Raw genomic sequence first — 70,999 nt, forward strand, 5'->3', positions numbered from 1 at the left:
TTCTTTCTTGAATCAAACTTGATGCCTTATCGATTGAGTTTCTTCAACATCTTTATTGTCTTTCTCACCATCAAGGCAATATTTGTACCAAGATCATCATCACTTGAGGATTCTTCCTCAACTTGCATTTTGGCCTTGCCTTTCTTTTCTTGACTAGTTTTGAGAGCCAAATCTTTTCTCTTGGAGGAAGACCCATCCTTGTCATTGATGTGCATATACATTTCATGAGCATTGATCTTTCCCAATATTTGTTGGTGTAGTGATGGAAAGATCCATTTGATGTAGCACGATGACAATGTGTCCATACTTCTCAATTGGCAAGACACTGAGAATTTTTCTCACAACATTCGGTTGTGAAATTTGAGTGAGACCCAAACCATTGACTTCCTCTACAAGAATATTAAGTCGTGAGTGTCGGTGTTTGGGGCCCGACCGCGCACCCGGGGTTACCCCTCGAGGTGCTTTTGGGTAGGACGGCGCTGCCGACTGTAGCTCGATGGTTCGTGCTAGGCGCACGAGAGACGATAGACAATTTTCTACAGGTTCGGGCCGCTTGGAAAGGCGTAACACCCTACTTCCTGGTGTGGATCTTTATGTGGTGGGTTACAAGGGGATTCTCTAGTATGGAGGATGCTAGAGAATGGAGTAGATGGCTAATGAATGACCTATCTTTTGATGGGGTGCCCCCTAGGCCTTATATACTCGACCGTGGGGCATTACATGCGGGTATGATAACAATGTACACCTAAGTAATAGTGAACCAACTGAACTCATCTTCCTATAATCCTGCCGACTTATCCTCATTTAGTTCCGACGTCTGAGGGCGCTGCGCGGGAGAATTGGGTCAATGCTACGGATAATGCTTAAATCCAATGAGTTGTCTAGCCCCGAGTCTATCCGATCTTGCGTCGATCCATTCCGTCAGCAGTTCCTCCCCTGGCCCACGAAGGGATGGCCTTGCGAAATAAGGGGCCCAAAGCCTTTCTCGAGGCCTTCTAGCCTTCTAGTGGACCCGGGGGATATCTGGCCCCCACAAGCCCCCAATCTTTGAGTTGATTTTGAAAATAATCGGCCCAAAGATTCTAGGTCCAGCTTGCGGTTTGTGATTTTGGTAATGAATGCTTTGAAAAATACACCTGTCGAATCGTTGTTTCTGAACTCTGAGCAATTCAGTAAGAAACAATCTTCTGTTATCCTCCTTTGGCACATTCAACGGTCTTCGCCTTATACTTCAGAAATCAGTGCTTTATTACTGGCTTATGCTTTGGACATCAGCATTCTGTCCTTTGGGGTTGAAGATTAATTGGGTGCACCATAGGTGCACCCAATGGATGTAGCCCCCGAGCTTTGAGTGGATTACTGAAAATAATCCACTCAAAGGTCTTCATCTCATGCTTTTTAGAGATCATTGTTTTATCTTCATCTCATGCCTCAGAAATCAGCATTTTATCGTCGGTTCATGCTTTAGAAATTAGCATTTTATCGTCGGTTCATGCTTTAGAGATCATCATTCTGTCTTTTGGGGTTAACAATTCATTGGGTGCACCGAAGGTGCACCTAATGGGTGTAGCCCTCAAGCTTTGAGTGGATTACTGAAAATAATCCACTCAAAGGTCTTCATCTCATGCTTTTAGAAGTCATCATTTTATCTTCGTCTCATGCCTTAGAACTTAGCATTATATTATCAGCTTATGCTTTAGAGATCAGCATGTTGTCTTCATTTCATGCTTTAGAAACCAGCAGTGTGATCTACCGATGTCATGTTAGGTTTGAAATTTATTTGATCGGCGACAGATTGGACGTCTGGTAGATGGCTCTTGGCTAGTCTTCATTTCGCTTTGTGCTTCAATGCTTCTGTTGATTAGACTTGTACTTCAGCAGCTATATTTGGCTTTCCTCTGATCTCCATTGATATCTTTCTTCTGTCTTGATACATTCATTGTGTATACTGTATGGATGTGACTGCTTGGGAAAATCTACTGAAAATTCCTGGACGTCCCCCCCAATGGGTGTGACCGAGGGACGGCTTGGTATGCCGAGCGTTTAGCAAACTGTCCTTGAGTAGTAACTTGACGTGACCGCGGGGTGTAATCATATCGTCCAAGCAGTTGACCTTAGTCCAAATGGTGTCGTGTTACATGAAACGACGTCTGCTGCCTGACTTGCTTCCAGATGATTTGAATTGCTTATTGAATACTTGCGACTGTTCGGTGACCGTGGTAGGAGATGAGCGGTTGCTTCCGGTCTCTATAAATAGACTGTCTGCCTCGCTGGTGTCTTCACACATCTTCTGATCGTCTGTTGCTTATTTTCCCACTTTTCTCTTCTCTTCCAACCGACCATGGGCAAGAACAAGAAGGGTGGAGGTTCGTCGCACCACTCCGGCAATAAGCGGAAACGCGAGCCAAGTCCCCCCTCGGAGGACTTTGGTGACTCCGAGTACTCGGAGGAGGAGTTTTCTTCCGAGACCGAGGGGGCGCCGGTCTACGCTTCTCCCCCAGTGTCGTCCGATGACTCAGACGATTCCCAGGGGATCGCCGCCGAGGTGTGGACGTACATCCGGGTTGTCGAGCACTCTAGGCTCGAGGGCTCGGATGAGTCAGAGGTCTCCTCGGACGAGGAGAACTCCTCCGACTCGTCCGAGGAGGAGAGCGGTGGTGACGGTGATGACGAGGGCGACGACAGCGATGGCGGTGACGGTGGCGATGACAGCGACGGCGACGGCAAGGGCGACGGAGGCAGCAGCGGCAAGGGCGACGGCAACGGCAACGGCAACGGCAAGGGCAGCGGCGGTAGCAGCAAGGCCAGTGGCAAAGCGCCACTGGTTTAAATATTAGTATAGATAATTAGTAGTAGCAATAGTAGTAGCAGCAGAATAATGTAGTAGTAGTTAGTAGTATAGTGTAGTGTGAGTAATGTAGTAATGTAGTAATGTAATGTAGTGAAAAAAGGGAGAAAGGCTGACTCATAATGAGTTGGTCTTTAGGTTTGTGAAAAACTTCCCTCTTCTACGTATCGAAGAAAACTTCAACTTATTCCGGGCAACCTCTCGCTTTTCCGCTGTTCTTTCTTTATAGTCGATTGATAGTTTGTCTTCACGCCTGACACTGCTGACGTTATTAGAAATAATTACCAAGTGATAACTGGTAACTGCTGAGTCGTGTTTGGTTCTGCCGACATTTTAGAGATAACGGCTGAGTTATGACAGACATTGTCGGCATTTTTAGAGGTAACGGCCGAGTGGTGCTTGATGTTGTCGGCGTTTTAGAGGTAACAGCCGAGTTATGCTTGACCCCGTCGGCGTTTTAGAGATAACAGCCGAGTTATGGCTGACACTGTCGACGTTTTAGAGGTAACGATCGAATGGTGCTTGATGTTGTCAGCGTTTTAGAGGTAATAGCCGAGTTATGCTTGACCCCGTCGGTGTTTTAGAGATAACAGCCGAGTTATGGCTGACACTGTCAGCGTTTTAGAGGTAACGGCCGAATGGTGCTTGATGTTGTCGGCGTTTTAGAGGTAACAGCCGAGTTGTGCCGGGAGTCTCGTTTTCCCGAGTGATGACTTGGCACTTTTAGAAATGGTGCCCAACCCGGGAAAACCCCATTTATACTCATGTCACCGTGCGCTTTTGAGTTCTGAGCCCTAACTTCACATTTCCACCTCGAACCACTCCTCTGTTTTCCTAAAATTTCGCCTTTGTTCGATCCGCCGGCGAGATTGCGATGGCACCCAAGCGGAAGAATCAGAGTTCCGTTGCGGCAGTCATTCCTCCCATCGATCCCAATAGCCAGTTGTCGTTCACAGGTAACCACATGTCTGTTGTCTCGGAATCAGATCTCCTCCACCTTGTTGATGTTGGAGTTCTTCCTCCAAAAGAGCTCTGCTCTTGGCGGATTTGCCGTGGGGTCACTGTTCCGATAGAAGATACCCACGAGTCCGTCGTCTACGTTCCTTTTCTCATCCGCGGTCTTGCTCTTCCCCTTTCTCCCTTCTTCCGCGGTCTCCTTGATTTTTACAATCTAAACCTGACCCATCTGAATCCCAATTCCATCTTGCAAATTTCTATCTTTGTGCATCTGTGTGAGGCTTATCTCGGAATTCTTCCTCATTTTGGACTATGGAAGTATTTGTATCACTGTCGACCTGGGATGGCTGGGGGGCAGCACCAGCTCGTTGGTGGTGTAAGTTTGGAGATGCGCCGTGGGAGGAAGACAGAATACCTCGACATTCCTCTCAAGGATAACATTAAAGGGTGGTGCCTTGAGTGGTTTATTGTGGAAAACCACTGCAAGTCCCTCCCCCTCGGTCGGGGAGACAGCCAGATGTACGCACTCCGAGCTGGGTTGAGTCTCCAACTTCCTTGGAGGTAACGGAGGCTAGAGTTTTGCTTGCTGAGATCTGTCTACTGAAGGAGAGAGGTCTAACTGTCGAGGCTGTGGTTACTGACTTCGTTTTCAAGAATATTCAGCCTTTGAAAGATAGGGCATATCTAGCTTACTTGTACAGTGGTATTACTGACTCTACCCGAGTCACCAACAAGAAAATTCCTACTGAGGATCTGGTGAGCTGACTAGACATGATCCTGAGCGGCAAGATATCAAATGTTGGTGCTCTTGTTGCCTATTCTGCTTGGAATCTACCACCTCATAGGTCATTTTTCAATTTCGTGTCCAATCCTCCTACTAGTGATGGTGGTCTTGGTCTTAGAGTGCGACCCTCTCCTGAGGACATTGAAGCTCTGGTTGCTCCCCTTTGTGATCTTCCCAATGATGAGAAACAGATTCACTTTGAGATGCCAGCAAGTCCAGATGATGCAGAAATAGATGTTGTACTCAATATGTTGGCTGGAGAATCTTCTGACTCGATCCATGCTGAATCGATGGCTATCATGGTTGGACAAGAGCTTAACAAAGCAGTGGATACCTAAAAGCCTAAGGGTACCCGCCTAAAGCGTCCTCGCCAAGTTAGTCGTCTGACTACGCCTGTTGAGGAAAAGAAGAAGAAGAGGTGGCTTCGGCGACTGTCATGCTTGGACCAGGATGCCGGTCCTTCTGCTCCTGTTTGCGATGAAGTGCCAGCGGAGGTCCCTTCTGAAGTTGATCCCAATGGTGGCGTCCTTGTTGAAGTTGATCCCAATGGGTGTAACCATGTTGAAGCTAATCCCAATGGGTATGACCGTGTTGAAGCTGATCCCAATGGGTGTGACCGTGCAGAAGCTGACCCCAAAGGGTGTGACCATGCAGAAGCTGATTCCAATGGGTGTGACCGTGTTGAAGCTGATCCCAATGGGTGTGACTGTGCGCCGGCTGTTGTCCGTATTTTTTATGAGGACAAAGAAGAGGAAGAAGAAGTCCCACTGATTCGTAAGAATAGCCGGCATTACAGAGGTAGTAGGGGGGATAGTGATATTCCTTCTCCAGCTCTGTCTGCTCTTGTCAGCCTTCAAGAATTGTCCATAACAGATTTTGATCAGGCCCTTGAGGATGTCGTCCCTGAGGATATGCTATCGGAGCCGACTGCTGATGACATGATGGCTGTTTGTTCTGAAATTCTGGACATGGGATTAGAGGTACCCCGAGTAGTGTCTCGTGCATCATCGACTTTGGAAAGCAGTCTTCGATGGCAAGACATCGGACAAGATTGCCCGACTCACATGGAGGTGGTTGAAGATCCTTCAGCCTTAGGGTATGTTTGGTTGGGCTGTGGCTGTGAAAAAAGTTGTTGTGGGCTGTGAGCTGTGAAAAAAGCTGCTGTAGGCTATAAGCTGTTAAAAGCTAAAAACCGTTTGGTGGAAACCACTAAAAATCGTTAAAAATTCTTCGATATATGTTTTCATAGTTCCATCCGAAAAGCCACCAAAAGCAGGTCCAGGGGTGCTTTCAGATTTGCACTACGAGAAAGTCGGCTTTTAGAAAAAGTTGCTTCCTAGATCCAGCCCTTTGGTTGGCTTTTGGCTTTTAGGGGGGAAAAGCCAAAGCCAAAAGTCAAACCAAACACACCCTTAGAGGTGGTTGTTGCAGAAAAACCAGCCCCTGAGGGTGGTGCCGGCATTTACCTAGCCCCCGAGGGTGTCGCCGGTAGTGATCCGGCTCTGGTGGGTAGCGCGAGCTGCAACCCAGCCCCCGAGGGTGTTGCTGGTAGTCATCCGGCTTTGGTGGGTGGCACGAGCTGCAACCCAGCCCCTGAGGGTGTTCAAGTGAGCTCTCCTTCTTACACCTCCATGGATGTCCATGTTGGGTCGTCTCCACCACGATCTGATGGGGTGATGGCGATACATGCTTCTTTGGCCTCGAGCAAACAAGTCGCCTTGGAGGTCGGCGGGCCAGATACAAGAAGTCTAACATCCACTGGCGGGGCTAAGCCAACCCCTGACAACGTTCTTCAAATTGTTCTAGTTGATCTTCCTTCGTCGAGCTATGACGTAGCTTCTCCTGACTTGGGGTTACCATCGTTCCTCTCCAATCTTCAGGTAACTCAGCTCTTGCGTTTTGTCGTTCCTCCTAGTAAATTATCTTCCCTATATTCATTTGTCTTCGATCGCAGGCTTTGGTTGATGGGGTGTCTGCTCAGTTGAGGTCACATGGTGCCACTATCCCAGAAGGGGCTCTATCTCTGATGCAGTGGAACCCATTGCTGCTTCAGAAACAGATAGTTGACTTGAAGGCATCAAACGCTGGTTAGTAACTTCGTTTCTTCCTTGGCTGGTTGATCAACTTGTTTTTAACCGTGTATCCTTCTTCGACTGCCTTGTTAGATATGGCTCGGCGGTGTTCTGAGCTTGAGGAAAAACATCTTCAACATCAAGCTGACTCAACCCGCGGTACTCTGATCTTGAGGAGAAGTATTCTCAAGGTCAGGCCAACCTGGCTCGGGTTTCTGCTTCTCTGGGCGATGTGCATTCTTTGAATTTTTCTCTGGGCGTAGTTGTTCCTGATGACATTGTTGCCGACGTTAAGGCTGCGCCTGATGCCTCGAGCCGACCTTCTTCCTCGATTGCACCTGTGAAAGATATTACCAAATAGAGACGTTCTGATGTGGTGACGTTCTAAGAGACACTGAATGTACTTGTAAATTCTATGTGCATGTGATCATTGTGTTCGAATATTCGGTGGACAGGGCACTAGAATGTGTCTCTGGTGTTGACAACTATAATATTTTGTTTCTGTTGTCAGGATATAACAGTCATCCTGAACAATTCCAGAAGTAAGTGTGGAGTGCTGGTTTGGAGTTTTTTCTTGACTTATGCCCATCGCTTGGCTGGTAGGGCATAGTGGTCGCCCTAAGATGAGAAGGCGTGAGCATGTCGCACCGTCTTAAGTCGTCGTCGACTTAAGTCGATTGCTCTGTTAGTAGGGTATAGTGGTCACCCTAAGTCGAGTAAGCACGAGCATGTTGCACCGTCTTAAGTCATCGCCGACTTAAGTCGATTGCTCTGTTAGTAGGGTATAGTGGTCACCCTAAGTTGAGTAAGCGTGAGCATGTTGCACCGTCTTAAGTCATCGCCGACTTAAGTCGATTGCTCTGTTAGTAGGGTATAGTGGTCACCCTAAGTTGAGTAAGCACGAGCATATTACACCATCTTAAGTCATCGCCGACTTAAGCCGATTGCTCCGTTAGTAGGGTATAGTGGTCATCCTAAGTCGAGTAGGTGCGATCATGTTGCACCGTCTTAAGTCATCACCGACTTAAGCCGATTGCTCCGCTAGCAGGGTATAGTGGTCACCCTAAGTTGAGTAAGCACGAGCATGTTGCACCGTCTTAAGTCGTCGCCGACTTAAGCCGATTGCTCCGTTAGCAGGGTATAGTGGTCACCCTAAGTTGAGTAAGCGTGTTGATTCCAAATCTAATTGAATCGAAGTCAATTGATAACTGATAGTTTGAATGCCTTTGAGAATGAAATCTTTTATTGATGACGTACTTTCCAATTACAGAGTACAACATTGATCCGATAGCTTTTGAGGTCTTGCTAAGGGTAAAACTTTCTAAGATGCTTTATGTTCCATGAGTTCCCTACTTCCGTACCATCCCTTTGAGTAAGGCGATATGATCCTGACCGAGTGACCTCCGACACAACGAATGTCCCTTCCCATAGTGGTGACAACTTGTGTCGTCCTTCCCCCGTTAGAATTCAGCGAAGGACCAAGTCTCCCACTACAAAGGATCAATGTCGTATAGCCTTATCATGATAGCGCCTCAAGGTCTGCTGGTATCTGGCTGACTGAATTACTGTGTTCAATCGCTCTTCCTCCAGCACATTAATATCCTCTAGCCTGGTAGCTTCTGCTTCAGCTATGCTTTCGAATACTAGCTTGGGTGCCCCAAACCTGAGGTCGACAGGTAGTACTGCCTTAGAACCATAGACCATGAAGAAGGGGGTGTTTCCATGCAGAGCTCGACTGGGTTGAGTTCTTAAGCTCCAAACCACATAAGGTAACTCTCTAATCCACTTTCCTGTGAACTTTTCATTCTTGTCGAAAACTTTCTTCCTGAGTGCTTCCAGTATCATACCATTAGCCCTTTCCACTTGGCCATTAGCTCTTGGGTGTGCTACTGATGCATACTTGATCTGGATGCTCCGTTGTTCGCAGAAATCAAAGAATTCAGAGCCAGTGAAGTTGGATCCTAGGTCAGTTATGATGCTATTTGGTATCCCAAACCTGAATATTATGTCTTGTATGAATTCCACTACCTTGGCTGAAGTTAGAGAAGCAATGGGTTTGTACTCTATCCATTTGGTGAATTTATCGATGGCGACCAACACGTGAGTATAGCCTCCTTGAGCTTTCTTGAAGGGTACAATCATGCCTAGTCCCCAACACGCAAATGGCCATGTTACGGGTATGGTCTGCAGTTGCTGTGCCGGTAAGTGTTGTTGCTTTGACAAGAATTGGCAAGCTTCACATCTCTGGACTAACTCGGCTGCATCACCCTTTGCTGTTGGCCAATAGAAACCAGACCTGTAGACTTTCCCAACCAGAGTTCTAGATGCTGCGTGTATTCCACACTGTCCGGCGTGAATCTCATCTAATAGCTGCTTCCCAGTAACCGAGGAAATGCACTTCATGAGGACTCATGTCGCACCCCTTCTGTACAGTGCGCCCCCTATGAGGGTGTAGTGGGCCGACTGTCTCACGATGCGTTCTGCTGTAGCCTTATCATCTGATTCTTCTTCATTCTTTATATATCTGATGATAGGCTCTCTCCAGTCGTTAGAGTCTGACTCTGGCTGGCTCAAAGTGTTGCACTCTTCCGCCTGATCTGAGGGAATACTTGGGTGTGACACTTCCTGGACAAAGACTCCGGGTGCGACCTGGGCTCGGCTGGATCCTAGCTTCGACAATGCATCTGCTGCTGCATTGTGATCTCTTTCCACGTGATGGAATTCCAACCCTTCAAATTTGTCTTCCAATTTTCAGATGGTTGTACAGTACTTTCCCATAGAATCAGTCGAGCAATCCCAGTCTTTATTTATCTGGCTTATGACCACCAGTGAATCTTCGTATACCATCAACCTCTTAATGCCTAGTGATATGGTGATGTTCAACCCATGGATCAGAGCCTCATATTCTGCTGCATTATTTGATGCTGGGAATAATAGCTGAAGAGCGTACTTGAGTTGTTCACCTCTAGGGGCAATGAAGAGGATTCCTGCGTTTGCTCCCTGCAGTTTCAGCGAGCCATCGAAATACATTCGCCAAACTTCAGTAGCCTCCGGGTTGTCAGGAACTTGTTGCTCGGTCCACTCCGATATGAAGTCAACCAGTGCTTGAGTCTTTATTGTTGTGCGAGGCTGAAACTCTATGTTGTGAGCTCCCAGCTTGCAGGCCCACTTGGCTATTCTTCCGATGGCTTCTTTGTTGTAAAGAATATCCCCTATTGGAAACCCGTGACTAATATGACTTTGTGGTCGTCAAAGTAGTGACGGAGTTTGCGAGCAGTTAGAAGAACTACGTACAATAGTTTTTGAACTTGGGGATACTTCTTTTTAGAGGGTCCCAAAACTTCACTGATGAAGTAGACCGGATGTTGTACTAGATATGTGTGTCCTTCTTCTGCCCGCTCGACTACTAACGCGGTGCTCACCACGTGAGTCGTGCAGGAGATGTATAACAACAGATCTTCTGTCAGCTGATCTGGCGTGGCTCGGTGTGGTGGCTTCAGTGCTGGTGGCGTGGTCAAGAACTTCTTCAATGCATCGAGAGCTTCCTATGCTTCTGCGGTCCACTAGAACTTGTCCACCTTCTTGAGCAATTTGTAGAATGGTAAACCTTTTTCGCCTATTCTTGATATGAACCTGCTCAAGGCTGTCATGCATCTAGTAAGCCTTTGCACTTTTTTCTGCGATCGTGGTGCTTCCATTCTCATGATAGCCTTGATTTTTTCCGGGTTAGCTTCAATTCCTTGGTGGTTGACAATGAATTCGAGCAATTTCCCTGTTGGTACTCCAAAGACACATTTTTTCTGGATTGAGCTTCCACCGGTATCGCCTCAGGCTGTTGAAGACCAGCTGCAAATCTTCAATGAAGTTTTCTGAGTTTTCTGTTTTGATCACCACATCATCAACATAAGCTTCTACCTGCTTGCCCCAGTGATCGGCTAAGCATGTTTGAATAGCTCTCTGGTAAGTCGCTCCAGCGTTCTTGAGGCCAAACGGCATGGAGGTGTAGCAGAAAGCTCCAAACGGGGTAATGAATGCAGTTTTTTTTCATCTTCTTTTGCCAGGCTGATCTGATGGTATCCAGAGTAGCAGTCCAGGAAGGACAACATAGAACATCCGGCGGTCGAATCTACCACCTGATCTATTCTAGGAAGTCCGAAGGGATCCTTCGGATAGTGTTTGTTGAGATCTGTATAGTCGACGCACGGTAACAGCCGAGTTGTGCCGGGAGTCTCGTTTTCCTGAGTGATGACTTGGCACTTTTTAGAAATGGTGCCCAACCCGGGAAAACCCCATTTATACTCATGTCACCGTGCGCTTTTGAGTTCTGAGCCCTAACTTCACATTTCCACCTCGAACCACTCCTCTGTTTTCCTAAAATTTCACCTTTGTTCGATCCGCCGGTGAGATTGCGATGGCACCCAAGCGGAAGAATCAGAGTTCCGTTGCGGCAGTCATTCCTCCCATCGATCCCAATAGCCAGTTGTCGTTCACAGGTAACCACATGTCTGTTGTCTTGGAATTAGATCTCCTCCACCTTGTTGATGTTGGAGTTCTTCCTCCAAAAGAGCTCTGCTCTTGGCGGATTTGCCGTGGGGTCACTATTCCGAAAGAAGATACCCACGAGTCCGTCGTCTACGTTCCTTTTCTCATCCGCGGTCTTGCTCTTCCCCTTTCTCCCTTCTTCCGCGGTCTCCTTGATTTTTACAATCTAAACCTGACCCATCTGAATCCCAATTCCATCTTGCAAATTTCTATCTTTGTGCATCTGTGTGAGGCTTATCTCGGAATTCTTCCTCATTTTGGACTATGGCAGTATTTGTATCACTGTCGACCTAGGATGGCTGGGGGGTAGCACCAGCTCGTTGGTGGTGTAAGTTTGGAGATGCGCCGTGGGAGGAAGACAGAATACCTCGACATTCCTCTCAAGGATAACATTAAAGGGTGGCGCCTTGAGTGGTTTATTGTGGAAAACCACTGCAAGTCCCTCCCCCTCGGTCGGGGAGACAGCCAGATGTACGCACTCCGAGCTGGGTTGAGTCTCCAACTTCCTTGGAGGTAACGGAGGCTAGAGTTTTGCTTGCTGAGATCTGTCTACTGAAGGAGAGAGGTCTAACTGTCGAGGCTATGGTTACTGACTTCATTTTCAAGAATATTCAGCCTTTGAAAGATAGGGCATATCTAGCTTACTTGTACAGTGGTATTACTGACTCTACCCGAGTCACCAACAAGAAAATTCCTACTGAGGATCTGGTGAGCTGACTAGACATGATCCTGAGCGGCAAGATATCAAATGTTGGTGCTCCTGTTGCCTATTCTGCTTGGAATCTACCACCTCATAGGTCATTTTTCAATTTCGTGTCCAATCCTCCTACTAGTGATGGTGGTCTTGGTCTTAGAGTGCGACCCTCTCCTGAGGACATTGAAGCTCTGGTTGCTCCCCTTTGTGATCTTCCCAATGATGAGAAACAGATTCACTTTGAGATGCTAGCAAGTCCAGATGATGCAGAAATAGATGTTGTACTCAATATGTTGGCTGGAGAATCTTCTGACTCGATCCATGCTGAATCGATGGCTATCATGGTTGGACAAGAGCTTAACAAAGCAGTGGATACCTAAAAGCCTAAGGGTACTGTCGGCGTTTCGAGACAGGGGGGTCCCAAAGCCGACGAGTGAGTGTGCTGCGTGCCCCAGCCCAAATGGGTCGAGCGCGTGGGCGAGCGCGAAGGGGGGAGAGGCAAGGTGGCCGGAGTCGAGCGTGAGAGAGGTGGAAGTCCCGCGGCCTTCGTGTTCGTCCCGCGCCCAGGTCGGGTGCGCTTGCAGTAGGGGGGTTACAAGCGTCCACGCGGGTGAGGGAAGCGAGCTGCCCCAAGAGAGCGCCTGTCCCGTCCTCGGTCCCGCGCGGCCTTCGTGTTCGTCCCGCGCCCAGGTCGGGTGCGCTTGCAGTAGGGGGGTTACAAGCGTCCACGCGGGTGAGGGAAGCGAGCTGCCCCAAGAGAGCGCCTGTCCCGTCCTCGGTCCCGCGCGGCCAACCTCCTCTAAGAAGGCCCTGGTCCTCCCTTTTATAGTCGTAAGGAGAGGATCCAGGTGTACAATGGGGGGTGTAGCAGAGTGCTACGTGTCTAGCGGAGAGAGAGCTAGCGCCCTAGGTACATGCCAATGTGGCAGCCGGAGAGGTCTTGGCACCTTGCTGGCGTGATGTCGTGGCTGTCGGAGGTGCGACGGAGCCTGGCGGAGGGACAGCTGTTGGAGCGGTCGAGTCCTTGCTGACGTCGCCCTGCTTCCGTAAGAGAGCTGGGGGCCGCCGTCGTCACAGAGCTTGTGGAGCGCCATCATTGCCCATCCGGCGGAGCTGGCCGGATGGGACGCCGGTCTTGTTCTCCGTGACCCGAGTCGATTCGGGGTAGGACGATGATGACGCTTCCTGTTGACGTGGCCGGTCTGTGCCCTAGGCGGGGTGACGTGGGGGCTCCTCCGAAGCCGAGGTTGAGTCTGTCTTCTGTTGCCGAGGCCGAGTCCGAGCCCTGGGGTCGGGCGAGGCGGAGGTCGTTTGGCCGAGGCCAGGGCGGAGTCCGAGCCCTGGGGTCGGGCGAGGCGGAGTTTCGTCGTCTTCCGGGTCTTAGCCCGAGTCCGAGCCCTGGGGTCGGGCGGAGCGGAGTTCGCCGTCTTCCGGGTCTTAGCCCGAGTCCGAGCCCTGGGGTCGGGCGGAGCGGAGTTCGCCGTGGCGCCTTTGGCAAGGCCTGACTGTCTGTCTGACTCACTCTTTGCGTTAAATGCTCCTGCAACTCGGTCAGTCGGTGTGGCGATTTAGTCAGGGTTGCTTCTGAGCGAAGCCAAGGCCTCGGGCGAGCCGGTGAAGTGTCCGCCGTAAAAAGGGGGGCCTCGGGCGAGACGGAAGTCTCTCGAGGTCGGCTGCCCTTGGCCGAGGCTAGGCTCGGGTGAAGCGTGATCGAGTCACTCGTGTGGACTGATCCCTGACTTAATCGTACCCATCAGGCCTTTGCAGCTTTATGCTGATGGGGGTTACCAGCTGAGAATTAGGCGTCTTGAGGGTACCCCTAATTATGGTCCCCGACAGTAGCCCCCGAGCCTCGAAGGGAGTGTTAGCACTCGCTGGGAGGCTTTCGTCGCACTTTTTTGCAAGGGGACCAGCCTTTCTCGGTTGCATTTTGTTCCGGTGGGTGCGCGCGAGCGCACCCGCCGGGTGTAGCCCCCGAGGCCTCGGAGGAGTGGTTACACTCCTTCGAGGTCTTAATACCTTGCGTAATGCTTCGGCTGGTCTGGTCGTTCCCTCATGCGAACTGGCCGTAGCCCGGGTGCACGGTCGGGGCCCAAGCTCTCGGGCTGGTATGTTGACGCTGTCAACGGTTTGGCCGGAGCCGGTTTTTGCGAGAGCAGCCCCCGAGCCTCTGCACAGGGCGAGAGGACGATCAGGGACAGACTCGACTTTTTACATACGCCCCTACGTCGCCTTTCCGCAAGGAGGAGGGGGGGAGTGCGCCATGTTACCCTCGATGGGCACCGAACATGGTGTCTCCGGTGAGCTGCAAGCGGGTAATCCGAGTGGGCGTCCGTGCCCCGTTCGTTGGGGGTCGGCTAGGGGCCCAGAGGCACGCCCAAAAGTACCTGCGGGTGATTTGCCGGACCCAGTCCCCTGGCGACGGGGTCCGAGGGCTCGATGCCTCCCTCCGATGGGATTCCGTTACAAGATCGTTCCCGCTGGTCTCGGAAATGTCCTAGGGTACCTCGGGAGCGCAGCCCGAGCCTCGGTTATGTATCGAACGTACCCCTGGTCATCCCTCGCTCGGTGTCTGAGGCGACTGTGAACCCTTCGGGGGCCAGCCTTCGAACCCCTGATCAGTAATGGGCGCGGAGCCCGAGTAGCCTGAGGCGGCCATGGAGCCCTTCGGGGGGCTGGCCTTCGAACCCCTGACCAGTAGTGGGTGTCGGGCCCACGCGATCTGAGGCGACTGTTGAACCCTTCGGAGGGCCAGTCTTCGAACCCCTGATCAGTAGGGGGGCTCGGAGCCCGGTTCCTTCGCGGAAAAGGATCCTTTTCGGGGTATCCCCCTTTCCCGGTCCCTGTTGCAAGAGATAGAGAAAGAGGAAAAAGGAAAAGGAAACGAAATCGAACGACGTGGCGTACCTCTTTTTGACGCGGTTATTACGGCGAAGGTGAAGCGTCGCGCGCTTCTCCCGCCAGAGGCGCCGCGTGTCCTGCCGCGGAGTTAATGCGGCGGGGCGAGTGGTTGGCGAGGCGGCCGTTGCGCGTGCGCGATTCGTTCGAGGAACGGGTCACGGGCGCACCGTCTTCACGCCGTGGGAGGAGGCTCTCTTGCTGCCCCAGGATGAGACGTGAGCCTGGCTGACGACGTGACTGCTGCGCCCGCCCGCCTGCCACCGCCATCACTGCTGGCCCACTTTCGGTCGCTTTGACCAACGCGCCAGGCTAGCGCTGCTGGGTCGCCTCGAGTCGCGGCATAGGCTCCGCAACCGAAGAGGCGCGACGGTGGCGTAAGTGGCGGTGCGGTTGCTTGCATGCAGCAACTGGCGCGCCGGTTGCTTGACTCGTGGGCCTAGGCTTCCAAGCTGGCGTGTCAGAAGTCGGAGAAGCGCGTCCACCTGGCGCGGTTGCATGCCGTCTACATGGCTGCCCGCCCCTTCCGCCCGTTGGTCTGGGCAAAAGTGGGGGGTCGCTTGTAACCGCTGGACAGTCGTGCGCACCACGCGCGGCGGTTTGGCTTCTTCTGCCCTGAGCTGGTTTGCATGACATGTGGGACCCAACCCCCGAGTCGCAGGGGAGGGCCTTGGAGCGTGTTGGAGAAGACTCAGCCCGCGGCGTCTGGGGGCGCACGTAGGGAGAGTTGCCTTTAAAAGGAGGGAGACTCCTTTCGGAAGGCAACCATGTCTTCTTCCTCCCTTATGTGTCGTGTCTTTCCATCTTCCAAGCCCCCGGATGGGGGGTATCCGCCGCCTTTCCGCCTCCTCGTTGGAGGAATGCAACCCCGTGGGAGTTGGTACCTCTCAGCCATCGTTCGGCTTCAAGGATTTTCATCATGCAGCCCGACTGCTCCCCTCCACCGGCGGTCGCCCGAGATGGTGACCTCCGGCTTGATGGTGGGGGAAAGCGAGCCGGGCTGCGGCCTCTACTCCTCCCTCGGCCTCAAGGATTTTCGTCATCCAGGCCAAGATGGAAGATGAGGCGAGTCGAGGGGCCGCCCCCGCGTGGGTCGGCTGCCTTTTTCTTCCCCCGCGCCTGGGGGGGAATGGCGTCCTCGAGTCCCACGGGGACTTCCTCCAGCCATGCCGGGATAGGTAGGGCGCCAGTGGACCTGGGTCTCCGTCTCCCTGCCTGAATGGCTGGTTCTCGTCCTCAGCGGGGGAGAGCCCTCCTGTCGTGACACCTGCCCCAAAGCTGCTGCCTAAGCAGCTTCGCTGCCCAGGGCGGGGGTGGTTGTCGTCGTGGTTAGAACGAGCGGCGGCGAGCCGCTCGTCAGTCTTCTGTTGCTCCGCAGGCCTTCCCCATGGAGTGGGGTCGTTCGTACCTGCGGAGGGGGAACCGGAGTTCCGTTCGTAATGGCACTTCGAATGCCAGTGTGTTTGTTCATTGTGGCTGTCGAGGCCTGAACATATATGTAATTTCGGCACGGAGCCGTGTTTTTTCCTCATTCTCGAGCACTAAGTCTCGCCTGTTGGTTATCTGAACCGCTTTACCAAGCATGAGTCGCCCTGTGTCAAGGTGACAAGTGAGGTATCCGTATCCCGGAGGCGTAGGAATCCCTCGGCCCGTTCGGCCTTGTTGTCTGGGGCTCCTCTAGCTTAGTCAAAGAGACCCCTCGGCTGCCCTTCGATGAGCCGAGGCCAGGGGTAGCGATATCAGTATGAACAGAGGCGGAGTTGGCTCGAGAATGGGAACCTGGTTGGCCGAAGCCTAGTCGTGTTGTCCGTTAGCAGAGCCGACGCCAAAGTCGATCCGCCGAGGCCTCGGGTCGGGCTGGCGCCCTTGGAAGCCGGTTGGCCGAGTCCCCAGGGGTAACCGGCCGAGCCGCCTGCTCGGGTCGGATTCCCGGAGGGGTCCCTGGACCGCGCCGCCGTCCGAGGCTAGGTCGGACATAGCAGAAGACGCCGTCGATGCCGAGGGTGCCGTCGCCTCCCTTCAGCGTGAAGACCCGAGCCTGCAGGATCAGATCGTCTTGTAGCGTGTGCCTTCTGCGGCCGCCGAGGCCAGAAAACACACCCTCGCCGTGCTTGCGAAGCTGCGTCTTTTTTCCTCTTGTTTCGAGCATCTGGACTCTGTCGGTAACAGGGATGTTTGTGTGAGCGAGAGTTGCTTCTCGCGGAAGGGACGAGTGAGGTATCCGTATCCCAGAGGCGTGGGGATCCCTCGGCTCGGTTGGCCTTGCCGCTTACGCGTACTTTCACCCGTTCATGAGGCCCTGTCCCCGACTTAGTCGAGAAAGCTTGAAGGACTGCTTCGGCAGGAGAGCTTCCGAACGTGAAGACTTGTTCGGTCCACGGAGTCGCTTTATCCGAGCGCGAGTTACTTATCGCAGAAGGTGATGAGTGAGGTATCCGTATCCCGGAGGCGTAGGAGTCCCTCGGCTCGGTCAGCCTTGGCTGCTTACGTGTACTCCGTCGTTTCCAGGATCCGCTTTCCGAAGTAGTCAAGAAGCACGAAAGTAATCCTGCTAGAAAGAGATCCTTTTTCGAGGAAAAATTCGACGCAGAGGGGGTCTCTCCCCTTTTAGCCCCCGAGGGAGGGTCGGTCTTTGCCGGGGCTAGGCCGACCCTTCCTTGACGACTAAACTTTGCGTAGGTGCGAGGTATATGAACAACTTGGAAACATCTTAAGGGTAGAAGCGACGTAGCTGTTTGATGTTCCAGGCGTTGCCGTAGATCTCGCCTTGATTGTTGGCCAGCTTGTATGTTCCGGGCTTCAGAACTTTGGCGATGATGAATGGCCCTTCCCAGGGGGGCGTGAGCTTGTGCCTCCCTCGGGCGTCTTGCCGCAGCCGAAGCACTAGATCGCCCACCTGGAGGTCTCGGGACCGGACCCCTCGGGCGTGGTAGCGTCGCAGGGACTGCTGGTACCGCGCCGAGTGTAGTAAGGCCCTGTCCCGAGCCTCCTCCAGCTGGTCCAGCGATTCTTCTCGGCTAGCTTGGTTGCTTTGATCGGTGTAGGCCCTCGTCCTCGGGGAGCCGTATTCCAGGTCAGTGGGCAAGATAGCTTCAGCCCCGTAGACCAGGAAAAACGGCGTGAAACCCGTGGCGCGACTCGGCGTCGTCCTTAGGCTCCAGACCACCGAGGGGAGTTCCTTCATCCACCACTTGCCGAACTTGTTGAGGTCGTTGTAGATCCGAGGCTTGAGCCCTTGTAGAATCATGCCGTTGGCACGCTCTACTTGCCCATTCGACATGGGATGAGCCACGGCGGCCCAGTCCACCCGTGATCCTCGCAAAAATCCAAGAATTTTTTGCCTGTGAACTGGGTGCCGTTGTCGGTGATGATGGAGTTCGGGACCCCGAAGCGATGGATGACGTTGGTGAAGAACGCCACCGCCTGCTCGGACCTGATGCTGTTCAGAGGTCGGACCTCGATCCACTTGGAGAATTTGTCGATGGCGACCAGCAGGTGCGTGTAGCCCCCGGGCGCCTTCTGCAAGGGACCGACGAGGTCCAGACCCCATACGGCGAAGGGCCAGGTGATGGGTATCGTCTGTAGAGCCTGAGCGGGCAGGTGGGTCTGCTTCGCATAGAATTGGCACCCTTCGCAGGTGCGGACAATTCTAGTGGCGTCAGCCACCGCCGTTGGCCAGTAGAAGCCTTGCCGGAAAGCATTCCCGACAAGGGCTCGGGGCGCCGCGTGGTGGCCGCAAGCCCCCGAGTGTATTTCTTGCAGCAGTTCCCGACCTTCGACGATGGAGATGCATCGCTGGAGGATGCCCGAGGGGCTGCGATGGTAGAGCTCCTCTTCATCGCCCAGCAAGACGAACGACTTGGCGCGTCGTGCTACCCGCCGAGCCTCGACTTGGTCGGGGGGTAGCTCTCCTCGACGGAGATATTGCAGGTACGGGGCCTGCCAATCTCGATCAGGCGTGGCCCCGCTCTGCTCTTCCTCGACGTCCAGTGCCTCGCCCTCGGGGGCCAAGGGTACCTCGGGCTAAGCCGAGGGTGCCTCGGGCCGAGCTGAGGGCGCCTCGGCTTGAGCCGAGGGTGCCTCGGGCTCGGGCACGTCGTCGATCTTGACAGAGGGTCGATGCAGATCCCGGGAGAAGACGTCCGGGGGGACCATCGTTCGCCCCGAGGCTATTTTAGCCAGCTCGTCTGCGGTTTCGTTGTAGCGCCGAGCGATGTGGTTGAGCTCGAGCCCGAAGAACTTGTCTTCCAGGCGCCGAACCTCGTCGCAGTAGGCCTCCATCTTCGGGTCGCGGCAGTGGGAGTTCTTCATGACTTGGTCAATGACGAGCTGCGAATCACCACGGGCGTCGAGGCGTCTGACCCCTAGCTCGATGGCGATCCGCAACCCGTTGACCAGAGCTTCGTACTCGGCCACATTGTTGGACGCCGGGAAATGGAGGCGCAGCACGTAGCGCAGGTGCTTTCCAAGGGGCGAGATGAAGAGCAGGCTCGCGCCGGCTCCTGTCTTCATCAGCGACCCGTCGAAAAACATGGTCCAGAGCTCTGGTTGGATCGGAGCCGTCGGCAACTGGGTGTCAACCCATTCGGCCACGAAGTCCGCCAACACCTGGGACTTGATGGCCTTCCGAGGGGCGAACAAGATCGTTTCGCCCATGATTTCCACCGCCCACTTTGCGATCCTGCCCGAGGCCTCTCAGCACTGGATGATCTCCCCCAGGGGGAAGGATGACACCACAGTTACCGGATGAGACTCGAAGTAGTGTCGCAGCTTCCGCCTTGTCAGGATCATAGCATATAGCAGCTTTTGAACTTGTGGGTAGCGGATCTTGGTCTCGGACAGCACTTCGCTGACGAAGTAGACCGGCCTCTGAACGGGCAATGCATGCCCTTCCTCTTGCCTCTCGACCACAATCGTGGCGCTAACCACCTGTGTGGTCACAGCGACGTAGACCAAGAGGGCTTCTCCATCCGCCGGGGGCACCAAGACAGGCGCCTTCGTAAGGAGCGCCTTCAGGTTGCCGAGGGCTTCCTCGGCCTCAGGGGTCCAAGCGAAACACTCGGCCTTCCTTAAGAGGCGGTACAGAGGCAGACCTCTTTCGCCGAGGCGTGAGATGAAGCGGCTCAGGGCCGCGAGGCATCCCATGACCCTCTGTACACCTTTTAAGTCCTTGATGGGCCCCATGCTGGTGATGGTCGCGATCTTCTCCGGGTTGGCTTCAATGCCTCGCTCGGAGACGATGAACCCTACGAGCATGCCTCGGGGCACCCCAAAGACACACTTCTCAGGATTGAGCTTGACTCCTTTCGCCTTGAGACATCGGAATGTCACTTCAAGGTCGGAGAGGAGGTCGGAAGCCTTCCTTGTCTTGACTACGATGTCATCGACGTAGGCCTCGACTGTGCGACCGATGTGTTCGCCGAACACATGGTTCATGCACCGCTGGTACGTCGCGCCCGCATTCCTCAAACCGAACGGCATGGTGACATAGCAGTACATGCCGAACGGCGTGATGAAAGAAGTCGCGAGCTGGTCGGACTCTTTCATCCGGATCTGGTGATACCCTGAGTAGGCATCGAGGAAGGACAGGGTTTTGCACCCAGCGGTGGAATCCACGATTTGATCGATGCGGGGCAGAGGGTAGGGAACCTTCGGACATGCTTTGTTGAGACCAGTGTAGTCTACACACATCCGCCATTTCCCCCCTTTCTTCCTCACAAGCACAGGGTTGGCGAGCCATTCGGGATGGAATACCTCTTTGATGAACCCTGCTGCCATTAGCTTGTGGATCTCTTCGCCAATCACTCTGCGCTTCTCCTCGTCGAATCGGCGCAGAGACTGCCTGACGAGTCGGGCTCCGGCCCGAATATCCAGCGAGTGCTCGGCGACATCCCTCGGTATGTCGGGCATGTCCGAGGGACTCCACGCAAAGACGTCGGCGTTTGCGCGGAGAAAGTCGACGAGCACTGCTTCCTATTTGGGGTCGAGCCCGGAACCGACCCGGACCTGCTTGGTGGTGTCGCCACTGGGGTCAAGAGGGACGGCCTTAACCGTCTCTGCTGGCTCGAAGTTGCTGGCATGGCGCTTCACGCCTGGCACCTCCTTGGAGAGGTTCTCCAGGTCGGCGATGAGGGCCTCAGACTCGGCGAGGGCCTCGGCGTACTCCATGCACTCCACGTCGCATTCGAACGCGTGTTTGTACGTGGGGCCGACGGTGATGACCCCGTTGGGGCCCGGCATCTTGAGCTTCAGGTAGGTGTAGTTGGGGACGGCCATGAACTTCGCGTAACATGGCCTCCCTAGTACGGCGTGGTAGGTTCCTCGGAACCCGACCACCTCGAACGTCAGGGTCTCCCTTCGGAAGTTGGAGGGCGTCCCGAAACAGACGGGGAGGTCGAGTCGCCCGAGGGGCTGGACGCGCTTCCCAGGGATGATCCCGTGGAAGGGCGCAGCGCCTGCTCGGACGGAGGACAGATCGATGCGCAGGAGCTTGAGGGTCTCGGCGTAGATGATGTTGAGGCAGCTGCCCCCATCCATCAGGACCTTGGTGAGCCTGACATTGCCGACAACGGGGTCGACGACGAGCGGGTATTTCCCCGGGCTCGGCACATGGTCGGGGTGGTCGGCCTGGTCGAAGGTGATGGGCTTGTCGGACCAGTCTAGGTAGACTGGCGCCGCCACCTTCACCGAGCAGACCTCCCGGCGCTCTTGCTTGCGATGCCGAGCCGAGGCATTCGCCGCATGCCCTCCATAGATCATGAAGCAGTCGCGGACCTCGGGGGACTCTCCTGCTTGGTGATCTTCGTTCTTGTCGTCGTCGCGGGCCCTGCCGCCCTCGGCGGGTGGCCCGGCCCTGTGGAAGTGACGCCGAAGCATAATGCACTCCTCGAGGGTGTGCTTGACGGGCCCCTGATGGTAGGGGCACGGCTCCTTGAGCATCTTGTCGAAGAGGTTCGCACCTCCAGGGGGCTTCCGAGGGTTCTTGTACTCGGCGGCGGCGACAAGGTCCGCGTCAGCGGCGTCGCGTTTCGATTGCGACTTCTTCTTGCCTTTCTTCTTGGCGCCGCGCGGAGTAGACGCCTCGGGAGCCTCTTCCGATGGGCGGCCCTGGGGCTGCTTGTCCTTTCGGAAGATAGCCTCGACCGCCTCCTGGCCAGAGGCGAACTTGGTGGCGATGTCCATCAGCTCGCTCGCCCTAGTCGGGGTCTTGCGACCCAGCTTGCTCACCAGGTCGCGGCAAGTGGTGCCGGCGAGGAACGCGCCGATGACATCCGAGTCGGTGATGTTGGGCAGCTCGGTGCGCTGCTTCGAGAATCGCCGGATGTAGTCCCGGAGCGACTCCCCCGGCTGTTGCCGGCAGCTTCGAAGGTCCCAGGAATTCCCGGGGCGCACGTATGTGCCCTGGAAATTCCCAGCGAAGGCTTGGACCAAGTCGTCCCAGTTGGAGATCTGCCCCGGAGGCAGGTGCTCCAACCAGGCGCGAGCAGTGTCGGAGAGGAACAGGGGGAGGTTACGGATGATGAGGTTGTCGTCGTCCGTCCCACCCAGTTGGCAGGCAAGGCGGTAGTCCGCGAGCCACAGTTCCGGTCTCGTTTCCCCCCGAGTACTTCGTGATAGTAGTCGGGGGTCGGAACTAGGTCGGGAATGGCGCCCGTCGGATGGCCCGACTGAAGGCCTGCGGACCGGGTGGTTCGGGCGAGGGACTCCGATCCTCCCCGCTGTCATAGCGCCCCCCACGCCTGGGGTGGTAGCCTCGGCGCACCCTTTCGTCGAGGTGGGCCCGACGGTCGCGTCGATGGTGCTTGTGGCGGAACCGCCCAAATTATTCCGGCTTAAGTGCCCAAGTCGCACCCTTAAGGGCAGCAACACACTTAAACAGGAATAACCCGTCAGTCCCTCGGATCTAGTCCGATAAAGCCACTTACCAGGATCGAATACCACTAGCTCACACGAAGGTGAGGCACAGAGAAATACAATAAAACATAATACCACAAATTTAATAAGTATCATTAGTGATTACATTATCGGAGTTTCAGAAATAATAACCATAAATTTTAATGCAGCGGAAATAACTAACGGAGAAGAACCGAGTAACATGGCGAAGCCTGGCCACGCTACTCCTCCTGGTCCTCTCCTGCAGAAGCAGTAACCCACTCGACCGTCTATCCCGGTGGCAGGGATGAAGGTCAAGTCACACCAACAACCAAAGCAAGGAGGTACCTGCAAAAATTGTGCCACAAGCAAGGCTGAGTATACTAATACTCAGCTAGACTTACCCGGTGTGAGGAGTCTACTCCTCTACCTCTAGACATGCAGTTGTTTGGCTGAGGGGTTTGGTTTGCCAAAAGCACTAGCTGAGTCTAAAATCAAGTTTTAGCTTTTCAAGTTTTAGTATGATCCTTTTTAAACTAGATGAGTACCTAGCTACTCATACATGATATCAAACATTTTTAAGCAATCAACATCTTTTTTGCCAGTCACCTCATTTCCACTTATTACTCAATGCAGTACAATGGATCAAGCAGTCTCATTAGCTGCGAGAAGCAGACGATTCGAATCGAGTTTTTATCCTTGCAAGGTAAACCTAAACACACGACATGCAGGGGCACTCCATCCCCACACACATCAACTGTCCCCATCGATTCCCCGTCAGCAGAGAGGGGCTCACCGCCTTGGCGTACAATGCCTCACTGACCCCGACTGGCCGTCGTGCAGTGACCGCACTTGTACCCACCATAACCGGAATGGGAGACCTCGTCTCAGGTCGCGTGAGGAGGGCAATCTGCTGCCAGGTTCAATCAGGTACTAGGCTTACCGATTTACCATATTTCTCGGCATGTGCTTAGTACGTTCAAACGCTTGACACATGTATCCGCACGTTAATCCTTATTCCATTTTCATCTCGTAGACCACGCATCCCCATGGATCCGTGTCCACAGACCATCATCATTCTGTTATCAAAGGGGATACAATCAATTCCTGACCTCGCGCGAGTGCTAGAAAAATCACTCGACTTCTACCGAGATCCCTAATTATTAAAGCAGCTACTCGACCTAGCATACTAGTATCCATCTCAAAGGAATCCTGAGTTCATGCAACTAGGGTTTCAGGCAACTCCTACACTTAAGTGCACAGTAGAAGCCTACAAACATTAAGTGTAGTAAAATAGCATATATAAACGGTTATGCATAAAACCGGGGCTTGCCTTTAATTTAACACTTAGATAGTGTTTGCCGGGGGAGGTACTCGCTTGGCGAGCATCCACTGGTTATGTCCATTCTTCAGGTCGTCCACCAACGGCATCTTGGGGTTGGCACCACACCACTTGCATGAGTGTCATCTCACGATCCTAAATGAGATGCAAGATGCATATGTATGAATATAATGACAGTAGCACAAGATATACAAGGACGCAGTGGCGAACTAAACAATAAAATGGAAGACACCGTAACAATCACAGGTTCGCTTTAGTTATCTACACACTATCGACGTTCAACATTAATACCATTTAAAAGACGACAAACATTTTGGACATTTACGCAACACAATACTACATCACAATTTACTAGAGAAAGAAACGTATAAAAACATGACACATATGTTATCTCAAGCTTAGCCATGGCAATTCTATGTGAATTTAGTGCCAACCAATTATTTTTAGCCAAAAGGGTGAACTAACAATTAAATGAGTGCTTGCAGATTTTTGGGACAGCAACACAGCAGCTACTTGTTTTAATCATAACTTTTCAAATATTAACCCAAAAATAGCAAACTAAGATTTTCTGAAAAGCTTAAAAAGTGAACTACAACTTTGGTATTTTTACCTCCACAGGATTCAGCTATTAGCAAGGTCAAAAAGTGCAATTACCGCAACACTGTCCAGATTTGGACAGATTCTAACTTGCAACTTCAAAAATTCACAACTGAAGATTCAAGCATCCAAACAAGGTGATCCTAGACTTTCTGGAAAGGTAATAAAATTGTATACATATCATTTATAACCATCTTAAGGTGATTCAATATTTAACTAAGGATAAAATACACTAGAAGGCTTTGCTGTCCAGAATTGGACAGATTCAGTCTTCAGAGTTTAAACATCCTTAACTTAATCTTCAGATCACCAAAAATAGTGATCCAAGACTTTTTGGAAAGCTTAGAAAAATCCCTACATAACTTTTATAATCACCAAGAAGTGATTCCAGTTTTAATCAAGTCAAATATTATAGTTTTCGAAATCTGTTCTGACAGAGGACAGAACACAGCAATCAGTTTGTAAATTTCATAACTCTTAAACCGTCAGGCCTTTAGTTATGAAATTTTAACACAAGCAAGATCAGAAAAGCATATACAACTTTCTTATAATCTACAAGGACTGATTCAAACATTAACTTAAGCAAACAGTACAGTCTCTGAAATCTGTACAGAAATTGGACAGATTCAGTTACTGAATTTGTAAAAAGCATAACTCATAAACTGTCAGTCCTATGGCTGTCAAATTTTAACACAAGTAAGATAATAAAGTTATCTACCACTTTTCTATAGCACATATCTACAGAAAATACAATTTAGTTCATCAAACATACAGCACAACTAAAACAGTGCGTGCAGCCCAAAACAGAAATTAATAAATTTCAGCTCCTATACAATTTAAGAATTACCATGTTCTAGAGACTTAAATCATTCTAACACTTTGACAATTGTTAGAGTTAAAATAACTAAGTGAGAACTAACATATAGACTTACTAATTTTTTATACAAGTTATTTGCGCACTAAAAGTACCATACTCAATTAACAATGCATTATCTATAACAATCAATATCGAAGCGCTTTTCACCAATAGTTTGCATTTTAATTTAGACACCACCTAAGCACTACTACTTTTTATTCGCAACCATAACCATACACATTTAAACCACAACAAGCAATTCATCGCGACTACAAACTTAACCAACGCCATCTAACAAGTCGGCTAGCCAGAGAAACAATATAGGCCGCTATATATCACACGCGCCGGCTAGTCTATTATTATCGAAATCTGAGACACAACATGTATATGACAATCACTTAACGAGATCGATTCCTACTTAACATGAGTTGGTTAATCGTAGTATTGGACTTAGCGAACCATTTTAGACATCACAACTCAAAACATGGGTGAGAGCAAGTTAATTAATGTTTCTTAACCTTTTCTCAACTTAAACTAGTTAACACACAAGTCACCCTAAATAGCACCTCGTTGGGGTCTAACATAGAGACATTAAAACATGGCATAAACTCCATAAGACTTACACTGGCTACTGAGGGACCTAAGGCACTTAGGTGTATATCTTAGCGGATTGTTCTTCAATTTTAACAAGGACTGACTTATGAACGCTACTCGCTTCCAATAATCATTGGGCTGCGATAACGCTCATATAAGACCTCTAACCGATCAACAAGACATTTATTTATCCAAAGGGAATGGAATGCAATAATTGATCAAGCAAGGCATCGATCCGTCATACAATAGAAAGCATGACGACACCGATGGACTTTTACTAGACTCATCATGCGCATAACCTTGTCTCGCATACAACCATATGGTGGCGTGCACTCGAGACATTTCAATCAATGTGGCGCGACCATTAATATATGAACTCTGACACTCATGTCTTAACGATACATCCTCTACGCAAACTAGCATTCTCTAAACTACTCGTCACATCAATAAATATATCCCCTACATATTCATCAATTCCATCACATTGCATAAAACAATCATACTTTTCGCATAACCACCTATCGATGCATTTCCCAAAACAAAATCCGCATTTTGTAACTTAGTTTTCGCATTAAACAACGCATCGCATATTTTCCGATCAAAATAAAAATACCCGAGTTCTTCTCTACTTCATTTTCTTTCGCCGCGAACTTCAATCCATACCAATACAATTTTTAAACATGCACCACATCAACCAAAACATAATTAGACAACTACAAATCGCATACCTCAAATAACCTCTTGTTCTCCAATCGCAAACGCGATTCTACCAAAAAAAAATATAAAAACATTCGAGTTCTCGTTCTACTTCATTTTCTTCTATATACGTGTTCATTCATACAATTTATTTTCACACGCATATAAACACGCAGGCACATCATCGACCGAATACGTAAGTAAAATAAATCGCAATCATACAAGGCGAACAACCTGGCCGACTCGTGCCGCGCATGCATGCCATTAGTTTTGGGCTCTTTGCCGACGAGCGATGCGCAAGGCGTGACGTCGACAAGGGCTGCGATTAAACGACATACACAATCATTACACAATTTATTATGTTATTTATTGGTGCGGCCTTTTAATCGAACACAAAAAGCACGGGGCAGCAGGGAGCTCACCGCGGGTTTCGACGACAACTCGTAGGCGCTGCGCAGATCGGTGTCGTCGCGCAAGCGCTGCGCAAAACACCAGCATGACCACACGCAGCCGGTTGCGCATATCGTCGAGCAGGTAGTACACGGGGTGGAGCAGCGGCTAGGTTGTCCCGACAACAAGCTTGCGAGGCCAAGCTGAGCAGCGAGAACACCAGGACGCCGTGGGGGCTTGCTGTTTTCCATGGGAGATGTAGGGGGCGCTGGAGCTTGCTGTTTTGGGGAGGGCGCCGGTAGAGAGAGGAGGAACAGGGGGTGTCGGCATGGAGAAGAGCTGCTGCGGCTGCTGTTTTGGGGAGGGGTCGCACAGGGGCTGGAGGTCGTAGTGGCGCTGGCCGTAGGGGGCGGCTCCACGCAAGCCATGGGAGGAAGTGGGCGCTGGCCTTGGTGCTCCCTGCTGGCCACCGTGAGGAAGAAGACAGGGAGCGCGTGCACGTCAGCTGAAGGAGAAGAGAGGGAGAGATGGCTGTGGCGGCTAGGGGTAGGGAATGGTAAATTTTTCCAACTTGCAAGGGGAGGCCTCATATTTATAGACATGGGCTAGGGTTAGGGTTTCAAATGGGCCCAATTGGGCTAGGTTGGGCTGGCCCAAAATACGAATTCGGGTTGCGCTAATTTATTTTCCGGACTAAAAATGTTCCTGCGGATTTTGTCTCTACGGAGAACAGAGCGAATTTGGGTTTCGACGAACGGACGATTGAGCGATTAATTCGGCCGAGAGTTGGATTTCACTTTGCTCGAAAATAATTCCTCGCGCATGATTCAAAAATAAATCGCCCTGAGATTTGATCGGTTTTGGATTTTTAGTCGGAGAAATCGGATCGTGGTATTTTAAAATTGTCGTCGATAACGGGGTTTTGAGTTTGGTTCGAACATGGGATATTTAGCCGAGTCGGATGAAATTGACTAGAGGACGACATATTGAGCATTCCGTTGGAGAGTTCGGAGTCGGATTAATTTTGGACATAGATCGAGCATCGAGAAATCGGAGTCGGACACAGCTCGACTAGCAGCTGTCGAGCGTGTGATTAAATGTGCTTTAGACGAGTTTGATAAATTGAGAATGATTATTGAGTTTGCATTCGTTCCGAAAAATAAAAGTTTTAACAGGCTCCAAATTCGGCCTTCTGTGAGATTGAATAATTCCGAATTCGGTGAAATGTGAATGAATAATCTGGATAGTCAGAGACATACGCGAGCGAGAAATAGGAAATTTTCACTAAGCATCCGAGATTAGGATAAATCTCCCAGCATAACACGAAACTGACACCTAGGGTGTCACAGCCTTCCCCCCTTAAAAGAATCTCGTCCCGAGATTCGAATGAGGATATTTAAGGGTGGAGAAGCATGTAACTCCTAGACTGAAGATAGATGCAAATTCATGAGAGGGTATCTGACAAGATTACTGAAGACAGATTTGGTTAGAATATCGCGACATATCGAGACAAAATGCAGCGATCATTCTGAGAGGGTGTCCACAAAAGATAGCACATCGGTGTAGTCCCATAATGGATCATGACTATTAACTGCGGTACCAGCGCGTGCTGAGCAGCTCAACCATGTGTGCGCGCCCACAGGAGGCTCTCGGTTTCGTCGCGGCACCATCAGTCGTTAGTCATAACACCATTACCAAACACAACCAACGAGAATTTCACATAGCATAAATAGATGGAGCCCATGAGAATGTGGCTCAGAAAATAAGAATGTCACCGGAGTTGAAGCAGAGATTGCTGACAAAAGAGCATCACATGAGAACTCTTCAACTCCGCGAATTATTTTATGATCAACACGGGGATTTTCAGTCCAAGATTGATACGACATTTGATATGAGAAGGAATTGACCATGAGATCAAGATCATTGAGTTTTTAGAGACATGAGAGAACTAAAGACAACAGCAACATCCATTAATCCACATGGATATGCTGTTTAGAGATAAGTTGATAAAATTAGTGTCATGATCCTCAGAGAAGGGGGTATGAGAATGACCAGAAATGAGAGATTTAGGCAAGATCAACATTCGACACTTGAGAATAGGTTATAGCAGATAACCAGATAATAGGGCAGAATCAATGAAGGATCCAGAGATTCGGATGATAAAGTCACAACACGATTCACAAAGGTAAAGATTTACTAGATCAAGGTGAAAAGAGAGGTCGTCAACAAGATCAGCTGGATGATCAACAGGAATACTATGAAGTTTTAGGTGCAAGGATTTATGAAAAGAAACATGGCCTTAATAGGGTTTGCGCAACTAGATACCAATAAATTTTTTTGACATAACCACGTGCTTAAGGAAGTTTCGGTTTGGCTAGCTGTTAAGCTATGGGGGTCTACAAGTTGTGTAGGTGCAACTTCAGGGTAAAACACACAAAGGTTAGAAAACACCAACACAAGAATGAATTTGTTTTAGAGGTTTCACTTGCTAAACTCAAGGTTGTTTGGAGGGGTCTTTTTATGGGCAAAACAGACAACAAATTTTTTTTATTGGCAAAAAGGGTTGAACAATTGCAATGCCACCTAGATAGCAAGACAAGAGAAACACATAACGCGACCTAACAAGACTTACCAATCTGACACGAGGTAAGACAGTTTTTTTTTGCAGTTCATAGCAATACAACACATTATTCACAATTTCTTATTCTTGGAATAAAGGTGAGAGAAGCATGTTGATGCACAAGAGACAATTATAATGCGACAATCATGATGCATGCTCATTCTAGTCGTCTTCTCAGACCTAACTAAATTTTTTTTTTCGGATGCTTCTAAAGCATCCTAATAGTAGTAGTAATAGCCTTTATGGCCTATATAACTAGCCACCTAGCTACCCATCTATTCCTAGGGCTTCAAGTCCTAGGTCTATCCTTATCGTCCTGACGATCTATCCAACTTTGGTTTCTAAGCAAGTTTTACTTTAGAAAAGGTTGGTAATCATGACTTATTGACTTCTCTGTGATGGTATTCGCTCCGATACCAGCTGTGGCGGAACCGCCCGAATTATTCCGGCTTAAGTGCCCAAGTCGCACCCTTAAGGGCGGCAACACACTTAAACAGGAATAACCCGTCAGTCCCTCGGATCTAGTCCGATAAAGCCACTTACCAGGATCGAATACCACTAGCTCACACGAAGGTGAGGCACAGAGAAATACAATAAAACATAATACCACAAATTTAATAAGTATCATTAGTGATTACATTATCGGAGTTTCAGAAATAATAACCATAAATTTTAATGCAGCGGAAATAACTAACGGAGAAGAACCGAGTAACATGGCGAAGCCTGGCCACGCTACTCCTCCTGGTCCTCTCCTACAGAAGCAGTAACCCACTCGACCGTCTATCCCGGTGGCAGGGATGAAGGTCAAGTCACACCAACAACCAAAGCAAGGAGGTACCTGCAAAAATTGTGCCACAAGCAAGGCTGAGTATACTAATACTCAGCTAGACTTACCCGGTGTGAGGAGTCTACTCCTCTACCTCTAGACATGCAGTTGTTTGGCTGAGGGGTTTGGTTTGCCAAAAGCACTAGCTGAGTCTAAAATCAAGTTTTAGCTTTTCAAGTTTTAGTATGATCCTTTTTAAACTAGATGAGTACCTAGCTACTCATACATGATATCAAACATTTTTAAGCAATCAACATCTTTTTTGCCAGTCACCTCATTTCCACTTATTACTCAATGCAGTACAATGGATCAAGCAGTCTCATTAGCTGCGAGAAGCAGACGATTCGAATCGAGTTTTTATCCTTGCAAGGTAAACCTAAACACACGACATGCAGGGGCACTCCGTCCCCACACACATCAACTGTCCCCATCGATTCCCCGTCAGCAGAGAGGGGCTCACCGCCTTGGCGTACAATGCCTCACTGACCCCGACTGGCCGTCGTGCAGTGACCGCACTTGTACCCACCATAACCGGAATGGGAGACCTCGTCTCAGGTCGCGTGAGGAGGGCAATCTGCTGCCAGGTTCAATCAGGTACTAGGCTTACCGATTTACCATATTTCTCGGTATGTGCTTAGTACGTTCAAACGCTTGACACAGGTATCCGCACGTTAATCCTTATTCCATTTTCATCTCGTAGACCACGCATCCCCATGGATCCGTGTCCACAGACCATCATCATTCTGTTATCAAAGGGGATACAATCAATTCCTGACCTCGCGCGAGTGCTAGAAAAATCACTCGACTTCTACCGAGATCCCTAATTATTAAAGCAGCTACTCGACCTAGCATACTAGTATCCATCTCAAAGGAATCCTGAGTTCATGCAACTAGGGTTTCAGGCAACTCCTACACTTAAGTGCACAGTACAAGCCTACAAACATTAAGTGTAGTAAAATAGCATATATAAACGGTTATGCATAAAACCGGGGCTTGCCTTTAATTTAACACTTAGATAGTGTTTGCCGGGGGAGGTACTCGCTTGGCAAGCATCCACTGGTTATGTCCATTCTTCAGGTCGTCCACCAACGGCATCTTGGGGTTGGCACCACACCACTTGCATGAGTGTCATCTCACGATCCTAAATGAGATGCAAGATGCATATGTATGAATATAATGACAGTAGCACAAGATATACAAGGACGCAGTGGCGAACTAAACAATAAAATGGAAGACACCGTAACAATCACAGGTTCGCTTTAGTTATCTACACACTATCGACGTTCAACATTAATACCATTTAAAAGACGACAAACATTTTGGACATTTACGCAACACAATACTACATCACAATTTACTAGAGAAAGAAACGTATAAAAACATGACACATATGTTATCTCAAGCTTAGCCATGGCAATTCTATGTGAATTTAGTGCCAACCAATTATTTTTAGCCAAAAGGGTGAACTAACAATTAAATGAGTGCTTGCAGATTTTTGGGACAGCAACACAGCAGCTACTTGTTTTAATCATAACTTTTCAAATATTAACCCAAAAATAGCAAACTAAGATTTTCTGAAAAGCTTAAAAAGTGAACTACAACTTTGGTATTTTTACCTCCACAGGATTCAGCTATTAGCAAGGTCAAAAAGTGCAATTACCGCAACACTGTCCAGATTTGGACAGATTCTAACTTGCAACTTCAAAAATTCACAACTGAAGATTCAAGCATCCAAACAAGGTGATCCTAGACTTTCTGGAAAGGTAATAAAATTGTATACATATCATTTATAACCATCTTAAGGTGATTCAATATTTAACTAAGGATAAAATACACTAGAAGGCTTTGTTGTCCAGAATTGGACAGATTCAGTCTTCAGAGTTTAAACATCCTTAACTTAATCTTCAGATCACCAAAAATAGTGATCCAAGACTTTTTGGAAAGCTTAGAAAAATCCCTACATAACTTTTATAATCACCAAGAAGTGATTCTAGTTTTAATCAAATCAAATATTATAGTTTTCGAAATCTGTTCTGACAGAGGACAGAACACAGCAATCAGTTTGTAAATTTCATAACTCTTAAACCGTCAGGCCTTTAGTTATGAAATTTTAACACAAGCAAGATCAGAAAAGCATATACAACTTTCTTATAATCTACAAGGACTGATTCAAACATTAACTTAAGCAAACAGTACAGTCTCTGAAATCTGTACAGAAATTGGACAGATTCAGTTACTGAATTTGTAAAAAGCATAACTCCTAAACTGTCAGTCCTATGGCTGTCAAATTTTAACACAAGTAAGATAATAAAGTTATCTACCACTTTTCTATAGCACATATCTACAGAAAATACAATTTAGTTCATCAAACATACAGCACAACTAAAACAGTGCGTGCAGCCCAAAACAGAAATTAATAAATTTCAGCTCCTATACAATTTAAGAATTGCCATGTTCTAGAGACTTAAATCATTCTAACACTTTGACAATTGTTAGAGTTAAAATAACTAAGTGAGAACTAACATATAGACTTACTAATTTTTTTATACAAGTTATTTGCGCACTAAAAGTACCATACTCAATTAACAATGCATTATCTATAACAATCAATATCGAAGCGCTTTTCACCAATAGTTTGCATTTTAATTTAGACACCACCTAAGCACTACTACTTTTTATTCGCAACCATAACCATACACATTTAAACCACAACAAGCAATTCATCGCGACTACAAACTTAACCAACGCCATCTAACAAGTCGGCTAGCCAGAGAAACAATATAGGCCGCTATATATCACACGCGCCGGCTAGTCTATTATTATCGAAATCTGAGACACAACATGTATATGACAATCACTTAACGAGATCGATTCCTACTTAACATGAGTTGGTTAATCGTAGTATTGGACTTAGCGAACCATTTTAGACATCACAACTCAAAACATGGGTGAGAGCAAGTTAATTAATGTTTCTTAACCTTTTCTCAACTTAAACTAGTTAACACACAAGTCACCCTAAATAGCACCTCGTTGGGGTCTAACATAGAGACATTAAAACATGGCATAAACTCCATAAGACTTACACTGGCTACTGAGGGACCTAAGGCACTTAGGTGTATATCTTAGCGGATTGTTCTTCAATTTTAACAAGGACTGACTTATGAACGCTACTCGCTTCCAATAATCATTGGGCTGCGATAACGCTCATATAAGACCTCTAACCGATCAACAAGACATTTATTTATCCAAAGGGAATGGAATGCAATAATTGATCAAGCAAGGCATCGATCCGTCATACAATAGAAAGCATGACGACACCGATGGACTTTTACTAGACTCATCATGTGCATAACCTTGTCTCGCATACAACCATATGGTGGCGTGCACTCGAGACATTTCAATCAATGTGGCGCGACCATTAATATATGAACTCTGACACTCATGTCTTAACGATACATCCTCTACGCAAACTAGCATTCTCTAAACTACTCGTCACATCAATAAATATATCCCCTACATATTCATCAATTCCATCACATTGCATAAAACAATCATACTTTTCGCATAACCACCTATCGATGCATTTCCCAAAACAAAATCCGCATTTTGTAACTTAGTTTTCGCATTAAACAACGCATCGCATATTTTCCGATCAAAATAAAAATACCCGAGTTCTTCTCTACTTCATTTTCTTTCGCCGCGAACTTCAATCCATACCAATACAATTTTTAAACATGCACCACATCAACCAAAACATAATTAGACAACTACAAATCGCATACCTCAAATAACCTCTTGTTCTCCAATCGCAAACGCGATTCTACCAAAAAAATATAAAAACATTCGAGTTCTCGTTCTACTTCATTTTCTTCTATATACGTGTTCATTCATACAATTTATTTTCACACGCATATAAACACGCAGGCACATCATCGACCGAATACGTAAGTAAAATAATTCGCAATCATACAAGGCGAACAACCTGGCCGACTCGTGCCGCGCATGCATGCCATTAGTTTTGGGCTCTTTGCCGACGAGCGATGCGCAAGGCGTGACGTCGACAAGGGCTGCGATTAAACGACATACACAATCATTACACAATTTATTATGTTATTTATTGGTGCGGCCTTTTAATCGAACACAAAAAGCACGGGGCAGCAGGGAGCTCACCGCGGGTTTCGACGACAACTCGTAGGCGCTGCGCAGATCGGTGTCGTCGCGCAAGCGCTGCGCAAAACACCAGCATGACCACACGCAGCCGGTTGCGCATATCGTCGAGCAGGTAGTACGCGGGGTGGAGCAGCGGCTAGGTTGTCCCGACAGCAAGCTTGCGAGGCCAAGCTGAGCAGCGAGAACTCCAGGACACCGTGGGGGCTTGTTGTTTTCCATGGGAGATGTAGGGGGCGCTGGAGCTTGCTGTTTTGGGGAGGGCGCCGGTAGAGAGAGGAGGAACAGGGGGTGTCGGCATGGAGAAGAGCTGCTGCGGCTGCTGTTTTGGGGAGGGGTCGCACAGGGGCTGGAGGTCGTAGTGGCGCTGGCCGTAGGGGGCGGCTCCACGCGCGCCATGGGAGGAAGTGGGCGTTGGCCTTGGTGCTCCCTGCTGGCCACCGTGAGGAAGAAGACAGGGAGCGCGTGCACGTCGGCTGAAGGAGAAGAGAGGGAGAGATGGCTGTGGCGGCTAGGGGTAGGGAATGGTAAATTTTTCCAACTTGCAAGGAGAGGCCTCATATTTATAGACATGGGCTAGGGTTAGGGTTTCAAATGGGCCCAATTGGGCTAGGTTGGGCTGGCCCAAAATACGAATTCGGGTTGCGCTAATTTATTTTCCGGACTAAAAATGTTCCTGCGGATTTCGTCTCTACGGAGAACAGAGCGAATTTGGGTTTCGACGAACGGATGATTGAGCGATTAATTCGGCCGAGAGTTGGATTTCACTTTGCTCGAAAATAATTCCTCGCGCATGATTCGAAAATAAATCGCCCTGAGATTTGATCGGTTTTGGATTTTTAGTCGGAGAAATCGGATCGTGGTATTTTAAAATTGTCGTCGATAACGGGGTTTTGAGTTTGGTTCGAACATGGGATATTTAGCCGAGTCGGATGAAATTGACTAGAGGACGACATATTGAGCATTCCGTTGGAGAGTTCGGAGTCGGATTAATTTTGGACATAGATCGAGCATCGAGAAATCGGAGTCGGACACAGCTCGACTAGCAGCTGTCGAGCGTGTGATTAAATGTGCTTTAGACGAGTTTGATAAATTGAGAATGATTATTGAGTTTGCATTCGTTCCGAAAAATAAAAGTTTTAACAGGCTCCAAATTCGGCCTTCTGTGAGATTGAATAATTCCGAATTCGGTGAAATGTGAATGAATAATCTGGATAGTCAGAGACATACGCGAGCGAGAAATAGGAAATTTTCACTAAGCATCCGAGATTAGGATAAATCTCCCAGCATAACACGAAACTGACACCTAGGGTGTCACAGTGCTCGTTGCCGAGGTGGCCCGGGGCCGCAGGCGCGGTGTTGCGCGTGCGCCCGGTGTAGACCGAGGCTTCCCGCATGAATCGGGAAGTCGCGGCATGAGGTTCCGAGGGATATCCTTGCCTTCGGGAGGCAGTGCTCTCGGCCCATCGGGCCGCAGCGCCTTCCAGGAGATTCTTGAGCTCTCCCTGGATTCGCCGACCCTCGGTGGTTGATGGCTCCGGCATCGCGCGGAGGAGCATCGCTGCGGCTGCCAGGTTCTGACCAACCCCGCTGGATGCGGGCGGCGGCCTGACCTTGACATCGTTGGCGACGCGGTGCTGGAGACCTTGGGGCAGGTGACGTATTTCTCCGGCCAGGGGTTGGTCCGCCCATACCTGCCCGACGTCCCGACGGATCGGCTCAAGCGCTCCTGTTCCCTCGTTGAGCCTGGCCTGCGCCTCGCGGACTTGCTCGAGTTGTGGGTCGTAACCCCCCTCCGGAGCGGGGACCACAGCTAGCTCCCGTGGGATGTCGGCGCGAGGCACCGGCCTAGGAAGATCACCGTCCTCCGGCATGCCGAGACGGTTGCCTTCGGGGGGATCCCCTAGCTCGATGTGGAAACATTCGCGGCTTGGGCCGCAGCTCTCGTCGCCAAGGCTGCGGCTTCCGTCGGAACAGTCGGATAGGCAGTAGTCACATGCGGTCATGAAGTCCCGCATGGCACTGGGGTTGCCAAGTCCGGAGAAATCCCAACAGACGCTGGGGTCGTCATCTTCCTCGGACCCAGAGGGCCCGTAGGTCGAGACATCCGTCAGCCGGTCCCAAGGTGACCGTATACGAAACCCCAGTGGGGTTGCACTCGCCTCAATGAGAGCGCCCGCCAAAGCGAGGTCGTTTGGCGGGTTGAGGCCGAGTCGAAAAGACGTAAGATGGGAGTTAGTCGGTACCTTTTGGTCGACGAGGAGCGACGTAGTCGCATCGGGGACTGGTTGCACCGTCATCTCAGGTACGAGGGCGACGTCCTGCAGGCTTTCCGCGAGCGCGCCGGCGTCGTCTTCTTGCTCGGGGTCAGCGTGTCGCGGGGGAACGGCGCTTGCCTTCGTCTTGAACGCGAGGTCGACGTCCGGCGCGCTTTCTGTCGGGGCGTCGGGGGCGTCGATTCGCTCGACGGCCAACGAAGCGCGGCCTCCCGCTTGGCTTTGACGGCCCCGCCTCCTCCTCCGTTGGCGGGGGAGAGAACGGAGCGAGCTCGAATGTTGTTCTTCCACCACGCGGGGAAGGTGTCGTCGATTCCGCCGCCGGCGAGCGGGTTGTCGGCCGCCATTGTCGTTGTCGCGCGGCGGTGGAAGAAGTATCATGTCGTAGCTGCCGTCGAAGGACATGAACTCAAGAGTCCCGAAACGAAGCACCGCCCCGGGCTGGAGAGGTTGCTGGAGATTGCCCATCTGGAGCTTGACGGGGAGCTGTTCGTCAGCACGCAGCATGCCCCTACCTGGCGCGCCAACTGTCGGCGTTTCGAGACAGGGGGGTCCCAAAGCCGACGAGTGAGTGTGCTGCGTGCCCCAGCCCAGATGGGTCGAGCGCGTGGGCGAGCGCGAAGGGGGGAGAGGCGAGGTGGCCGGAGTCGAGCGTGAGAGAGGTGGAAGTCCCGCGGCCTTCGTGTTCGTCCCGCGCCCAGGTCGGGTGCGCTTGCAGTAGGGGGGTTACAAGCGTCCACGCGGGTGAGGGAAGCGAGCTGCCCCAAGAGAGCGCCTGTCCCGTCCTCGGTCCCGCGCGGCCTTCGTGTTCGTCCCGCGCCCAGGTCGGGTGCGCTTGCAGTAGGGGGGATACAAGCGTCCACGCGGGTGAGGGAAGCGAGCTGCCCCAAGAGAGCGCCTGTCCCGTCCTCGGTCCCGCGCGGCCAACCTCCTCTAAGAAGGCCCTGGTCCTCCCTTTTATAGTCGTAAGGAGAGGATCCAGGTGTACAATGGGGGGTGTAGCAGAGTGCTACGTGTCTAGCGGAGAGAGAGCTAGCGCCCTAGGTACATGCCAATGTGGCAGCCGGAGAGGTCTTGGCACCTTGCTGGCGTGATGTCGTGGCTGTCGGAGGTGCGACGGAGCCTGGCAGAGGGACAGCTGTTGGAGCGGTCGAGTCCTTGCTGACGTCGCCCTGCTTCCGTAAGAGAGCTGGGGGCCGCCGTCGTCACAGAGCTTGTGGAGCGCCATCATTGCCCATCCGGCGGAGCTGGCCGGATGGGACGCCGGTCTTGTTCTCCGTGACCCGAGTCGATTCGGGGTAGGACGATGATGACGCTTCCTGTTGATGTGGCCGGTCTGTGCCCTAGGCGGGGTGACGTGGGGGCTCCTCCGAAGCCGAGGTTGAGTCTGTCTTCTGTTGCCGAGGCCGAGTCCGAGCACTGGGGTCGGGCGAGGCGGAGGTCGTTTGGCCGAGGCCAGGGCGGAGTCCGAGCCCTGGGGTCGGGCGAGGCGGAGTTTCGTCGTCTTCCGGGTCTTAGCCCGAGTCCGAGCCCTGGGGTCGGGCGGAGCGGAGTTCATCGTCTTCCGGGTCTTAGCCCGAGTCCGAGCCCTGGGGTCGGGCGGAGCGGAGTTCGCCGTGGCGCCTTTGGCAAGGCCTGACTGTCTGTCTGACTCACTCTTTGCGTTAAATGCTCCTGCAACTCGGTCAGTCGGTGTGGCGATTTAGTCAGGGTTGCTTCTGAGCGAAGCCAAGGCCTCGGGCGAGCCGGTGATGTGTCCGCCGTAAAAAGGGGGGCCTCGGGCGAGACAGAAGTCTCTCGAGGTCGGCTGCCCTTGGCCGAGGCTAGGCTCGGGTGAAGCGTGATCGAGTCACTCATGTGGACTGATCCCTGACTTAATCGTACCCATCAGGCCTTTGCAGCTTTATGCTGATGGGGGTTACCAGCTGAGAATTAGGCGTCTTGAGGGTACCCCTAATTATGGTCCCCGACAGGTACCCGCCTAAAGCGTCCTCGCCAAGTTAGTCGTCTGACTACGCCTGTTGAGGAAAAGAAGAAGAAGAGGTGGCTTCGGCGACTGTCATGCTTGGACCAGGATGCCGGTCCTTCTGCTCCTGTTTGCGATGAAGTGCCAGCGGAGGTCCCTTCTGAAGTTGATCCCAATGGTGGCGTCCATGTTGAAGTTGATCCCAATGGGTGTAACCATGTTGAAGCTAATCCCAATGGGTGTGACCGTGTTGAAGCTGATCCCAATGGGTGTGACCGTGCAGAAGCTGACCCCAAAGGGTGTGACCATGCAGAAGCTGATTCCAATGGGTGTGACCGTGTTGAAGCTGATCCCAATGGGTGTGACTGTGCGCCGGCTGTTGTCCGTATTTTTTATGAGGACAAAGAAGAGTAAGAAGAAGTCCCACTGATTCGTAAGAATAGCCGGCATTACAGAGGTAGTAGGGGGGATAGTGATATTCCTTCTCCAGCTCTGTCTGCTCTTGTCAGCCTTCAAGAATTGTCCATAACAGATTTTGATCAGGCCCTTGAGGATGTCGTCCCTGAGGATATGCTATCGGAGCCGACTGCTGATGACATGATGGTTGTTTGTTCTGAAATTCTGGACATGGGATTAGAGGTACCCCGAGTAGTGTCTCGTGCATCATCGACTTTGGAAAGCGGTCTTCGATGGCAAGACATCGGACAAGATTGCCCGACTCACATGGAGGTGGTTGAAGATCCTTCAGCCTTAGGGTATGTTTGGTTGGGCTGTGGCTGTGAAAAAAGTTGTTGTGGGCTGTGAGCTGTGAAAAAAGCTGTTGTAGGCTATAAGCTGTTAAAAGCTAAAAACCGTTTGGTGGAAACCACTAAAAATCGTTAAAAATTCTTCGATATATGTTTTCATAGTTCCATCCGAAAAGCCACTAAAAGCAGGTCCAGGGGTGCTTTCAGATTTGCACTACGAGAAAGTCGGCTTTTAGAAAAAGCTGCTTCCTAGATCCAGCCCTTTGGTTGGCTTTTGGCTTTTAGGGGGGAAAAGCCAAAGCCAAAGCCAAAAGTCAAACCAAACACACCCTTAGAGGTGGTTGTTGCAGAAAAACCAGCCCCTGAGGGTGGTGCCGGCATTTACCTAGCCCCCGAGGGTGTCGCCGGTAGTGATCCGGCTCTGGTGGGTAGCGCGAGCTGCAACCCAGCCCCCGAGGGTGTTGCTGGTAGTCATCCGGCTTTGGTGGGTGGCGCGAGCTGCAACCCAGCCCCTGAGGGTGTTCAAGTGAGCTCTCCTTCTTACACCTCCATGGATGTCCATGTTGGGTCGTCTCCACCACGATCTGATGGGGTGATGGCGATACATGCTTCTTTGGCCTCGAGCAAACAAGTCGCCTTGGAGGTCGGCGGGCCAGATACAAGAAGTCTAACATCCACTGGCGGGGCTAAGCCAACCCCTGACAACGTTCTTCAAATTGTTCTAGTTGATCTTCCTTCGTCGAGCTATGACGTAGCTTCTCCTGACTTGGGGTTACCATCGTTCCTCTCCAATCTTCAGGTAACTCAGCTCTTGCGTTTTGTCGTTCCTCCTAGTAAATTATCTTCCCTATATTCATTTGTCTTCGATCGCAGGCTTTGGTTGATGGGGTGTCTGCTCAGTTGAGGTCACATGGTGCCACTATCCCAGAAGGGGCTCTATCTCTGATGCAGTGGAACCCATTGCTGCTTCAGAAACAGATAGTTGACTTGAAGGCATCAAACGCTGGTTAGTAACTTCGTTTCTTCCTTGGCTGGTTGATCAACTTGTTTTTAACCGTGTATCCTTCTTCGACTGCCTTGTCAGATATGGCTCGACGGTGTTCTGAGCTTGAGGAAAAACATCTTCAACATCAAGCTGACTCAACCCGCGGTACTCTGATCTTGAGGAGAAGTATTCTCAAGGTCAAGCCAACCTGGCTCGGGTTTCTGCTTCTCTGGGCGATGTGCATTCTTTGAATTTTTCTCTGGGCGTAGTTGTTCCTGATGACATTGTTGCCGACGTTAAGGCCGCGCCTGATGCCTCGAGCCGACCTTCTTCCTTGATTGCACCTGCGAAAGATATTACCAAATAGAGACGTTCTGATGTGGTGACGTTCTAAGAGACACTGAATGTACTTGTAAATTCTATGTGCATGTGATCATTGTGTTCGAATATTCGGTGGACAGGGCACTAGAATGTGTCCCTGGTGTTGACAACTATAATATTTTGTTTATGTTGTCAGGATATAACAGTCATCCTGAACAATTCCAGAAGTAAGTGTGGCGTGCTGGTTTGGAGTTTTTTCTTGACTTATGCCCATCGCTTGGCTGGTAGGGCATAGTGGTCGCCCTAAGATGAGAAGGCGTGAGCATGTCGCACCGTCTTAAGTCGTCGTCGACTTAAGTCGATTGCTCTGTTAGTAGGGTATAGTGGTCACCCTAAGTCAATTAAGCACGAGCATGTTGCACCGTCTTAAGTCATCGCCGACTTAAGTCGATTGCTCTGTTAGTAGGGTATAGTGGTCACCCTAAGTTGAGTAAGCGTGAGCATGTTGCACCGTCTTAAGTCATCGCCGACTTAAGTCGATTGCTCTGTAAGTAGGGTATAGTGGTCATCCTAAGTTGAGTAAGCACGAGCATATTACACCATCTTAAGTCATCGCCGACTTAAGCCGACTGCTCCGTTAGTAGGGTATAGTGGTCATCCTAAGTCGAGTAGGTGCGATCATGTTGCACCGTCTTAAGTCATCACCGACTTAAGCCGATTGCTCCGCTAGCAGGGTATAGTGGTCACCCTAAGTTGAGTAAGCACGAGCATGTTGCACCGTCTTAAGTCGTCGCCGACTTAAGCCGATTGCTCCGTTAGCAGGGTATAGTGGTCACCCTAAGTTGAGTAAGCGTGTTTGTCACACCCGGTTTTGGAAGGTAAACCGAATGTGAACCATGTACGTGCCAGGATCAGAACTCACGTACACAGCGATTACATAAATGAACATCATCGCACAATGCTCGAATAATAACATAAAAGAGTACTTAACTTATTACATCACAGAGTCATAGACATCAACATAGTCATCGTCTTAACAGGTAAATCAAAGTACTAGCGAAACGCAGTAAAGAAAAGGCCTCCACAGGCAGCTGACTGGGGGTTGCCGCCAACCCACACCTAGAATTCGTCGTAGTCTTGGAACTCCTGGAAGTCTCCTTCCACGACTTCGCCTTCTCCTGAGCAGTGGTTGCAATGTGGACAACCTGGTGTTTTGTGGTAAAGCAAGGATGAGTACACATCAACGTACTCAGCAAATGTCCCGTTTGGCTGAGGTGGACTAGCTTTATGTGGGGTTAGGCTCAAGTAGTTGCTTTTAGTTGGTCAGGTATTTATCATTAGTAGAAGCCAGATTTTAGCATTAACCAACCCGTAAACCATTTCCTCATCGAGGAACAACATCATCATAGTCGAACCAAAACCATAACATAATCCTTGTATCTCGAACCATCTGTATCTCTAATCAAAGAGGATCCCAAGGCTGCTCTTAACCGTGAGCACGGCTGATATATCAGTTTCACTACCCTCTGCAGAGGTTGCACACTTTACCCATGAGTCATGATTCCCTTTCTACCCGGGGAGAGCTAATCCCCATTGACCACTTCCTAGGTGGTCCGGCAGGGCATCACTACGTAGCTTTTACAAAGATTCCCTAGAGATCATAGCTGCCCGTTAGGTTTCTCCAGTTTGATAAACACAGTACCCCTCCCCGCAGGAGAGTGACTAACAAAGAGCAAAATGAAAGAACCTCGGCACTCAGCCTCGGCAGAGCAAGCACTGTGCCTGGACCCCATTGACGGCACGACGGCTAAGCAACTACACCTCTAGTTCATCTAATTAATCAGCTAAGGGCATCCCATTTCACCCTCATGGTTGCACTGTTATCCCGGGTGGTCTCTCAACGAACCAGTCCTTACGGAGAGGTACTCAGGAAACAGCCTGAGCCCCCTAGAGTATCACAAGATCATCAACATCATCAGGATAACAGTATCATAAATAGTCACATCATGTTCATTGATTAAGTTAAGGCAATAGCAGAGTGCTAACCATAACAACCCAATAGGTCATCAAGGACAAAGTAAAGTGTAAAGCTAGTCAATCCTTAGGTTTCAAGTAAGTAATGCGGGATAGTAAGTTATAAATGAGTAGGACATAATGGGACAGAGGACACTTGCCTTCACCAAACTGCTGATCAGGGACTTCCTCTGCAACTGCCTCGGGAAACACAGACTGCTCGTTGTCTACGTAAAGCAATCATTCACACTATGCACTTGGGAAAATAACAAACAAAAACAAAATACCAAACATATGCAGCAGAGAGAGGTCACATGTTCATAACAGAAAAGGGATAGGCACTCTGGTGTTCTCTAGGCCTGGGGTAGAGGACTATACAAAATGAGTCATTATCCACTACTCAGGTTTAAGTCAGTGGTGGGATTAAATAATTATCTGGTTTAAGTTCCTAAACTTAAGTGTTTGAGTCCATAAACTTAAGTGCTCCAACTTTTATTAAAGTCTACTTTCTTTTATTTATCTCAAATAGGGTTCCCATAACATTAACTTTATCCTAATGATTAACCATTAATTGGGACATGGAAACAGCAGGGAAACATTGCATAAACAGATAGATAATAATATTATGAACATTTTGCAATTTGAAGCACCTAATTTGGAGTTCATATGACAAAGTTATGAATTTTACAAGTTTAGGGGTTAAAATTATACCCTAAGGACCTATTTTGAATTAAATAAAAGGTTCGAGGACCTAACTGCGAGAAACCAGGGACGGTGGGCGCAATTTCCAGAAAACAGGGGGGTTCTTTAAGAAAATGCGCGGGCGAAGGGGTATCGGGCGCTTACAGCCGTTGGATCTCAAACGGACGACCAGGATTAGATCCTGCGGGCGGGCGCGCGGGCGCGCGGCGGCGTGAGCGGCTGACAGGCGGGGCCGGGCGGGCAGCGCGGGCGCTGGGCTGACAGGCGGGGCTCAGTTGGCAGCGCGAGCGCGGGCGACTGGCAGGCGGGGCCCAGTTGGCAGGGAGGCGGGGCGCGGGGGAAACGGCTCTGGGCCGTTGGATCTCAGGCGAACGGTTGAGGCTGGGTTCGGGCTATTTGAAACAGGGCCGTCTGATCTAAGATGGACGGCGGAGATGGGGCGGCTGGCTCCTGTCTCCTTCCCCAGCCAGCTGAGGCGGCGGCGCCCGTCCCGCGGCGGAGAACTCGCCGGAGACGAGGGGCGCGGGGGCCCTGCGGGTCCCCGGGGCGACCTGAGTGGCCGGGAAGGTTGGGGGGGCGCGGGGAACCTTTTGGTGGGGACTAGGTCGGGGCAGGGGCACCGGAGGGGGGCGGTTCGCGGTGGAGCGGCTCGACGGCGGCGCTAAACTACTCCGGCGAGGAATTAAACGCGATAGAGAGCAAGACAAAGGCCAATAGGGGCGGGAGAGGTCCCTTACCTCAAAGCGGCCTCCGGGGACTCCTCGGTGGCGACGGAGACGCGACGGCGGCCCGGGGCGACGGTGGCGGCTGCACGGAGGACGGCGGGTGAGCGCGGGCAGAGCGAAATAGGGAGGGGAAGGGGAAATTGGTGCGCGTTCCGGGTTGCGGACGTCGGGGCGAAGCTCACCGTGGCAATGGACACGGCGGAGCTCCAACGGCGGCCGGGAACCGAGCTCGGAACGGCGGGGTTTACGGCGGCGGCGCTCTGGCGTGCGCACAGCGAGGGAGAGGTGGAAGAGGGGGGGCCGGTTGGTGCGCAAATGAGGGAGGGGGAGATGGCGAGCAAGGCTCGGGGCTCAAGTGGCCGAGGGCGAGGTGGGGCGAGCCCCACGCGCGACGTGGGCGCGGAGACCGCGGCACGCACGGCGGCGGTTACGCGAAGACGGAGAAGCTGACAAGTCGGGCCCGCGGCGCAGAGAGAGAGAAGAAAGCGGGTGCGGGCGCGAGGAAAGCGGGGCTGACGGGCCGGGCCCACGGGCAGAGAGAGCGAGGGAGCGGGCGCACGCGCGGGGAAGCGGCAGCGCCGACAGGTGGGGCCGGGCGAGCAGAGAGAGCGGGAGGCGGGCGCGCGCAAGGCGGGCCGACTGGGCCGAAAGGCCGAGGGGGCGGGGAAAGCGGGCTTCTTTTCCTTTTTCTTTTATTTTGGTATTTGTTTTCTCTTTTCTTTTTATTTTCTCTATTTGATTCAAATTCAAATGAGCCACAAATTCAAATTAGACCTTTTGAGAATTATGCACCAAACAAAAGTGAAATCTAGGGTTCAACATGATGCAACAATTCATACTCCCTTGGAGTTTGAGCTAATAGACTATAGTTATAAATAAGATAACCACTTTTCTCCTATAGAAATGAGAGAGAGGAGATTGGGGAAGGATGAGAAAAGGGAAGTAACACCTGAATTTGTGAATATGAGCAAAGAAATTTTATACCCCCAAATTCAGGGTGTTACAAACCTATCCCCCTTAAAAGAATCTCGCCCCCGAGATTCAGGGTTGGTCAGCAAAGAGTTCGGGGTATTTGGCTTTCAGATCATCTTCTCGTTCCCAGGTTGCTTCTTCCTCAGAGTGGTGACCCCACCTGACTTTGCACATTCTGATGGTGTTTCTCCGGGTGACCCTGTCTGCAAACTCCAAAATCTGCATTGGCTTCTCTATGTAGGTCAGATCTTCCTGAACTTCCAAACCCTCCACTGGCAACTGCTCTTCTGGTACTCGCAGACATTTCTTCAATTGCGACACGTGGAACACATTGTGCACTGCTGACAAGCTCTCTGGTAGGTTGAGCTGGTAGGCCACTTCTCCACGCTTTGCTTGAATCTGATATGGTCCAACGTACCAGGGTGCTAACTTGCCTTTGACTCCGAACCTTCTGACTCCCCTGATAGGTGACACCTTCAGATAGACGTAGTCTCCCACTTCAAAACTCAGTTCTCTTCTCCTGCGGTCCGCATAGCTTCGTTGTCTTGACTGTGCTATCTTCAGGTTCTCCCGAACCATTTTGATATTCTCTTCGGCTTCAAGCAAAATGTCGGGGCCAAACACCTGTCTCTCTCCAGGCTGGTCCCAATGCAGCGGAGTCCTACAACTCCGTCCATAGAGTGCCTGAAACGGTGACATCTTCAAGCTGGCCTGGTAACTATTGTTGTAGGAGAATTCTGCATAAGGTAATCTTTTGTCCCATCCTGACTTGTCTTGCAACGCACAGGCTCTCAACATATCTTCTAGGATCTGATTAGTTCTTTCAGTCTGACCATCTGTCTGCGGGTGATAAGCTGAGCTGAAGTTCAAATGGGTGCCCAAAGCTTCTTGTAGCTGCTGCCAAAAATGAGATGTGAACTGTGTTCCTCGATCTGACACTATCTTCTTCGGCACACCATGAAGGCAGACTATCCGTGACATGTATAACTCAGCTAACGTTGCTCCGGTGTATGTTGTCTTCACAGGTATGAAATGGGCCACCTTTGTTAAGCGGTCCACAACCACCCAGATGGAATCATAACCGGCCCGGGTACGAGGTAGGCCAACTATAAAATCCATCCCGATCTCATCCCACTTCCACTGAGGAATCCGCAATGGCTGCAACAATCCGGCAGGCCTCTGATGCTCTGCTTTGGTTCTTTGACAGCTATCACAGATGGCGACATATTCTGCGATCTCTCTTTTCATGCCATACCACCAAAACCTCCTTTTTAAATCCTGGTACATCTTTTCGCTTCCCGGGTGTATGGAGTAGGCTGTCTCATGAGCTTCCTTTAGGATCAGCTCCCGAATAGGTTTGAGGTCGGGAACACACAATCGGTCCTTGAACCATATTACTCCCTCTTCATCCTCTCGAAAGTCTTTGCCTCTTCCTTCTAAGATCAGCTGCCGAATCTTGTTGATGTTTTCATCATCCTTCTGCCCTTCTTTGATCTCCCACTCTAGGGTGGGCTCTAACTCCACCGTTACTCCTTGCGTACTGTTTAGGAAACCAAGGCTCAGTCTGTCGAACTCTTTGGCTAACTCATACGGCATCGGGTACGATGCCAACATATTAACTTGACTCTTCCTGCTCAGAGCATCTGCAACAACATTGGCTTTGCCTGGATGGTAATGTATCTCCAACTCATAGTCTTTGATCAATTCCAACCATCTTCGCTGCCTCATGTTTAACTCTGACTGGGTGAATATGTACTTCAGACTTTTATGATCTGTGTAGATGTCGCATTTCTGTCCATACAGGTAATGTCTCCAGGTCTTTAAGGCATGAACCACTGCTGCCAACTCCAGGTCATGTGTGGGATAATTTTTCTCATGGATCTTCAACTGTCGAGATGAGTATGCTACAACTCTTCCTTCTTGCATTAGCACACATCCCAATCCGGTGTAAGAAGCATCGCAATACACTGAAAATGGCTTGTGAACATCAGGCAGGACTAACACAGGAGCTGTAGTCAATCTACTCTTCAGTTCTTCAAATGCTTCCTGACACTTTTGGGTCCACTTAAACTCAACTTTCTTCGCCAGTAACGCTGTCATTGGTCTAGCAATCTTTGAAAAGCCTTCGATGAAACGCCTGTAATATCCAGCCATTCCAATGAAGCTCTTGATCCCGCGAACATCCTTCGGTGCTTTCCAGTTCAGGATATCTGCTACTTTCTTTGGATCCACTACTAACCCATCTTGATTTATGATGTGACCCAGAAACAAGACTTCATGAATCCAGAACTCGCATTTGCCCAACTTGGCATACAATTGATGCTCTCGAAGCCTTTGCAGTACCATCTTCAAATGCTCTGCATGATCCTCCTCACTTTGAGAGTATATGAGAATGTCATCGATGAACACTACCACAAACTTGTCTAGATAATCCATGAACACACTGTTCATCAGATACATAAAGAAGGCTGGTGCATTTGTCAAACCAAAGGACATAACTGTGAACTCATATAACCCGTACTTGGTGATGAATGCTGTCTTCGGTATGTCCGAGGGTCGGATTCTGAGTTGATGGTAACCTGATCTCAGATCTATCTTCGAGAATACACTGGCACCTCTGAGTTGGTCAAACAGATCTTCTATTCTTGGCAAAGGGTACTTGTTCTTAATAGTGACTTCGTTCAGGGCTCTGTAATCTATGCACATCCTTTTGGTACCATCTTTCTTCTCTACAAACAACACTGGAGCGGCCCAAGGCGAGGTGCTTGGCCTGATGTAACCCTTCTCTAACATCTCATCTATCTGCTTCTTGAGTTCTACCAGTTCTGGTCCAGACACTCGATAGGCCCTTTTTGAAATGGGGGCGGTACCAGGGATAAGCTCTATGGCAAATTCAACCTTTCTCTCGGGTGGCATGCCCGTTAGCTCCTCGGGAAACACATCCGGAAAGTCTGACACAACCTTGATAGCCTCGAGCGGGTTAGGCTCCTTACTACCAACTGAAATCTGGTGACAGACTCCCTCTTCTGATTTAGGCATCCATAGCTCGGCCACTACCTCTTCTCCTGACGGGGACTTCAATGTTACGGTCCTCTTGTCACAACTAACATTCGCCTCATACTTCATTAACCAATTCATCCCTAGAATAACATCTATCCCGGGGGTGTCTATTACTATTAAGTCACTGGGGAATCCTATCCCCCTTATTTCCACCATTATATTTGAGCATATTTTATCTGTTTGCACCTTGCCACCAACCGAATTAATCCTCATGGGTGGCATCATTGCCTCTACTGAGATGTTATGCAATTCTACCCAGGTTGCAGTGACAAATGAATGAGTTGCACCAGTATCAAATAGCACTTTTGCAGGATGAGATTCGACTGAGAACATACCTACTGCCACATCTGGTGCATCCTGGATTGCTTCGGCCTCCAAGTGGTTCACCTTTCCACGGTTGTACGCTTGGTTACGATTGCCTGCTGCCGGCTGCAGTACACCTTGCCTTGTTGGAGCATTGGGGTTGGTCTGCTGCTGCGCCAACTTCTTTGGGCACTGCATCGCCCAGTGGCCTTGTTCTCCACAGTGGAAACATCCTCTGCCTCCTCCTTGTGCTGGGGCTGCTTGGTTGCTCTGATTCGCTGCTGGGGCAGGAAGGCGAGGTGCCTGGTTGTTCTGCTTCTGATACTGATTACTTCCCTGCTGGCTGTGCTGACGATACTGCTGCTGCTGCTGATAATGCCTCTGAAACTGCTGCTGATGCGGACGCTGATTCTGATTCTGGTATCCCTGTGGGTGACCAGGCCTGCCTTGCTGAGACGAACTGCCCGAGAAACGTGGACGGCTGATGCCTCCGGACTGGTGTCCACTCATCTTGCGCTTCCGATCTTCCATGTCCTTACGCTTCTTCTCGGTCATAACTGCCCTGTCGATCAGGTGCTGGAAGGTGGGGAAGGTGTGATTCATCAGCTGGTAATGCAGGGGATCCACCAAACCTCTCATGAACCTGTACTGCCTTTTAGCATCAGTGTTGACGTCTTCAGGTGCATAACGAGACAGCTGCAGAAACTTGTCTCTGTACTCACTAACAGACAGGGGTCCCTGCTTCAGAGCCAGAAACTCCTCCTTCTTCACGATCATCCGTCCCTCTGGCACATGGTACCGACGGAAACTCTCGCTGAATTCCTCCCACGTGATGGCTTCAGGGTCAGCATGGGTGGCGAGGTAGGACTCCCACCAGGACTGGGCTGCTCCCCTTAGCTGACGGGGACCATACAGAACCTTCTCCCTGTCATCACATTGGGCGGTGCGCAGTTCCCTTTCCACTGCGCGCAGCCAGTCTTCTGCATCCATGGGGTCAGCAGAATGGGCGAAGGTAGGAGGGTGCCCTCTCATGAACTCACCACGCTTATCCCGTGGCATCTGGGGCATCTGCACTTGCAATTGGGGTTGGGGTTGCTGTTGAGCCTGCTGCATGGCTGCCAGAGTCTGCCCAATGGCCTGCACTGCTTGAGTCTGCATCAAAAACATCTGCTCCACTGACATCGGGGGTGGTGGGGGAGGTTGCCTCTGTTGTTCCTCCTGCTGGTCATGCTGCTCTTGCTGAGCACGCCTGTTGCATCGGCGCCTGTTGTCAGACATCTGTGGAAGACATTCATACATCAGCATTGATCCTACAACCCTTCAGCATAAGAAAAGAGAATACAGAATTCTTCATGACACTGAGTGAACAAAGGGCTTCACTGATCCTCATTATGATTCAACACCGCTTCTTAGATAAGAAGGAAAGTGGAGGCAAATGGTTTCCCAACTAAGCAACTGACTTCATTAACATTACTAGCTAGGCCAAACTGCAGGGGAAACCCACAGGTTGGCAACAGTCATTACAAAGATTCAAATCCAGCACAAGTTCATCATAACAAGCAATAAAGCAACTGATAAGCAAACTAAACTAAATGGAAGCAACTGATAAGCAAACTAAACTGACTACCTAAGACTGGGACATCTGACTTAAGAATTATTACAAACTCCGACGCTAACGATCTAAGGATCCAGATCTATCCTGGTCTTACAGACAGGGGAACCATAAGTGTGGTGACCACGTGGCGGCGAGCGGTATGGGTGCTGAGTCCCAACAGGTGCGGGAGAACCACTCTCCTGGTGATGGCGCTCTGCCAGCTCAGCACGCAACCCCGCAATCTCCGTTCGAGCCCTGCTTAGCTCGTCCAGAGAGTGGTCCAGCTCAGTGTTAAGCACTGCGACTAGGTTGACTGTGCTGCTCAACCTAGGGTTAGCCTCACCAATGGGTGAGACAACCACACTCTCTGTGCTGCCAGTAGGGCAGCGGGGGTAGTACCGAAGGTTAAGACCATCGGCCACGCCACCGAACAGAGAACAGTACTGGGAGAGTGCACGCCGTGCTGCATCCTGCATAGCCGCCTCCGCAGTGTCCCTCTCGGAGATAGAGTAGTGCTCCGAAACGGCCTCCGCACCCCAGAGGTCATCCTCCGGACGACGAACTAGGCAGGTAGCCTCCCAGCGGTCCGGGTACCTCCCGCGACTGTGCTGGTAGACTACACAACGATACTCGATCGACCAGGTGTGCCGGTCGAAAGCCTGGCGCAGCAAGGTGTCGAGTGCGTCGTGGAAGTGACAACCGCGAGCGGCGTCACGGGTGATGGGTCGGGCGACCCATCCTTCCGCCTCCTGCGGCTCAGAGGACTCCGTACTGTGGTCTGAGTCGTCGTCGTCGGGATCTCCTCCAGTAGCTCCTACAACAGCCGGGACGTCCCGCGGTGGTGCAGGGGGCGCCTCCAGCTGGGCAACAGAGGAACGGGGCCTCACGGACTCCACCTCTCGCTGGGGTGGGGAGGAAGAGCCCTGCTGCTCTCCGTGCTGGCGCCGGCGTTCCTGCTCCTCACGCAGACGATGGTGCAGCCTCTCCAGGTGACTCGACTGTCCGGACACGGTGCGGTGCAGAGGACGCTCCGCAAGTCGAGACGGCAGGAAAGGAATCACCGACTTACGTGCAGTGTGTCTAAGACGAGCCATCTACAAAAGACACCGTAAGCACAAGAGTAAGAGCAGAACTAATATGACAAGTGAATAAACCAAAGATAGAATAAGATAAAAATTTTAACAAGGTATAGTATAGATAGATAGTAAAACATAGGGTTGGTCGAGGTGACCGACTTTTGAAGTAACAACAGAGGTCAAGGTGAGAGGGAAGGTCAATAGTCCTTAGTACGACCAGTGCTACTCTAGGTCAGCGGTCCTACAGTCAGCACGGCTTTGATACCACTTATGTCACACCCGGTTTTGGAAGGTAAACCGAATGTGAACCATGTACGTGCCAGGATCAGAACTCACGTACACAGCGATTACATAAATGAACATCATCGCACAATGCTCGAATAATAACATAAAAGAGTACTTAACTTATTACATCACAGAGTCATAGACATCAACATAGTCATCGTCTTAACAGGTAAATCAAAGTACTAGCGAAACGCAGTAAAGAAAAGGCCTCCACAGGCAGCTGACTGGGGGTTGCCGCCAACCCACACCTAGAATTCGTCGTAGTCTTGGAACTCCTGGAAGTCTCCTTCCACGACTTCGCCTTCTCCTGAGCAGTGGTTGCAATGTGGACAACCTGGTGTTTTGTGGTAAAGCAAGGATGAGTACACATCAACGTACTCATCAAATGTCCCGTTTGGCTGAGGTGGACTAGCTTTATGTGGGGTTAGGCTCAAGCAGTTGCTTTTAGTTGGTCAGGTATTTATCATTAGTAGAAGCCAGATTTTAGCATTAACCAACCCGTAAACCATTTCCTCATCGAGGAACAACATCATCATAGTCGAACCAAAACCATAACATAATCCTTGTATCTCGAACCATCTGTATCTCTAATCAAAGAGGATCCCAAGGCTGCTCTTAACCGTGAGCACGGCTGATATATCAGTTTCACTACCCTCTGCAGAGGTTGCACACTTTACCCATGAGTCATGATTCCCTTTCTACCCGGGGAGAGCTAATCCCCATTGACCACTTCCTAGGTGGTCCGGCAGGGCATCACTACGTAGCTTTTACAAAGATTCCCTAGAGATCATAGCTGCCCGTTAGGTTTCTCCAGTTTGATAAACACAGTACCCCTCCCCGCAGGAGAGTGACTAACAAAGAGCAAAACGAAAGAACCTCGGCACTCAGCCTCGGCAGAGCAAGCACTGTGCCTGGACCCCATTGACGGCACGACGGCTAAGCAACTACACCTCTAGTTCATCTAATTAATCAGCTAAGGGCATCCCATTTCACCCTCATGGTTGCACTGTTATCCCGGGTGGTCTCTCAACGAACCAGTCCTTACGGAGAGGTACTCAGGAAACAGCCTGAGCCCCCTAGAGTATCACAAGATCATCAACATCATCAGGATAACAGTATCATAAATAGTCACATCATGTTCATTGATTAAGTTAAGGCAATAGCAGAGTGCTAACCATAACAACCCAATAGGTCATCAAGGACAAAGTAAAGTGTAAAGCTAGTCAATCCTTAGGTTTCAAGTAAGTAATGCGGGATAGTAAGTTATAAATGAGTAGGACATAATGGGACAGAGGACACTTGCCTTCACCAAACTGCTGATCAGGGACTTCCTCTGCAACTGCCTCGGGAAACACAGACTGCTCGTTGTCTACGTAAAGCAATCATTCACACTATGCACTTGGGAAAATAACAAACAAAAACAAAATACCAAACATATGCAGCAGAGAGAGGTCACATGTTCATAACAGAAAAGGGATAGGCACTCTGGTGTTCTCTAGGCCTGGGGTAGAGGACTATACAAAATGAGTCATTATCCACTACTCAGGTTTAAGTCAGTGGTGGGATTAAATAATTATCTGGTTTAAGTTCCTAAACTTAAGTGTTTGAGTCCATAAACTTAAGTGCTCCAACTTTTATTAAAGTCTACTTTCTTTTATTTATCTCAAATAGGGTTCCCATAACATTAACTTTATCCTGATGATTAACCATTAATTGGGACATGGAAACAGCAGGGAAACATTACATAAACAGATAGATAATAATATTATGAACATTTTGCAATTTGAAGCACCTAATTTGGAGTTCATATGACAAAGTTATGAATTTTACAAGTTTAGGGGTTAAAATTATACCCTAAGGACCTATTTTGAATTAAATAAAAGGTCCGAGGACCTAACTGCGAGAAACCAGGGACGGCGGGCGCAATTTCCAGAAAACAGGGGGGTTCTTTAAGAAAATGCGCGGGCGAAGGGGTATCGGGCGCTTACAGCCGTTGGATCTCAAACGGACGACCAGGATTAGATCCTGCGGGCGGGCGCGCGGGCGCGCGGCGGCGTGAGCGGCTGACAGGCGGGGCCGGGCGGGCAGCGCGGGCGCGGGGCTGACAGGCGGGGCCCAGTTGGCAGCGCGAGCGCGGGCGACTGGCAGGCGGGGCCCAGTTGGCAGGGAGGTGGGGCGCGGGGGAAACAGCTCTGGGCCGTTGGATCTCAGGCGAACGGCTGAGGCTGGGTTCGGGCTATTTGAAACAGGGCCGTCCGATCTAAGATGGACGGCGGAGATGGGGCGGCTGGCTCCTGTCTCCTTCCCCAGCCAGCTGAGGCGGCGGCGCCCGTCCCGCGGCGGAGAACTCGCCGGAGACGAGGGGCGCGGGGGCCCTGCGGGTCCCCGGGGCGACCTGAGTGGCCGGGAAGGTTGGGGAGGGCGCGGGGAACCTTTTGGTGGGGACTAGGTCGGGGCAGGGGCACCGGAGGGGGGCGGTTCGCGGTGGAGCGGCTCGACGGTGGCGCTAAACTACTCCGGCGAGGAATTAAACGCGATAGAGAGCAAGACAAAGGCCAATAGGGGCGGGAGAGGTCCCTTACCTCAAAGCGGCCTCCGGGGACTCCTCGGTGGCGACGGAGACGCGACGGCGGCCCGGGGCGACGGTGGCGGCTGCACGGAGGACGGCGGGTGAGCGCGGGCAGAGCGAAATAGGGAGGGGAAGGGGAAATTGGTGCGCGTTCCGGGTTGCGGACGTCGGGGCGAAGCTCACCGTGGCAATGGACACGGCGGAGCTCCAACGGCGGCCGGGAACCGAGCTCGGAACGGCGGGGTTTACGGCGGCGGCGCTCTGGCGTGCGCACAGCGAGGGAGAGGTGGAAGAGGGGGGGGGGGGCGGTTAGTGCGCAAATGAGGGAGGGGGAGATGGCGAGCAAGGCTCGGGGCTCAAGTGGCCGAGGGCGAGGTGGGGCGAGCCCCACGCGCGACGTGGGCGCGGAGACCGCGGCACGCACGGCGGCGGTTACGCGAAGACGGAGAAGCTGACAAGCCGGGCCCGCGGCGCAGAGAGAGAGAAGAAAGCGGGTGCGGGCGCGAGGAAAGCGGGGCTGACGGGCCGGGCCCACGGGTAGAGAGAGCGAGGGAGCGGGCGCACGCGCGGGGAAGCGGCAGCGCCGACAGGTGGGGCCGGGCGAGCAGAGAGAGCGGGAGGCGGGCGCGCGCAAGGCGGGCCGACTGGGCCGAAAGGCCGAGGGGGCGGGGAAAGCGGGCTTCTTTTCCTTTTTCTTTTATTTTGGTATTTGTTTTCTCTTTTCTTTTTATTTTCTCTATTTGATTCAAATTCAAATGAGCCACAAATTCAAATTAGACCTTTTGAGAATTATGCACCAAACAAAAGTGAAATCTAGGGTTCAACATGATGCAACAATTCATACTCCCTTGGAGTTTGAGCTAATAGACTATAGTTATAAATAAGATAACCACTTTTCTCCTATAGAAATGAGAGAGAGGAGATTGGGGAAGGATGAGAAAAGGGAAGTAACACCTGAATTTGTGAATATGAGCAAAGAAATTTTATACCCCCAAATTCAGGGTGTTACAGTGTTGATTCCAAATCTAATTGAATCGAAGTCAATTGATAACCGATAGTTTGAATGCCTTTGAGAATGAAATCTTTTATTGATGACGTACTTTCCAATTACAGAGTACAACATTGATCCGATAGCTTTTGAGGTCTTGCTAAGGGTAAAACTTTCTAAGATGCTTTATGTTCCATGAGTTCCCTACTTCCGTACCATCCCTTTGAGTAAGGCATATGATCCTGACCGAGTGACCTCCGACACAACGAATGTCCCTTCCCATAGTGGTGACAACTTGTGTCGTCCTTCCCCCGTTAGAATTCAGCGAAGGACCAAGTCTCCCACTACAAAGGATCAATGTCGTATAGCCTTATCATGATAGCGCCTCAAGGTCTGCTGGTATCTGGCTGACTGAATTACTGTGTTCAATCGCTCTTCCTCCAGCACATTAATATCCTCTAGCCTGGTAGCTTCTGCTTCAGCTATGCTTTCGAATACTAGCTTGGGTGCCCCAAACCTGAGGTCGACAGGTAGTACTGCCTTAGAACCATAGACCATGAAGAAGGGGGTGTTTCCATGCAGAGCTCGACTGGGTTGAGTTCTTAAGCTCCAAACCACATAAGGTAACTCTCTAATCCACTTTCCTGTGAACTTTTCATTCTTGTCGAAAACTTTCTTCCTGAGTGCTTCCAGTATCATACCATTAGCCCTTTCCACTTGGCCATTAGCTCTTGGGTGTGCTACTGATGCATACTTGATCTGGATGCTCCGTTGTTCGTAGAAATCAAAGAATTCAGAGCCAGTGAAGTTGGATCCTAGGTCAGTTATGATGCTATTTGGTATCCCAAACCTGAATATTATGTCTTGTATGAATTCCACTACCTTGGCTGAAGTTAGAGAAGCAATGGGTTTGTACTCTATCCATTTGGTGAATTTATCGATGGCGACCAACACGTGAGTATAGCCTCCTTGAGCTTTCTTGAAGGGTACAATCATGCCCAGTCCCCAACACGCAAATGGCCATGTTACGGGTATGGTCTGCAGTTGCTGTGCCGGTAAGTGTTGTTGCTTTGACAAGAATTGGCAAGCTTCACATCTCTGGACTAACTCGGCTGCATCACCCTTTGCTGTTGGCCAATAAAAACCAGACCTGTAGACTTTCCCAACCAGAGTTCTAGATGCTGCGTGTATTCCACACTGTCCGGCGTGAATCTCATCTAATAGCTGCTTCCCAGTAACCGAGGAAATGCACTTCATGAGGACTCATGTCGCACCCCTTCTGTACAGTGCGCCCCCTATGAGGGTGTAGTGGGCCGACTGTCTCACGATGCGTTCTGCTGTAGCCTTATCATCTGATTCTTCTTCATTCTTTATATATCTGATGATAGGCTCTCTCCAGTCGTTAGAGTCTGACTCTGGCTGGCTCAAAGTGTTGCACTCTTCCGCCTGATCTGAGGGAATACTTGGGTGTGACACTTCCTGGACAAAGACTCTGGGTGGGACCTGGGCTCGACTGGATCCTAGCTTCGACAATGCGTCTGCTGCTGCATTGTGATCTCTTTCCACGTGATGGAATTCCAACCCTTCAAATTTGTCTTCCAATTTTCAGATGGTTGTACAGTACTTTCCCATAGAATCAGTCGAGCAATCCCAGTCTTTATTTATCTGGCTTATGACCACCAGTGAATCTCCGTATACCATCAACCTCTTAATGCCTAGTGATATGGTGATGTTCAACCCATGGATCAGAGCCTCATATTCTGCTGCATTATTTGATGCTGGGAATAATAGCTGAAGAGCGTACTTGAGTTGTTCACCTCTAGGGGCAATGAAGAGGATTCCTGCGTTTGCTCCCTGCAGTTTCAGCGAGCCATCGAAATACATTCGCCATACTTCAGTAGCCTCCGGGTTGTCAGGAACTTGTTGCTCGGTCCACTCTGATATGAAGTCAACTAGTGCTTGAGTCTTTATTGTTGTGCGAGGCTGAAACTCTATGTTGTGAGCTCCCAGCTTGCAGGCCCACTTGGCTATTCTTCCGATGGCTTCTTTGTTGTAAAGAATATCCCCTATTGGAAACCCGGTGACTAATATGACTTTGTGGTCGTCAAAGTAGTGACGGAGTTTGCGAGCAGTTAGAAGAACTACGTACAATAGTTTTTGAACTTGGGGATACTTCTTTTTAGAGGGTCCCAAAACTTCACTGATGAAGTAGACCGGATGTTGTACTAGATATGTGTGTCCTTCTTCTGCCCGCTCGACTACTAACGCGGTGCTCACCACGTGAGTCGTGCAGGAGATGTATAACAACAGATCTTCTGTCAGCTGATCTGGCGTGGCTCGGTGTGGTGGCTTCAGTGCTGGTGGCGTGGTCAAGAACTTCTCCAATGCATCGAGAGCTTCCTATGCTTCTGCGATCCACTAGAACTTGTCCACCTTCTTGAGCAATTTGTAGAATGGTAAACCTTTTTCGCCTAGTCTTGATATGAACCTGCTCAAGGCTGTCATGCATCTAGTAAGCCTTTGCACTTTTTTCTGTGATCGTGGTGCTTCCATTCTCATGATAGCCTTGATTTTTTCCGGGTTAGCTTCAATTCCTTGGTGGTTGACAATGAATTCGAGCAACTTCCCTGTTGGTACTCCAAAGACACATTTTTTCTGGATTGAGCTTCCACCGGTATCGCCTCAGGCTGTTGAAGACTAGCTGCAAATCTTCAATGAAGTTTTCTGAGTTTTCTGTTTTGATCACCACATCATCAACATAAGGTTCTACCTGCTTGCCCCAGTGATCGGCTAAGCATGTTTGAATAGCTCTCTGGTAAGTCGCTCCAGCGTTCTTGAGGCCAAACGGCATGGAGGTGTAGCAGAAAGCTCCAAACGGGGTAATGAATGCAGTTTTTTTTCATCTTCTTTTGCCAGGCTGATCTGATGGTATCCAGAGTAGCAGTCCAGGAAGGACAACATAGAACATCCGGCGGTCGAATCTACCACCTGATCTATTCTAGGAAGTCCGAAGGGATCCTTCGGATAGTGTTTGTTGAGATCTGTATAGTCGACGCACATGCGCCAATCCACTTTATTCTTTTTGAGTACAAGAACAGGATTTGCTAGCCACTCAGGATGCAGTACTTCTCTAATGAACCCTGCTACGACTAATCGAGCTAGCTCGGTGCGGATAGCCTCTCTCTTGCCAGGCGTGAAACGACGCAGTTTTTGTCGGATCGGCCTTGCCTAGGGATAGACCTTCAGTTTGTGCTCGGCCAGTTCTCTCGGGACTCCCGACATATCCGCAGGCTGCCATGCGAATACATCTCGGTTATCTTGCAGGAACTGGACAAACGCGCCTTCCTATTTGTCGTCCAGGCTGGAGCTGATGATAGCAGTCTTGCGTTCATCGGCAAACCCAAGGTTGATTCTCTTCGTCTCCTCAGTCGGCCGCATAGAGGTCACAACTTGAGCTTCATTCGTAGGTATCGCGAGGTCTTCCTCAGGCTTTGAGTTTGTCTATGCGGAGGGAGTCGTCAGTGGTTTGGTGGTGAGGGCCGCCTGAATGGCCACTCAGAAACATTCCGCGGCGCCTTGGAAGTCAGCGCGCACGGTGATGATCCCTTGTGGTCCCGACATCTTCAATATCATATATGAATAGTGTGGAATGGCCATGAATTTCGCCAATCCTGGCCTGCCGATGATGGCATTGTATCCGTAGTCGAAGCTTGCTACCTCGAACCTCAGGAACTTGGTTCTATAGTTTTCCGGAGTTCCAAAGGTGACATGTATGTAGATGTGTCCAAGCGGGTATTCTCCTTCGATCGGCACAATGCCGAAGAAAGGAATGTCTGACTCGTGGAGCTCTTTGAGTGCAACTCCCAAGCCTAAGAGTGTCTGGGGGAAGGTGACGTTGATGTTGCTTCCCCCGTCCACCAACACCTTCTTTACCCTGCTCTCTCGGATCACCAAATCGATGAGGAGCGGGTACTTGCCTGGATGATCGAAGTTGAGCCATTAATCTGCCCGAGTGAAGGTGATCGAGCGTTCTGACCACCGATAGGGGCGAGAGCACTGGTGGTTGCCACCAGTATCTGTCGATCGTTGAGCTTCTGCTGCCTTTTGCTCTCTTGTGACCTGTGTCCTCCGAAGATGACGTTGACTTCTCCATCGACATGCGGGAATGCTTTGCCTCCTCCCCCTTCCTACTGCTGAGGTTGTCGAGGTTCTCTGGGTCCTCCTCGTGGTGGGGGAGGTGGTAGAGGTTGGAAGGGTCGGCCGTTCCTGACAGAGTGCTTGAAGTCTCTGTAGTTCCGGAGGGTGTGGCGCATATCTTTGTGGTACGGGCATTGGGCGTCGAGGATGTTGTCCAATGTTTGTTCGCCTCTGCGGGGTGCCCCTCGGGTGCGAGAGACGGGTGGTCCAGTGGCGTGGACCTCTTCACGAGGCCTCTTCTCCCAGCGCTTGTCGGTTTGCTGGTTTGCGTCACGCCGTGGTGCAGATGGAGCAGGCTTCGTTCCCCCGATGAGGTCCTGAGCCCGTTCGTCGGCGGTGATGTAGAGGTCCGCCTCCCTGAACAACTGCTCGGAAGTGGTCGGTGCCTTTTGTAGTATGGCTCGGACGAAGGCCGAGTCATTGGATCCCCAGTAGAAGTCCTCGATCACTACTGCTTCAGCGACCTTGGGAATACGATTTCTCATGGTCTGAAACCTCTTGAGGTACGACCGAAGAGTCTCATCCCCTCGGTGCCTGATGGATTTGAGGTCCCACGGCTGCGCCGACTTGTCGGAGAGGGATTGGAAGTTAGCGATAAAACACCGACTGAAGTCGCTCCAATCGTCGATGCAGTGCCGGGGTAGGTGTCGTAACCATTGCCCAAGGACGATGGGCAAGTATGCAGTCATCACATCTTCAGTTGCCCCAGTGGCCCGGGCAGCGGTGGTATAGACGGCCAACCAGCCTCCCGGGTCCTGCTTAGGCTCGTATTTGTCGATGTTGGAGACCTTGAAGTTTGGGGGCCATTGAATGGCCCTGAGACGCGGAGTGAGCGTAAATACTCCACACGTGTCCTCCTGTCGATGGTCGTGGTGCCGGTCCCGGGGAGGGGAGTTGCTGACGTGTTGTCTTGACCGTCCCAGGGTTGTGCCACCAGTTGAAGCCGTTGTGGACTCAACTCTAGTGGCCTGACTTTGTGCAGGAACGCCATGATCCCGATCGTACTCCTCTTGGCGCTGTATTTCGTTCTCATGTCGCTGCTCGCGTGAAGCGTTGATGGAGCTCCACGCGTTCCGCCGACTGTTGATGGCATGCCGTAGATCGCTCGGAGGATGAGCGAGAGACAGAAGATGATTAGCTGCCCGGGTGAGCAGCCACCGATAGCCTTCAGCGTCTGGAGTCCGGGGGAGACCATCGGCTATTCGAGCCAATACTCCCTTGACCTCACTCGGCGTGTTCATGGCGCGGGTGAATTCAGGGTTCAAGTTTTGCGCGAAGAGAGGGTTCTCTCGGTGTAGCCTCACATCCTGTTCAGCTTGCTCTTGAGCCTACCGACGATTACGTCGGCGGGAATTCCTCCTTTCCCTAAAGACTCGTTCGTCAGGGGTTTCTCCCACTTCTGAGATCTCATCTCGAGACACAGGCTGCGCCGGGTCTCGTTCTCCAGCTTCATGGTGTCATCAAACATTCCGATGTCGATTCCTTCGTCGGCGAGCTTCTCGCTGAGGGGGTTCTTCCCTAGGCATGGTTGGCTCGTCATCGGAGATGGGAGACGATTCCACTCTTCCCTCGATGAAGAGGACATCGAGGTAGAATGGGGTTGCTGTGGTGACAAGCTTCTTTCTGTCCTCCTTTGAGGGTGAAGGCACTAGAAGAGCAGCTTGGCGGGTCTCTATCCCGTTTGCTTCTTTTTTTCCTTGTAATCTGTGTCCACCTTTCTGTGGATGAGGTGGACAACGGGGTTCTCCGGGTAAACAAATTCTCTCCTCCTGGCTTGCAGGAGGTAGTCTTCGCCCGGAGCGCTGGAGGTTGCGTTATTTCCTGCTTTGTTCTAGCTTTTACGAAGATTTTCGAGGAAGGCTTCTTCTCCGGTGGATCCGCTATACGATGCAGAATTCCTTCTTCGTCTGCCACAGATGAGATGGTTCCGAAGCAGAACATGGATCCAAGACGGAGAGCGATCTTATGCTGGAAAATGATGGCCATTGAGCTAGCTTGGATCAACGACACACCCCCTACCTGGCGCGCCAGCTATCGGTGTTTGGGACCCGACCGCGCACCTGGGGCTACCCCTTGAGGTGCTTTTGGGTAGGACGATGTTGCCGACTGTAGCTCGATGGTTCGTGCTAGGCGCACGAGAGACGATAGATAATTTTCTACAGGTTTGGGCCGCTTGGAAAGGCGTAACACCCTACTTCCTGGTGTGGATATTTATGTGGTGGGTTATAGGGGGATTCTCTAGTATGGAGGATGCTAGAGAATGGAGTAGATGGCTGATGAATGACCTGTATTTTGATGGGGTGCCCCCTAGGCCTTATATACTCGACCGTGGGGCGTTACATGCGAGTATGATAACAATGTACACCTAAGTAATAGTGAACCAACTGAACTCATCTTCCTATAATCCTGCCAACTTATCCTCATTTAGTTCCGACGTCTGAGGGCGCTGCGTGGGAGAATTGGGTCAATGCTACGGATAATGCTTAAATCCAATGAGTCATCTAGGCCCGAGTCTATCTGATCTTGCGTCGATCCATTCCGTCAGCAGTTCCTCCCCTGGCCCACGAAGGGATGGCCTTGCGAAATAAGGGGCCCAAATATCTGTCCCCGGGGGATATCTGTCCCCCACAGTGAGTACATATCATTTGCATTCTCATTAGCAACCATTTCAAAAGAATTTAATTTTTTCATGGCAATATGATATCTTTCCTCACGTTCACTTTTGGTTCCTTCACGTAGAGCACAAATATCTAACCACAAATTATGAGCATTTTTGTGATTTCTTACTCTATTTAATACATCCTTGCAAAGGCCTCTAAAAAGAGTGTTTTTAGCCTTAGCATCCCATTTTTCATAATTATACTCATCACCTAAAAGATTTGTGGGATCTCTAGGTTCGGGGAAACCTTGGGTGGCGGCTTTATAGACACCAATGTCTATAGCCTCTAAATAAGCTTCCATACGAATTTTCCAATAAGGAAAATCGTCACCATCAAACACGGGAGGAGGTCCATCCCCGTCGGACATCGCTACTCTAGCGGTTAAGCTAAACTAGGAGCAACTAGGCTTTTATACCAATTGAAAGGATCACGATGCCCAAGAGGGGGGGGGGGTGAATTGGGCTTTTCTAAAATTCCAACAAAAGTTAAACCCTAAGCATGAGCCCAACTTCACCCAACTACTAGCAATAAATAAATACTACTAGATGAACAACAACCCTAAGTCATTACTACAAATACTAGCTAAGCAATTGCATAAAGTGAAATGCTCAAAATAAATGCGGAATGTAAAGTAAGGATAAGAAGACTCCTCCAATTTTTTTACCGAGGTATCGAAGAGTCGACACTCTTTCCTAGTCCTCGTTGGAGCACCCGCGCAAGGGTATCACTCCCCCTTGGTCCTCGCAAGAACCAAGTGCTACCTATGAGATGATCCTTTGCTACTCCAGCGCAGTGGATCCCTCACGACCGCGTACAAACTTGAGCCGGGTCACCAACGAGTCCTCCGGGGTGATCACCGCACTCCAATCGCCACCAAGTCGTCTAGGTAATGCCGATCACCAAGAGCAACAAGCCATAAACTTTCACTTGACCAAGAGAAGCCTAATGCATGTGGTGGGTGCTCTAGGTGGCTCTCATGCGCACTAATGAGGTCCTAACACGAGATTATGATTTTCTAATCACCTCACTAGGCTTTGTGGGGCTTGCAATGCACTAGCAATGAATACACTTGAATGTGGGCAGCAAGACACTTAATGTAGCTGGTGGAGAGGGTATAAATAGCCCCAACCACCAAAACTAGCCGTTACTTAGGCTGCTGCGCACTGGCTCATCGGATTGTCCGGTGCGCCAACGATGCGCTGCAACGGCTAGCTAGTTCTGACAGCTAGCCGTTGCTCTGACAGTGCACCAGACAGTGAACAGTGCACACCGGACAATCCGGTGCGTACGCTAAAAATCGGCTCTGCGAACTCGTTGCTCTCGGGTTTCTCCGGGGCAGAGGGGCTGCCCCGGGGCAGACTGGCCCCACTGTCATGTGTCGCACCGGACAGTACGGTGCCCCTAAGACAGCAAAACCAACTTTTTTCCTTTGGTTTTTCTAACCCGATTTCGTTCTAATTCATGAGTGTGTTATAGAGTGACACCTAGTGATAGTTGTGAGTGTGAATGTGCACCAACCCTACACTAGAATTCTCTTGGTCAAACTACTCATCCACAACCCCTCTTTATAGTACGACTAAACTAAAAGTAGAAGACCTAAACCTATACCAAGTGTTCACAACTCCTTCGACACTCGGAATATGAAGACCTTCATCTTTTGATTCGCCTTTTTCAGCCGTCGCTTCAAGTTCTCATATGAGGGATTATTTTCACCATTGCAACGCAACCTCCTGTAATGCGACCTAACTTACCATTTACTCTGCAAAACACACGTTAGTAATATATAATCTTATATTGTCATTAATCACTAAAACCAACCAGTGGCCTAGATGCTTTCAACCAACTCGCCCCGTACCCGCGTCGACGAGCATCAATTGGCTCGCGGCTACAACCGTGGGGCGGAGGCAGCAGGTTGGGGAGGAAGAATAGGGCGAAGGCTGGGAAGACAAATGGGACGTCCGACGACGGCGAAAACGATGGTGCGCACATGCTATGAAACGTCCTCATGGACGTGTAATAGCCACTGCGCGGGTCGGTGTCGAGGCTGGTGTCGGATGAATACGGTGAGGAGGCGCCTTCTCCCACGTCCTCTGCCGAGAATGGGGTGGCGCGGAGGCGGAGGCATGAGGGGAGAGAGAAAAGAAGCAGGATGGCAAACGAGGTGGCGACAACTAAGGAGAGGATCATCGTTATCGTGCGGAGGTATAGATGCCAAATGGGCCATGCCTGACAGGCTGGCCCAAGGCACGACCCATTTAATAGTTCTTGGGCCAGCCCGGCACGAGCGTCATGCCGTAGCCTCAGCCCGTAGTGATGACCCGGCCCGGTACGATTATATATTTTTTATTTTATAAAAAATCGTATATATACAATTTATATTCAATATTAAAAACACATGAGCATGATGTTCTACTAGTTAGACGACTTCATCCAGTGTCTCCCGCTCTTTTTTTATGGCATGGGGTTCGAACCCCACCTCCCGCACCACTTTTTAATATTTTACGCTGATTTAACTAAATGGTCCAACGGGCTAACGGGCCGGCCCGACACGATCAGCAGGCCGACATGCCGTGCTTGGCCCGGAGCTGCGGGCGTCGGGCCTAGCGGGCCCATGCCGGGCCGCCATTTGGACATGCGCAACATGTTAATTTGAAATAGATGTGAAAGGTTATTTGTAAAAAGATGACGTGGAACGATCGTTGAAACTGTTACTTTAATATAGTAGAGATAAATAAAAAAAGTTTATTGGTAAAAGATGTGGTGGCATAAAGATTGATTGTGGGCCTCTCAGAAATTCATTTGGGCTTTCTTTGAGCAACACAAAGCCATTAGGGTCTGGCCCGTTGGATTGGACACTGCCATTAGGGTCTGGCCAGTCCCGCTGCCGCCCCCTCCGCCTCTCTCGGCCGTAGTCGCAACGCTGTGTCACGCCGCACATGGCGAAGCGCCCGCGCCACGCCGGAAACGGCGCCGGCCGCTCCCAGCTGGCGTCATTCGAGCGGAAGCTTCACGACCTCATACTCAACGGCGGCCTAGCAGGCCCCGGCGCCTCCGCCGAGGACATCGCCAACACCCTCCGCATCCACCACCCTAAGTTCCGCCGCCTGAAGCACGGCCCCTTCTTTGCCTCCGTCCGCCGCGCTCTCACCTCCATCCCCATCCCCTCCTCCTCCGATGACGACGGCTCCTCCGCCTCCCGCTGCCGCCACGACGCCCACACCACCTCCTCCGCCTCCGTCTCCGACGCCGCCGCCCACCCGTCGCCACCGGCCCCCGCCTTCGACGTTACCAAGTCCACGCTCTTCTCCCATTACGCCGCTCAGACGCGCAAGCGGAACCAAAACCAGCAGCTGGAGATCGAGGTCACAGCGGAGAAGCCGCGCCGCCTCATCACGGCCGAAGGCGGTGGCGGTGGCGACGCGAAGCCCGAGGCCGTCCCGGCTGCTGAAGGGTTTTGCAGAGAGGACAAGGGACCCAGGTTCGCCGACCTCGGCGGGATGGAGGCGGTGATCGAGGAGCTCATGATGGAGGTGGTCGTGCCCCTGTGCCATCCGAAGCTGCCGCACCGCCTTGGAGTCAGACCTGTCGCGGGGCTGCTGCTGCACGGACCACCCGGCTGCGGAAAGACCACCCTTGCCCATGCCATCGCTATTGAGACTGGCGTGCTGTTCTACAAGATATCTGCACCGGAAGTTGTATCTGGGGTGTCTGGTATGCTTTCTGATTCCTTGCATCAACATAAACGGGGAGAAAGCTTGATGCTTTGCTTGTGTTGAGTATTTGGACAAATGGGTTTAGGATGGTACTCATGTTTGATTCTGAATATATGCTGCCTGTGCCCTTTGTTTGATTAGATATCATCAGTGCAGGCTGTAAAATTAATAGTGCTGTCAGCCTTGCAAGATGTGTAACATACTGAACCTAGATGTGGAAGATTGGTGTTCCTAGCATTTTGCCAATCAAGAAATTGATTAAAAAATGAGTTCTGTTTAGGGCTTGTCAATATCTGGACAAGTTTTTGCTATTATCAGTGTAGTGCTCAATAAGCCAATAGTATGTTGTTACTAGCAAGCTATTACCAAATGTTAAACTTGGTTAGCCATCATGAAATCAGAATCATACTAAATAGGTGCTGAAAATTTCAGATGTGAGGAGGTATTTCAGACAGAGCTGGTAATGGTATTGATCCAGCTTTGCAGCTGGCTTAGCCAACAAATTGGAGGATATATATTCTCTTTTTGTGGCTACACATTCATTCGTGCACAAGGATAAATTCAAATTCTCTGTCAAGATTCATATGGAAGCTCACTTCAATATGCCTATGTTCTTGCAGGAGCTTCTGAGGAAAACATCAGAGGCCTGTTTCAGAAGGCCTATCGGACTGCTCCCTCGATTGTATTCATTGATGAGATAGATGCAATTGCATCCAAGAGGGAGAATCTGCAACGAGAGATGGAGCGACGAATAGTTACTCAATTAATGACATGCATGGATCAATACCACCAGAATATTGGATCGGACACTGGCAATTTGGATGCTGAATCATCTGAATAGAAACCTGGTTATGTTATTGTAATTGGAGCCACAAATAGGCCTGATGCTGTGGACCAAGCTCTGCGAAGGCCAGGAAGGTTTGATCGAGAGATATCTCTTGGTGTTCCAGATGAGAATGCACGAAAACAAATACTGAAGATGCTTACTCAGCATCTTCGACTTGAAGGCGAATTTGACTTGTTCAAGATAGCTAGAGCGACACAAGGTTTTGTTGGTGCTGACTTGAAGGCATTAGTGGATAAAGCAGGGAATCTTGCAATGAAGAGAATAATTGATAAAAGAAGAATTCACTATCGCCGTGAGCATGACGGGAATAGCAAGCATGACTGGTGGAGGCAACCTTGGGATGAAAGTGAGGTGGAGGGCCTACATATTACTATGGATGACTTTGAGGTATGCTTTGCAGTTTGCACTATGAACAGCACATGTCCATTAACTATGATTATTCATCCATTGTAGCTAGATTTGGATTGTACCTTAATCCATTTTCCCCAGAACCTTTATATTCTTATTTTTATAATCTTCAGGACATGTATTTCACCAATACCCCCTTTGTACCTCTAATTTCGTGCTGTGTAAGCTGCTACGTTTTGCAACATGACCGATTTCTTTTCTTTTCTTATCACCTTCATGTTTGTATTATTATATCATATATTGTGGGCATGCCTTTTTATCTAGTTATATTCTGTTAGAATTTTATCAGATTCATGGATTCACATTTATAATAATCTTCACTTCACTTGCTGAAGGAAGCAACAAAAATGGTTCAACCATCTTTGAGAAGAGAAGGGTTTTCTTCTGTTCCTGATGTCACTTGGGATGATGTTGGCGGTCTTGATTCATTAAGAAAAGAGTTTGACCGCTGCATTATTCGTTGTATCAAGAACCCTGAAGACTATGAGGTGACTGCTGAATTGAAAATACTGTCTCGGAGAAGTTTATTTTACTTTTCTTACTTCTGTTTTTTTGTCTATTATTCCATCAATTCTTGTAGTACCATAAAAGTTAAGATCACTTAATAATTTCTCAATAGCAGTGTTAATAAAGTCATTAAATGCTTGCATAGGCGTGCTTTGGCCATAGCCCATAGGCATCTAATGAAAGCGGGGTGAACTTTCAGAACCCATAGATGGTGAATAAAACAAGAGACGGGATGGGGTTTGGATGGCAAAATGTTTTGTTGGGCTGTGATTGCATCTATGCTTACATCATGTTGTACATGTTGCTCGATTTCGCCATGGGGTCATGCACGCAGTTAAAGCAGAAATGGGGCACCATGGTGGGGGAGTTGATGGCGGTGCCAGTGCGTGCAGATGGATCAGGCATGTTGTGCCAAAAAAAAATTTTGGGGGGGGGGGGGGGTGGGGGCAGGCTGGGTGCACACTGCACAGGCAGAGAGGCAGCATGACTGTGTGAGAATGATGCTTGCCTGCTGGGAATTGGTAGTGGTAGGGCATTGATGGCTGTTATGTTGTTTAGATGGGCTAGTAGGTTGTTAAGACATTTTTCTTCATTTCCTATTTATTATTTAATGTTTATGCAACTAAATCTCATGATATGCAGCTAGTGTGTAAATGCTCGACCACATTTAACCTAGGTTTAGGCGCTAGACGGTCGCTTAATGCCTACCTAGTGCCTTTTGGAACCTTGCTCGATAGGTTCATACACATCCATACTGTTTATTTTAATTAATGACTGCCAACCTTTTGTGAAAGATTTATACAATCGATTATTTTTCATGTGCTCTGTGTTTCCTGTCTTTCTAGGTATTTGGAGTGAATATGCAAGCTGGCTTCCTGCTGTTCGGTCCTCCTGGTTGCGGGAAAACACTAATAGCAAAAGCAGTGGCACATGAGGCAGGAGCCAATTTTATTCATATAAAGGTAGTTGATGTTTTTTTTTCATTCCAGCTTTTCAAAGTCATATAAAGTAGTTCTAAGATTTTTCTTTTTCTGGTACATTAGGGGCCTGAGCTATTGAACAAGTATGTTGGGGAGAGTGAATCAGAAGTTAGGAAAATATTCACTCGTGCACGTACTAACTCTCCATGCATCCTATTTTTTGATGAGGTAAGATCTCGCATGTGGCCTGTCATGTAATACATTATGTTGAAGAGAACCTGTATCATTTGTTTCAAACAAGTTTGGGTTCGTTTGATACATTTACTTGTACTTAATTATCAAGGAACATATTGTGTTGGAGTCTATGAGAGCTGTTTCTCTTGGTATGGTGTTCAAGTTCTTATTCCATATGATGTGGCAGGTTGATGCTTTGACAACAAAAAGAGGGAAAGAGGGAGGATGGGTTGTTGAACGTCTCTTAAATCAGGTTTTGAGTTTTGTACTAGTTAGTGTGCACTTGCCTCTTCATTCCTTTTGTGTTCTGTGTTATTCATATTCTTCTGTTTGCAGTTACTTATCGAACTTGATGGTGCTGATCAACGACAAGGTGTCTATGTGATAGGAGCTACGAACAGGTAATTGTCAGCAGCTGACGGGTCTAGTAGTTCACATGTTTATCCCTGAATATATAAGATACCTGCAGCTCCTTTCTGGTGTAGGATTGATGTGATAGATGATGCTGTTCTACGGCCTGGTAGATTTGGAAAGAAACATTATGTACCTTTACCTGGTGCACACGAGCGGGTTTCAATATTAAAAGCACATGCTCGCAGCAAGCCCATCTCGACCGATGTTCATTTGGATGCACTTGCACGTCGTGCCGAGTGCAACAATCTCACTGGTGCTGACCTAGCATCACTGGTAATATTTGTGATATATCATCGAACCATTCTTTTGGAAGTTGTCCAAACACAAGCACTAGTGCTTCTTCAGTTTGCAGAATGTAGCATTGTTTTCTCTCTCTCGTATTGTTACCTTTTGCTTTGCATTGAGATGGGTGCTGGTGAATTCAACCTGACTTAGTTGACAAGCTAGCTGCATCGTAATAATTAATAGCAGCGCTTCTTTCATCGGGTCAACGAAGCACTTGCAGAACGTTTTACCAAAAAAGAGAGAGAGAGAAGGGAGTGATGTGCTTCTTTCACCAGGTCAATGAAGCAGCCATGGCAGCATTGGAAGAGCGATTAGAGTTCATTGAGAACGGGACATCCTCAATGGGTTCATCTTGTTTGATTAAGCTCTCACACTTTGAGCGTGCTCTATCGAAGATCAAGCCATCAGTATCTGAACAGGTATGTGCAAATGTCAGTTTCTGCAGGAGAATGACTTCCTGCACTGCCAGTTTTTTTTCTGCTCAACATTCTGCTACTGTTTCTACCTTTGATCTTGTTCCTTTTTTTTGGCGCAGCAAATTAAATATTACGAGGCGTTGTCAAAGAGATACTCGTCAAACTGAGGTATCACCACGTCTCCATGACTCCCATCCATGGTTCGTCAGTGGTTGCAGCTTTGTATTTTTGGTGGTGGTGAATGGTGATGAAATTCTACAGTTGTAGAAATCATTTTAGGTTTTGCTGCCTACAGGCAAATTTTTGTATGGCCTTAAGATACATTATACAAGGATGAGTAGTACCACAAATATGTCGCAGTTAATGCTATCGAAGGCCTCCAGTCGTGGAGCGCATTCCCCCAGTGTGCTGGTGTCTGTCCGATTAAACTTGCTCCCTGGTTTGGTTGAATGGTGATCAAACTTACTGGTTTGGTTGAGTGATATAAAGTTTGCAGCAGGTTTAAACATTAAAATGCAGATGATAGACGATATATGAGTCACTGGATTTAGAAATTTATATGAAGGTCATAGATGGATTGCTAATTTTAGATTTCAAGTAAAATCGTATCATACATATTGTTAAGTTGTAGAGGGAGCTGTATGTGCTTTGTATAATGTGGATTTATGTTTATGACCTAAATATTAATTTTATAGGATATATGGAGAATATTTAGGAGACTAGCATTTACTTCAAGACAATGCTTGAAATGAAATAATTGAGGAAAACCAAGTTTTGTTTGATCCTTCAAATCGAGCATTTCTCTAAAGGAGTATTCAAACCTTAGAGATGTTTGGTTTGAAGAATCAATTAATTTTAGATAAAGTGGTACATCATGAGTCTATTCTATAAGGGGGTGTTTGGTTTGAGGAATCACTTCATCCAAAATGTGGTGGTGCATTATGGGTCTATTCCTCAAATTTGGTGGGATGACCTCATTCCTCATATTAGTACTAATTAAATAACTATAAGGAATGAGGTGATGATGAATCAACTCAATCTATTCCACAAACCAAACAAAAA

General features: G+C 49.9%; 2 protein-coding genes and 1 long non-coding RNA gene across 3 annotated transcripts; 1 reads left to right on the forward strand and 2 right to left on the reverse strand.

The window, feature by feature from the left end:
• Positions 1 to 22,767: 22,767 nt before the first annotated feature.
• Positions 22,768 to 27,614, reverse strand: LOC111589551 (4-O-methyl-glucuronoyl methylesterase 1). Its single transcript, XM_023300403.2, has 3 exons — positions 27,175 to 27,614; positions 26,987 to 27,071; positions 22,768 to 24,144 (listed from the first exon to the last, which is right to left on the reverse strand). Exons 1-3 carry the CDS (start codon positions 27,568 to 27,570, stop codon positions 24,137 to 24,139), a joined length of 489 nt encoding a protein of 162 aa, XP_023156171.1. The 5' UTR covers positions 27,571 to 27,614; the 3' UTR covers positions 22,768 to 24,136.
• Positions 27,615 to 27,922: 308 nt separating this feature from the next.
• On the reverse strand, positions 27,923 to 35,225 carry LOC111589574 (uncharacterized). Its single transcript, XR_004850177.1, has 3 exons — positions 34,759 to 35,225; positions 34,571 to 34,655; positions 27,923 to 31,729 (listed from the first exon to the last, which is right to left on the reverse strand). It is a non-coding gene; the product is annotated as an uncharacterized lncRNA (long non-coding RNA).
• Positions 35,226 to 65,059: 29,834 nt separating this feature from the next.
• LOC100279295 (Cell division control protein 48 homolog C) lies at positions 65,060 to 70,340 on the forward strand. The gene is made up of 10 exons (NM_001320443.1): positions 65,060 to 65,904; positions 66,527 to 67,140; positions 67,497 to 67,649; positions 68,514 to 68,630; positions 68,712 to 68,816; positions 69,010 to 69,075; positions 69,159 to 69,223; positions 69,308 to 69,509; positions 69,797 to 69,940; positions 70,057 to 70,340. Exons 2-10 carry the CDS (start codon positions 66,886 to 66,888, stop codon positions 70,102 to 70,104), a joined length of 1,155 nt encoding a protein of 384 aa, NP_001307372.1. The 5' UTR covers positions 65,060 to 65,904; positions 66,527 to 66,885; the 3' UTR covers positions 70,105 to 70,340.
• The last annotated feature ends 659 nt before the right edge of the window (positions 70,341 to 70,999 follow it).

This window comes from Zea mays, chromosome 6 (genome assembly GCF_902167145.1).
Source record: "Zea mays cultivar B73 chromosome 6, Zm-B73-REFERENCE-NAM-5.0, whole genome shotgun sequence".
Taxonomy (NCBI): Eukaryota; Viridiplantae; Streptophyta; class Magnoliopsida; order Poales; family Poaceae; genus Zea; species Zea mays.

Excerpts from the sequence above, each read along its gene's own strand:
- LOC100279295 (NM_001320443.1), top strand. The coding sequence starts at position 66,886 with ATGCTTACTCAGCATCTTCGACTTGAAGGCGAATTTGACTTGTTCAAG. Across the intron at positions 67,650-68,513 it reads AGAACCCTGAAGACTATGAG|GTATTTGGAGTGAATATGCA; the intron begins GTGACTGCTGAA and ends CTGTCTTTCTAG. Across the intron at positions 69,224-69,307 it reads GTGATAGGAGCTACGAACAG|GATTGATGTGATAGATGATG; the intron begins GTAATTGTCAGC and ends TTTCTGGTGTAG.
- LOC111589551 (XM_023300403.2), bottom strand. The coding sequence starts at position 27,570 with ATGGCTTGCGTGGAGCCGCCCCCTACGGCCAGCGCCACTACGACCTCC. Across the intron at positions 27,072-27,174 it reads AGTTGTCGTCGAAACCCGCG|CCCTTGTCGACGTCACGCCT; the intron begins GTGAGCTCCCTG and ends GTTTAATCGCAG.